Source organism: Lissotriton helveticus, chromosome 6 (assembly GCF_964261635.1).
Source record: "Lissotriton helveticus chromosome 6, aLisHel1.1, whole genome shotgun sequence".
In the NCBI taxonomy this organism is placed as follows: Eukaryota; Metazoa; Chordata; class Amphibia; order Caudata; family Salamandridae; genus Lissotriton; species Lissotriton helveticus.
In genome coordinates, this window is record NC_136067.1 from 724,695,867 (window position 1) to 724,767,955 (window position 72,089).

Sequence of the window (72,089 nt, forward strand, 5' to 3'; positions counted from 1 at the left end):
AATAAGAGGAGCCAGAACCTTAGTAAAGATTCGGGGAGAAGAGCAGAGCCCAAAAGGCAATACCTGGAATTGGTAATGAGGTCCCAGGACGCAAAATTGGAGAAATCGATGAGAGTCGGGATGAACAGACACATGAAGATAAGCATCCCTCAAGTCTATTGATGCCAGGAAATCGCCTTGAGACACCAGAGGAAGGATCAATTGAAGCTAAACCATCTTGAATTTTTTGTGAGGGATGAAAGTATTGACCCATTTTAGGTCCATCACAGGCCGAAGATCCCCGGTGCGCTTGGAAACTAGAAACAGGATGGAATACACGCCCAACCCCAACTGATCGCTGGGCACAGGGATCATCGCATTCTTGACCACCAGGGAATCGATGCCGTCCAAAAGCGCCAACCGCCTTAGAGGATCTCTGGGACAAGGCGTGGACCTGAAACTGTCTGGGGGAGTCTGGGTAAACCCAAGGCTTACACCTTCCGAAACCACTCGAAGAACCCACTGGTCGGACACAGTCTCCCTCCAGGAGTCCATGAAGCAAGTGAGGCGACCCCCAACCGGCCTACACCAGGAGCAATCCAGTCATGACTTGGAAGCGGGAGTGGAGGAGGAAGAAGCACCTGAGAACCAGGACTTATCAAAGGAAGGAGCACCCCGGCCACGCCCCCTTCCACGAAAGGGCTGACCAGCACGGCCCCTCCTAGAATGACCAAAAGCACGCTGGGAACCAAAGGCACGGAAGCGACCAGTACGCTCAGGAGCAAGGAGCTTACGGTCCTCCGCCGTCTTCTTCACCATGTCATCCAAAGGAGGACCAAACAGTTTAACACCTGAAAAAGGGATCTTCATCTGGAGACTCTTCTGCGCAGCATCAGCCTTCCATGAACGAAGCCATAACTGACGTCCCGCAGCGACAGACGACCCAGCCGCTGAAGCCGCTGCCCCCAACGAATCAAAGGAAACATCAGACAGCAAGCGAACTTGCTGCTCCATCATCACCAGAGTAGATGAAACATCCTCCCCTGATCCAAAAATTCAGCCACCGATTGAAAATCCTTCAGCAAAGACTGGATCGTGTAAGAAGAATAGGCAGCAGCCCTGATAGAAAAATTAGCAGCCGCAAAAGTGCGCTTAACCGCACTATCCACTTTACGGTCAACCTGGTCAGCAGAAGAAGAATCCTCCGAAACAACAGTCCCATGAGAAGACATGCTGGCCATCAAAGAATCAACCTTCACCGAGGAAGGGAATTTCACAGCAAAATCTCTTACACAAAAAACGCGGAAAGGAACCCTTGTCCACATCTTTCCATTCATTATCCAAAACTTTCAAAACAGAAGAATGGATAGGCAAAGAATCAGGCTCAGGACGCTGATACTGTGAAAACAGATCGTCCTCCATAGGTACAACAGATGTAGGAAACACCAAGTACCTGCGAATGTGACCCAGCACCTCCTTCAGGTCAGCACCCTGCACAAAGCGACCCGGACATCAACGTCCTCTTCAATGTCAATGTCAGAATCAGCAGCAGCAGTGTCATCAACCCTTGCCTTTTTATCAGGAGGAACAGGCACCTGACCCTGCAAAGCTGCAGCCACAGCAGAATTAATCATCTGCTGCAACAATTCCATGGAAGGAATAGTCACCCCTGAACCAGAAGCCCCTTCCAAGGAACCAGGAGCAGCAATGTCCGAAGAACCACGCTGCATCACAGCCACACACGAGTGAACCAGTGGAAAGAAGACAGGCAATGAACAGGACAACATGCCCTGTATAAAAAGGTCCCGAGGTTGCTAGGCAACCACGGAAACCAACCCAACCACAGAAACCAACCCATGTACGACTCCCAACAACATAAAAGTAACCGGAAGAGCCGCGCGCACGCGCAAAGACAGTCACAGACCGTCGCGGGTGGTAGGAGTAATGGAGACCCGAAGGTGCTCCAATCGTAGGAGGAAATTGCCCAGCATCGCCATCAGGTAAGGACGCGACCAGGAGCCTCCGGACCCCATAGCAAGCGCACCCGGCCCCGGCAACAGGAAAGAAAAAAATGCAACCGGGAGCCTCCGGCCCCCAGAGCAAGCGTACCCTGGCCGCGCTACGTCCGCTCAGCAGGACGCGCGCAGCCGGTAAATGTGCATAAAAACAATCGGCAGAGCAGGACTCCAGGTGCCCTGTACAACGAGTCACTAAACGACCCCAGCCGAAAAGAAATGCACGAAAGTCCGCTAAAGCAGGACAAGATGCATGGAGGCAGAAGAAGGGGGAAAATAAAATTTAAAGTCCGCAAACAAAAACCATGTAAGACACGAAATAAGAACAGATACTAAAACGACTTCCCCCAAACTTAATACCCAATGACATAAGGGGACTGCTCAAGTAGGACCCCAGCCCCACTCACCTGACCAGCAGGGAACACAGCACTTGGAGAACTGCAGAAAAAAAGAACAGGTCGATTGCGTGATTCTGTATCCCTTTATGGAATTGGCTGGAGCCACTGGGGGCCATATTGGAGGAGGGAGAGGGAGACTAGAGCGCTTTTTTTTTATGCTTGGAGGCTCATGTGTGAATACTGTGGCGAGGAAGACGGACAAGGAGGTAATGGATGCATGCATGGGCTGTGAGACAAAATCGCCCCAGGCCCTATCAGGAGTCAGGATGGAGCAGGGGTGAAAAGTGGGTTAAAGCTCAGCTCTAACCTGACTCCTGATATGGCTGTTACCAGCACGTTCCTGGCGCTGCAATTGAAAGACGGAATGGATCCATTCAAGACGTGCAGAAAGTGAAACACGCAGGTAAGTAAACAATGGAAAGGAATCCTTCATTTTAAAACATTTCCAATAACTTTGAAGACGGCACGCAATGGTTAAGCACTCTCTTCAGATAACAGCTTCGCAAGGGTGGCCCACGGTCAGGGGGGACTTGTATGCTTCCTCACATCATAAAAAGGCAGGAAAGTGTGCATTCGCAGGGGTGGACTTTTGTTATGGTTTAAAACACATGTTTGAATGAGTTCATTTAAGCTTTTCTTCAAGTGGATGCCAAAAACTATCATTGTACTCAGTAGTTTTGTTTAATCAACTGTTCAGTCTGAGGCAACCATTGCTCTTACAAGATCAAATCTCAGAATTCTCAAAATGCGCAGAACGAATTTCAGGTGCTGCTGCTCGTGACTTGTATGCATTGCGCAGGTACTGTGGGCATCTGGTGACAAGACACTTGTTTAGTGTGTAGGGATTGATATCAATGTGGTTTAGCCTGTTTCAAAGCATTCTTATTATTGTTTTTGTAGATAGGAAAAGTGTGAGATGTGGTGAGGATTTGATTTTCCCAAGATCAGACAATTTAAGTAGTGAAACTATGACTGTTGACTACCTAAATGCTGTATTGTATGTTTTTCTTTCATCTTCACAAAACCTGTAAAGTGCTTTGATACCTGTATGTCTAGGTAGGGAATGGCGTTTCATATCATGTGATGGCCCCTACAGGGCATGCAATGTGATGAATTCACACTGTCAGATATGACCATCTGAAATGTATATTTTGATAGCCAATTAACTGGTGCAAAGTGTGCATTTTGTCCTCGTTGCACTCCATTGGAAGAACCGCTCTGTTTCTGTGTCCGCCCGACTGCAGCACTCCCGTCGGTCCGCCCAACTCGGAACTTCTCGGCGCTCGTCCTCCAACTTCCGGATCCGGCTTCCCCGAGCGGTGCACGCAACACCAGCCGTGCCTTCGCCCGCCGCAACCACCGCTTTCATCTTTGCGGATCCAAATCCGAATTTCATTGGCATTTGAGCGGCAAGTACGGAAGCCGTGTTGTATTGCCCGGCGCCCGCACCCCCCTGTGGGGGGCCTTGGAACACGACGCGCTGATTGAGTTTTGCAGCGTGTGAGGAGCTAAGGAAGGCTCTAACCGTGCGAGGGGCAGAGCGTGGACTGGACAGTTTGGGACAGTCTGAGTCAGCAAGAAGGGGACTGCCTGGTGTGAAACCCATTATGCACATATAACAGAGAGGCGGGTGGTGGTGGAAGTAAAGCCACGAATTACCTGGAGAGGAGTATACTGCCATTGAAGTAGTAGAGGTGCCTGGATTTCAAATGGTTAGGCGAGGAGGGAGTGTGGGCTCACAGAAACAGAGGTAAGTGAAAGGGGCAACCCTCCCTAATTTGTTTATTTTGCCCTAAAAAGTAAATAAAAAAGGAAAGTTAACTGGGGGTGAGGGTAGTTGCACATATCTTCCAGTGTAACAAAGCACCCTTGCACCCCCGGCCACGTACTTAAGAAAGAACTTGAAAAGACAAATGGCCTTAGGGAAAACAAAACCACGTAAGGCCCAGAAAAATTCCAAAAAAGCAGGAAATAAATCCGGAATGGTGGATGTGACCAATGTATCGAAAAGCCTGGAGAACGTAAATAAAGATATGGCAACACCAACCGGGAGTAGAGTAATGGTCAATGGAGAAACTACACCCCCGAGTTCAACCCCTTTGCCAGCGCCTGCATCCTCTAAGTCAGCCGGCGCAAAAGGGGGGTCAGCGGTATCAAAATCCATTAAGGATTTTATCGGGAAACATTTTAAAGGGAAAGAGACAGTATGTAAGGAGAAAAGTGTTTTAGAGAGCCCGCAAACCATTGAAGACTCGGCAGAATCCAGCACGGAACCCCTGAACCAGTCCGACTTCAATATCGCTGAGATACCATTGGAACCTCGACTGTCTTCCTCACCAAGGATGTGGCAGTCATTATTCACTCAGGACATAGGCGTAGAGGCGGTGATCAAAGGTGTACTAACCAGCAGCAATCACTTGGGTGAAGGGAATTCTGTCAAGCGGGAGTTCAGTTTTAATGGACAACAAAGTATAAAGAGCCCAAATGCTATCGGCCTTAATGCTACAGGGGGGCCTTTATGCAGTTTGGAGGTGACTGGATCAACCAGCTTATCCATGCTTGAGGTTATGTTAATGCTTCAAAAGACTTTGCAGGGTATTCTAGAGGTTTCAGTCATGAATAATGATATTATAAAAAGACAGGGTGACCAATACAAGGAGATAATTGGAGAATTGGTAGAGATTAAAAACTTGATGCCCGCATTAGTAAGACCAGTAGAAGCTCAGGAAGAGAATACAGTGGATAGTGAGGAAGTAGCAAGAAGGGCGAGTAGCCATTCGGAGGATGCACCCATAGAATACATATCCTATTGCCCAATGTTAATAAGAAGGTATGGGGGAAGGAGCTATAGAATGCAGAAAACAACAAAGCAAAAGAGGGGGGAAAAGGCCCCAGCTAATTGCAACCCCGAAAAGCAACAGGAGTATGGGAGAGGGGCCCCTCCAGCCCATAGGACAAAGGATAAGGAGTTTAGGCAAGGAGCCAAAAAACGAAACTTTGCTGAAATAAGAGCAAGTAGTAATAACTCTGACGATCAAAGCAGGAGGATAACAAGGAATAGTTTGGGAAAAGGTGAAAAGGCTACCAGGAGGACCCAACCAGGGGTAAAGGAGAGTATAGTAGTAGATTGGGGGATGGACACGTCTGTAAGTGCGGGCCCTCAAACCCAAGCCAGGTGAAGGGGGATAGAGACAGAGTCAGAGAAGAAGTAAGCAGGCTTACTAGGGGAGAGATGCCAGATGGTATTTTACAACATCGGCAGCCAGAACTGCCTACAGACAACTGGGTTTTTGTAGAACCTTTAGCACAGGAAAAGGGGGGAAAAGAACTAGAAAATTAATCCCTCTAAATCTCTCACAGCTCCTATCATCTTTTGCAAAGTGCCCCAGCTTAAGATATGTCAGTACTGCAGACCTAAAAGAAGTTGGATTTATGGCGAATAGTAAGGGGGAGGAAATAACTAAGGTCCTACTCCACTCAGCCTTAATAAAAGATGCAATAGAAAAGGCAGAGCCTGAGATGCTTTGGGAAGGAATTAGAATAGTAAAAGGGAAGAGGTGTTACTGAATAAAACAGGGAACTCTTTTCTTAGGAACCATGCAGCCCTAGGTGAAAGACAAATAAAAATGATCAGCCTGGGGAGAGGCAAGAAAGATGCCCTTGAAATTATGATAAAACCAAAAGATCAGAGGTGGGATGTGGAAGATGTCCTTGCTGGGAATAGATATAGAGAACTAGTGTACATGAATGGCGAGGAAGACGGCTACATGAGCAACATTGACTAGGAAGAAGGGTCGTTGCACAGCCTATCCATTCTGTCCTGGAATGTAAATGGATACAATAGAATAATGTCACAGGAAGATTTCAAAAACATCTTGAAGAAAAATGACATTGTATGCCTCCAGGAAACATGACTGTGCGACGAAACCCCTGTCACGGAAGGCTTCACTCACCACGTAAAGCCAGCAAAAAATAACCTATCAGGTAGACCATCCGGTGGCCAGATGACGCTGGTCTCAACAAGGATAGCCAAAGACACGGACTCCATTGAACTCAAGTGTAATTGGGCTTTGGGTAGTAGAGTACGTACACTAAACAATATGTTGGGGGCCGAAAATCTATGTATTATAAATGTGTACATACAGAAAGGGAAAACTAACCAATATAAGGCTGATCTAGAATGTTTAAAATCAGACCTGGAATAGCTATGCGATCGATATCCAAGAGATGTGTTAATGATACTGGGGGACTTCAATCATAGATTAAATCCCATTAAAACGGACCCCTGGTTGAGGGATATGCTGGGAATATATAAAATAGAGCCCGCACATTTTCCCTGCTGTGAGATATCAACTCAAGATGATGAGCTTGGGCAATTGCTAGGGGCTATGGGTCTGGTCTGTATAAATGGAAGAAAGGAAGCAGACCGGCCAGCGAATCGTACTTTTAAGGTAGGACAACAACTGTGCCCAATAGATTATGCATTTATTCAGGCCTGGAATTTTTATCTAATTAATCAATTTGAAATTCTTAGGCTGGAGGGTAGTGATCATTACCCACTGCAGGTAGAACTCCAGGTACTTAGCTCCCCACATAGACAAAAAGTGCTATCGGTAGAGGTGGAATACCCCAAACGACTCACTACGAGAATCGCCGATGAATAATTAAACAAACTGAGTGCACACCAGTTAACCGTGGAACTAGATAATCTAGCACCAGAGGAGGGCATAACCTGGTATGAGGATACAATAAGGGATATGGTGGAATGCCTCAGGATAAAACTAAAACTCGGTAATCGTAAAGTAGTAAATAATGTGAAACCATACCCCAGTAGTACCTTCCATTGGTTCGATGATGAATGTCGGAAGATAAAGGCTAGTATTAGAAAACAGGAGAGATACCTAAGTGTAAATTATAGTGATGAAGCGGTAATAGAACTTAAGAAACTAAAAATAAAATATAAGTCCACTATTAGAGATAAAAAAAGGACCTTTAAGGACAAATGTTGGGGGAATTTACTTGAGACAATTGAAGAAAAGAATGTGAGAGGCTTTTGGAAGTTAATTCAGGAATGTACGGGGAAAGTCTCAGGAACCCTACACTGCTCGGTGCCAGAGGCCAAGTGGGTGACACATCTGGAAGAAATCTATGGCATATGGCCAGACAGGGAGGGAAAAACGGCCAATGATTGGCCTGGAATAACTGAAGAAATTAAAGTATACTTCTCCCAAGAGGCCATTAGAGGTATAATAAAGAGACTAAACCTAACACGGGCTGCAGGGCCTGATAATTTACCAGCGATTATAATAAAAACGAATATAGATTTTCTAATATGTTCCAAGAAATCCTAAACACAGGCAAGTTCCCAGATAATTGGAAAGGGGCAATTATCAGGCCAATACATAAGAAAGGCGATGTAAACTCCCCGAAAAATTACCGCCTAATAAACCTGTTGGATATAGGAGAAAAGTTCTTTTCTAAAGCAATTCTGGGTATTTTAAAGGTCTGGGTGGACAACAAACACATAGTACCACCAGAACAGGGGGGTTCAAAGAAGGCCACTCAACGGTTGACCACTGTTTTGCTCTTTGGTCCATTGCACGGAAGTCGATCGATCAGGGGGGGGAATTATTCGCCTGTTTCGTGGACTTCCGTGCAGCTTTTGATCTGGTGGACCGGGAGCAACTGTGGTCAACATTGGTCGGGTATTAAATACAGGGCGACCTGCTAGCCCTAATTAAAGAACTGCATACAGAAAACTGGGCACAGATAATTCTGGATAAGGAGGGAGGAATGACGAAGAGAATACCAATTGGGAACAGTTTAAGGCAGGGATGTGTACTTGCCCCCCTACTATTCTCTCTGTTTTTAGCTGACCTACCCCAAAAATTAAGAGAGGTTAGAGGGGCAAACCCAAAATTAGGAGGAAACCAGATATCATGCCTCCTCTACGCTGATGATCTGGTAATTATGGATCAGAAGGAGATCGGGCTCCAAAGAAAACTAAATTGATTCAAAGAATACTGTAATACCGAAAAACTTGTAGTAAACATGGAGAAAACAAAAGTTGTTTGCTTTGGCAGGAGAAAAACAGAGTTTTCTTGGTACCTGGGTACAGTATTGCTTGAGAGGGTAGCTGATTACAGGTATCTGGGAATGTGGTTCTCTGGTACCCTGAAATGGTACACTCACTTGCAAGCTTTAAAAATGAGGGCATTGGCTTCAGTGAAAGGTCTAAAAAGATTCAACAATATTTATGGAGAAATGTCGGACAGACCGGTCCTGAAAGCCTATCAAGCAATGGTGCCCCCCCAATTCTTGTATGGAGCCGAAGTTATTTATTTAAGCGGTAAGACCGCCTGGGATAGGGAGGAGGGAAATATATTAAAAAGTCTTTTTGTACTGCCCAAATCTTCCATGGTACAGGCGGCCAGACTTGAGTTGGGAATTACCTCGTGGGCGATAACTGCCTGTATGGCCCTTGTACGGTTCTGGCAGCGATTGGGAGCAGATGAGCTCCTCAAAATCTCCCAGTGGACTAAAGTGGAAATTGTAAAGAGCGACATACCCTGGGCCAAAGAGACAAGAGCATCAATAAGGAATGCTTACAGGGTGCTCGATTTAAAGGTCTGCCCGCTACAAGATCATACAATATTAGGTAAGAAAGAACTAAGGCTTCAAGGAACCGATATGTCCAGTTCTTATGACCGGGAGTACCTTTTACAAAAAAGTTCGGTAGCCCACATGATAGCAGTATGGGAGCTTGACCAACATTTTCCTTATGTGGACCGACTACCAAGTCATGATTTAAGGCGGGAAGTCCTAAAAATGAGAATTGGAATAAACCCATGTTATGTTAATAATGGAGCTCGAAATCAAATGATAAGTTGTAACGGGATCTGCACCTGCACTTTAGGCACTACCAGTAATATTATACACATTTTACTGGATTGTATGTGGTTTTTAGATTTACGAAAGGAGTTTTTATGTCCGATTTTTAAAATTATAATATTACAATTAGGATGCAAGCCGCTAAATTGTTGTTGGAAATGGAGAACTTAGATATAGCCTGTGCCTTGGGGAAATATATGAAAAAAGTTAAGGTGTCCCTCAATTGCACAGAGTAAGATCTAACAATATAAGTCCTCGACATAAAACAAGTGTGAAACAACTAGTGTTTAAAATAGTGCTGCACTATTAAGGAGGTGTTGTATAGGTATGAAATAAGTATTTTTAATTAAATTAATTGTTATAATACTCCGATTTTAAAATGATAGTTAAAGTATATGTATATCAAGTTGTAAGATGATATTGATACCGCTGTGCTATGTATTATTGTATTTTTATTTTCTCCTGTTTTAGTAAGATAAGAGGTAAATTGTACTTTTATGGTTGTAAAAAACCAAATAAAGTTGTTTTTGACTGACTGACACTCCATTGGAAGGGTCTCATAACTGATAAAATGTCACTTTATTTTCTGGCACATGTCTTCCATGTTCTTTTAAACGACTTTCCTTGTGTTGGTATACTATAGCCATTGTTATTTACAACATTATAAATGCTAGCATTTTACCAACAACTGTAATGTGGCAGAAGAAGGAGTCAATAATATCGCAATAAATATGTGCTCACTTTTTTCCTTTGCAAGAGCTTTTACAAATGAGATTCCCAGCTCCAACATTCACCATTTTTATGATTAATTAAAGGAACTTCTTTAATTGCCTTAGTAACTTCTTGCTTTCTCAAATTTGCTTAAAAATGTACCATATGCAACTCTTTTTCTCAAAATTTTCGTGGGGGGGGGGAGAACCCCACAGAATCCCCTGACAACAGTCGAGCTCCCGCGCTACGGCCACTCACCACAGGTGACTTATTCCAATCTTTTACGGCTCACCAATTTCAAATGTCACCAGCCACCACTGTTTCCCGCACACATTTTGGCCTATCATCCAATGCAATTCAGTGTTCAAATAGAAACATAACTTTATAGTTAAGAACATTATAAAGGTATCACACTAGGATTACCTTTAATTTGAGTTGGAGAGGTATGGCGGTGAATTTTAGACTTTTCCAGACGTTTTGTCATGCTGCATAGATTCAAACAAGCGTGGCAGCCCACTCTCCAGATTCATTTCTTCCTTCTGTCAGAGTGTTGAGGGTCGAAGGTCTTTCAGAATTACTTCGTATTTATATTTTCTTTGGAAAGTTCCTGCACGTGAATTATGCATATGCTATCACATCTTGTAAAATGTCGTGTGCGTTAGCCATGCTTTTAAGCACAAATGATCTTTTAGAACAGGTTCTTAACACTTGCGAGTGAGAATCTCCCTAGAATTCAAGAGTCAAATTCTGATTTCTATTATGGATTTCTATTATCCATGCAGATTGTCTAGTTCTATATTTTTTGTGATTGAATCAGTATTTAAATATTGTTTACCTTAGCCTCAATAATCCATTAAATAAGGTTTGTTTAATCTGTAAATTGTATATTAATAATATCCAGTCTGCTGACCAAATTCTCAGCAAGGTTAGAAGCAGGCACCTAGCCAAACTCATAAAAAATAGTAGATGACTTTCATTAAGAACAAAACAGCTTCAGCTGGGAATGCTGAGCATGCTGATTTGCTGTTGGAAACAGTGCTTTGAAGCCTCCCAGGTAGGCACATCAGGTAGACTAATTTAGAATAGCAAGAGCACACTCCTGCAGTAGTTTACAGTTACACTCAAATTTAGCAATACATTTAAACTTACCATATCCACTTGGATACACTTAAACAATGTATAAGACTGTCTGCTATCCCAAACTATTAATCTCAGCCAAAATTATTACTTATAACATCTGTAGTCATGGGCGTCATTTAGTGGTTGACAGGGGATGCAGCAGCAAACCCTGGCTTGTCCCTTGCTACCCCTGGTACTGCTTTTAAGACACCTGGCCTCAGAGGTGGCAATATCAGTGCTTTCAACACAGGGGAAGCTCTTCCTAATGGACCCTTGTTGGAGCTCCACTTGCCTGGTTTCTATCAATTATTTTATTATCCAAATAGTGAACATTATTGTTCACTATCAGTGTAATAAAAAATGGAGGTCATAGCTGGAATATGACCCTATCTGGTAACTTAGGTACGGAAAAATTGCTGTTAAATGTATGTTGTATGCATGCTTGTGGGTGAGGGTGTGTTTATGTGAGTGTGTGAATGTGTTCATATGTGTAAGCATGTGTGTGTTTGAGTCAAAGTAAAGGTCACATGGCGTGCGATATCACTCCCGCTATCCCTGGCATTTGGTCTGCAATTTTGGAATCTGCTACTACATATTCCATCTTAGTTTCCCAGAGCGTTATATTCTGTGATCCAAAGAAGTCAACTTCAAAATGCAATTCTTATCATGCCTCATTCACCCAATTGGTGGCCATATCAAAATGCCTCCTCGTGATATTTTTCAATTCTTAGTCTCATGAGTACTCAAGTTGCACAATAGAAATTTCTTTACTTACTAATATTTTATTTTTACATTTCATGAACTTATTTTTTTCCTACGAATATTGCACTATTTCAGGGCATTCCCTAGTTGTTTTAACCACCTCTTATGGAACAAGATGTAATCATTCCATATATTTTGCTTTTCTTTTTTCCTTTTATTTATTTACAGGAGAGAAATAACATCCCTTAAAAATGCATCAGCATAAAGAAAGAAAGAAAATTAAAAAGGGTTATTACAAATCGATAATTATTTGCATACATTTTCTTCAAAGTAATGAGTCGAAATCCTTGCCATTCTATAGTATACTTTTTCCCAACTCATTAATTGTTTCAGTACGGGACACCATTCCTCGATTACCTAAGGGTTCTCGTCTTTCCCATGTTTGGCAATCATCTTTCTCCGTACTGGTGTTTTAATCTAAATTACATTGTCTCTGATGTTATTTTTTTTCTTCACATGAGGGACATGTCACTAAGGGCAGTCTTCTTGCCTACCCATACTCTCAGAGTAAACATATAGATTGAATTGTCTTGCACCAAAACCCATATTGCTTTTATCTTCTGACACTCCACAAAAAGATGTTCCCAAGAACCTACTTACCCTCAGTTAGGGCATCTGCAGCCGCACCTGGATACCATTCTTCAATTTTATCTGGTGTGTAATAGAGTCTAAACCATGTGAAACGTAATAAACACCTATAATTGGGGCCTCTTAATAATTTACTTATTTTCCGACTGGATTGAATCAATTCTGACTCTGTTGGCATAATGCCGTCTCTGGTCATTTTCCTGAGTGGCACAGAATGGATCTAACTCCTCCATCATTATGTTGTATTTTGATGAAACATGCTCTGTCTCGCCCATTTTTCTAATGTAAATGTAAATGTAAATGTCATGGTACTTATAGAGCGCACTGTCACCAGACAGTCACCTTGCGGTGTCGCCTATTCGGCTTCCTGGCGCTGATACTCATACCGCTGTGGAACCCCTCCTGGCTTTCCTGAAGTGTCCACTCCTGGGCACCCCCAGGGTGAAGCCAGGCATCCTTAACGCTGTGGAGGCTAAGCAAGCTATTGCGCAGAGTTGCAGTGTGGGGCCGTGATTAGAATAGGCACCAAGGCGAGAATTAACAGAGACCCCACCAAGGCGGGAATCGAACCCTGGTCCCTGGCCAGAACTCTGCATCAGGGTCTGCCACTCTAACCATTGAGCCACACTGCCTCTCTTTCGACAAATAGAAGCATTTTTCAATGTATTTGTTGGAATACTATCCCCTACTTGTAGATATTTTAAAAAAACACCCTTTGGGTGACAACATGCTCCAAGTTGTGAAAAGGATTTTATTTTGGACCCTTCAAATGTGCCTCCTAAGTGGGTGATGTCACAGAGTTTCCAGACCTTGCTACCTTCTCGATTTTCTACGTTAATATTTGGATTATTGAACATAGGAGTAAGCATACGGAAGAACGGGATTTTTCTTTTTAAAGCATACATGAATAATCGTATGTAAGTATGTAGAATTTTAAGTCTGATTATTTAAAACATATAGGACGACCATATTTAAATAAAAAACACAGAGCTACTCTAGGCCAGTCATTGCTTCCTGAATAGTATTATCCTGGTGTTCACACCCTAGTAGGATAAGACACTTCAGATGCCCAAGAAAAGCAGCAATATAAGATTCATTCAGAACGGTGGGGCATAGCTTGTGTCTCCAGATCCTGTGTCTCCTGATCCAAGTTCAATTCTGTGTAATATATTTTCTTTAGCCTTTATGGGATTGCTGGAATAACAATTAAGCACTGTGGTAGTATTGTCATTTTGATGAGATGAATTTGACTAATTAGAAAGAATCTCAATTGATCCCACCTCTGAAGTTGATTGCTCATAGTACAATTATATAGATCATTCAAATTGCTTTATGAATACCAGACCGCTTTGCTCACTGGTATAGTCTCAAGCGGGGATGGGGTTGATCACGGTTAGTACCAAATTGCAGTTACTCTATTTTTTCTTGGTTTATCTTATATACAAATACCTGCATATATTGTTAAGTCACATAAAAAGTTGGCTGTGTGATGCCAGACATCATGCCATCAGGCCTAACTTTTCCACTGCAGAAACGCAACGCTGCATCATGTTTACAAGCATATGGTGCAGGCTTGCGTTTCGACCAGCTCTGTTGCAGAAAATTGAAGTGTAGTGCCAACCCAGGCACCCTTGCACCGTAGTGCAAGTGTGTCTGAGTGCAGGGCAAAGATTGTTCATGTACATGAAGGGTGACCTTACTGTACATAAATAATCTAAGGCATTTTTCTAATTCCTTGTGTATTGCACAAGGCACCACACATGTAAAAAGCCAAAAATATGAGGAATAATGCTTTCTATGAGATTTGAAAAGATAGGATGATCTTTTCCCTAACATTCAATATTGGCTCTGCCTACTATGTACACTGCCCTTGCACCTCGGTTTAGAGTAACGTTGTATGAGATATTAACTTTCAACATTTTACATATGACATCTCCAGAGTGACATACACCATCAATAGTTTTGACACATCCTTGTGCAATCTCCATTGATGCTATTGTCAAAAGAGCATGGAGAACATGATTATGTTTGGGCAAACAGGGGGTTAGGAATGTGTCACACAAGTCATCCATGCAAAATGTGTGAATGTGCAAGCATGATTGTCTTGTTTGGCCTCACTCTGCATATCATGTATTGTGGGAATAACAGGCACACTCAACACAATCATTTATGCAACATGTACTGCGAACGTACAGTTGCAGAGCATTTACATTGAAGATGATCAATTGGATGAAGACTAGGACACATGTGTGAATTAATTTTTCGGTTACCAACACACGTTTTGTTTTAGGTCTCATAGCTGGAAGACAACTCATCACACAGTGGGATATCAACACCTTCAGGGACCCACACACCACTGGTGAGTACATCCATTAAATGTTGTCAATGTGAGATGTGATGAATGTCAGGATCAAATCATGTCATTAGTACTATACAGTGTGTGTGTATCACATATGTATCAATATAAGGAAGGGGGGACCAGGAGGCAAATATGTTCCAGTGCCCGTGCTCCTAATATAAACAGTGTAATCAAAAGAGGGGCACTGTTCCAGCAGAGGGGTGCAAAATGTCACCCTCTTGCCATGAGGAACATTTTTAGGGGGGGAGAGAAGGAGAGTATAGAGATTCCTACCTTCTTATTATTCTAGTTTCCTGAGCACATTAAGCCGACTGTGGTAACGCACAACCTATGGGTTTTTTATTCTGTCAAGGGTACCGGCACATTAAACTTTTTCTGGTAACTCTTAGACACTTTTAACTCAAGTTGCACGCATTACACCATCCTCCAAGAGGACCTACCCCACACACCTGCATGTATCAAACGGCTGCTCCATCAAAAGATCTCAGCCAAAGTGACCCTTCAGGGTACCCAGAGGGCATTGCAACACCAGCCCGACGAGGGGCAAATGCCCGATGATGAAGCATGAAATCCTCCGGGGTGTGTGAGGGTAACAAGAGGCAAGATTAGCTGTCCCCTCTCATGAGTGAATGCTAACACCTAGGAATCTCCATACTCTCCTTCTCTCCCCCCTAGAATATTTCCTTGTGGCAAGAGGTTGACATTTTGCACCCCTCTGCCGGAACAGGGCCCCTCTAGTGCATCATATGTACCTTGACTCCAGTGTTATGGGGTTTTGTGGAAGTGTGAAGGTTGTATAAATTAGTAAGTGAAGATGATGAAATTCATATGTCTTCCTGATGTATGTTTGCATATCCACAGCCAGTGATACCCATGCATAAATATCAATGTGTTCTGTCAATACAGCACATACATGGTGATTCCAGAGCGTGCAGATAGGAGAGGAGACGTGAGTGGAGTTGGTGATAAGTATGACCAGTCATGAAATTCGTATAAATCCTTGACTGAGATGACTGTTCAAGTGTGCCAGATTATGCACAAGTAGGTAGGGTTTTTCTGGCTGTGCTGTGTCAGAAACAGGTCTGCACAGTACTATCATATGTATGTTGCATTAATATTTATTTTTCAAGGGGGTAGCTTTGAACCAAGGCTTCCAATGGGATCACTGACATAATATCGACGACACAAATATCGAGATACACAAATATCGAGTCAAAAATATCGATTGACAAAATATCGACTCCCTATCTTCAAACAGGTAAGTACCAAAATATCGACTCCAAAATATCGACTTACAAAAATATAGACTGACAAAATATCGATTTTTTTAAATGTCTTAAAATTAAGTTAAAACTAATATAGTAATAAATATATTCAATATAAACTTAGAAATAATTAATAAAAAAATGTAATTTTAATAAATAATTTATATAATTAAAAAAATTATATCACCAAAAATTACACACACACATATATATATATATATATATATATATATATATATATATATATATATATATATATATATATATAAACATATTATTAAATAAACATATATAACATTTTAGAAAATGTTTTAAATTTATTGTTACAACTATAGTGAGTTCAACATTAGCAAAAGTGTTGGATAGCGTAGAGGTCAAATTTACTACTCCCACTCCAGTGGGTGCAACAGTAGGGAAAGCGCTGGATAGCGTAGAGGTTAAAATTACTATTCCCACTCCAGGGATGTATGACGTTACAACGCATACTTTTACAACGCCTACCATTACAACAAAACTTTTACAACGCAAAAACTTTTACAACGCATACATTTACAACGCAAGATTTTACAACGCATATACCTTTACAACGCATACCATTACAACGTAAGTATTGGTAAGTATATAATAATTTTTTGAATATAAATTAATAAAAAATATTATAATATAATTTAATATAATTTAATTTTATTAAATAAATTTAATTTAAATGTAATTTTACTTTATTTTTACAAAGTACCCCTGTACCCCAAAAACCCAAAACTGACCCTGAACCCTAAAAATACCCCTTTACCCATAAACTGAAAACTGACCCTGAACACTAAAAATACCCCTTTACCCGAAAACTGACCCTGAACCCTAAAAATACCCCTTTACCCCAAAAACTGAAAACTGACCCTGAACACTAAAAATACCCCTTTACCCAAAAACTGAAAACTGACCCTGAACCCTAAAAATACCCCTTTACCCCAAAAACTGAAAACTGACCCTGAACCCTAAAAATACCCCTTTACCCCAAAAACTGAAAACTGACCCTGAACCCTAAAAATACCCCATTACCCAAAAACTGAAAACTGACCCTGAACCCTTAAAATACCCCTTTACCCCAAAAACTGAAAACTGACCCTGAACCCTAAAAATACCCCTTTACCCAAAAACTGAAAACTGACCCTGAACTCTAAAAATACCCCTTTACCCAAAAACTGAAAACTGACCCTGAACCCTAAAAATACCCCTTTACCCAAAAACTGAAAACTGACCCTGAACCCTAAAAATACCCCTTTACCCATAAACTGAAAACTGACCCTGAACCCTAAAAATACCCCTTTACCCAAAAACTAAAAAGTGACCCTGAACCCTAAAAATACCCCTTTACCCAAAAACTGAAAACTGACCCTGAACCCTAAAAATACCCCTTTACCCAAAAACTGAAAACTGACCCTGAACCCTAAAAATACCCCTTTACCCAAAAACTGAAAACTGACCCTGAACCCTAAAAATACCCCTTTACCCAAAATCCCAAACATATAACCTTTTTAAAATAATTATATACTTACTAATACTTACATTGTAATAGTATGCGTTGTAACGGTATCTGCGTTTTAAAAACATGCTTTGTAAATGTATGCGTTGTAAAAGTTTGTGCAATTTAAAAGTTTTGTTGTAATGGTAGTGCATAGTAAAAGTAGCGTTGTAAACGTTGCATACCCACTCCAGTGGGTGCAACAGTAGGGAAAGTGTTGGATAGCGTAGGGGTTAAAATTACTATTCCAACTTCAGAGAGTGCAATAGTAGGGAAAGTAAATACTTCACAAATATATATAAATAACATAAATAGTAATACCAATTACAAATAATTAAAATATTAAAAAAGTGTATAAAAATATTAAATATTTATTTATAAATACAAAAAAAAAATATTTAATTATAAAAATTGCCTACTCATACTAATTAATTACCTATTAACAATAAATTAATTTACAATTTAAAAATTAATAAATTATTTTCAATTACCAATTATATTTTAATTAATTACCAATTAATAATTAATTAACAATAAATTCAAAATAAATATCAATAAATAAATTAACATATTTAATAAATTATAATTAAATTACTTCCCACCCTATTCCCCTATAAACACACAACCCGCTACAGAAAATAAATTACTAAAATTAAAATATTTATCAATTAATCAATTATAATTAATTACCAATTATATTTTAATTAATTACCAATTAATAATTAATTAACAATTAATTCTAAGTAAATATCAATAAATAAATTTACATATTTAATTAATTATAATTAAATTACTTCCCACCCTATTCCCCTATAAACCCACAACCCGCTACAGAAAATAAATTACTAAAATGAAAATATATATCAATTAATCATTTATAATTAATTACCAATTATATTTTAATTAATTACCAATTAATAATTAATTAACAATTAATTCTAAATAAATATCAATACATAAATTAACATATTTAATTAATTATAATAAAATTACTTCCCACCCTATTCCCCTATAAACCCACAACCCGCTACAGAAAATAAATTACTACAATTAAAATATTTATCAATTAATCAATTATAATTAATTACCAATTATATTTTAATTAATTACCAATTAATAATTAATTAACAATTAATTCTAAATAGATATTAATAAATAAATTAACATATTTAATTAATTAGAATTAAATTACTTCCCACCCTATTCCCCTATAAACCCACAACCCGCTACAGACTTATATTACACAAAAAATAAAAATTATTATTAACTTACCTTAAATTCGATATTTTTGTTGTCTATATTATGTCTAGTCGATATTATGTCCATTCTATATTTTTGATTCGATATTATGTCCATTCTATTTGATATTAATTTTCTCTAGTCGATATTTTTGTTGTCTATATTATGTCTAGTCGATATTATGTCCATTCTATATTTTTTACTCGATATTCTGTCCAGTCGAAATAAAAGACTCGATATTATGACTGTACACCTTCCAATGGCATGTTCACCCACCAACTAGCAAAGATGGACCTACGTATGTAATTTCCATGTGTTGGCACTGCAGTGGTGTTGTAAAGCTGTCTCTTTGAGCTCATTCCTCTCATGTGACTCAAGGTCAAATGTACAAGCCACTCTTGCAGAAAATTTGACGTTACCCAACATGTATATTCCATGCATGCTTTTAATCCACATGCTTTACCACACAATACCTTTTACAACACTGAGCTTTACAATGTAATTCGCCATTAAATCTCAATTACTATTATAACTACAGGGGGGGCATTAATTTTGGGACTGTGTTATAACATTTTGCGGTGTACAGTCCTGTGTTTAAATATTTTCAGCAGAGTCAAAGGTGTAGATTTAAACCATGTTGGTCCCTATCACCACCAGTAAGTCACCTATTGTGAAGTTGTGGTGGCGAGAGGGGCAGCACCTCATGTACAAGTCAGTGTTCAGACACCGAATGTTGTTTTGCCATGTGTGTTACTTGATGCAGCACAAGAGAAAGTTACAGTAGGGCTTTTCCAGGATTGTTCATGTGCATGAAGGGACACCTTCCTAACCATAAACAATCCTCACATGCACAGACACCCTTGCACTCTGGTGCAAGGGTGCCTGCGTTGGAGCCAAGTTGTTAAACCTAGCACCATTGCAGGAGGAAACGCCAGGATACACCATATTGTTGTGAATATGGTGCAGCCTTGAGTTTCAAAAGTGGCAGAGAGTGTTGTTAAGCCAAGGAGGCTAACCACACGCTCCGCCACTTCGTAGTATATATCCTCCTTTGTTCATGTTCAGGAAGGCACACCTTCATGTACATATACAAAACATGGCATTTTGATTTTTGCATGTGTGATGCACAAGGCAGCAGACTTATAAAAATCAACTACGATGAAAAATGCATTGGTTCTCCTCCTTTTGAGTGTTTTGGTCAATATTGTCAAGGCCTTATTTCTGGTGCTGCCTCATATGTAGGCCACCCTTGTACATAGGGAGCAGCGTCAAATACAATGGGTGTTACACTGGAACGACCCAGACAACACCCACTAACCATAGTATGATAGGGTGCGTCTTAACGTTGCCATGCACATAAGGCGCAGCCCCTTTCTCCACAATAATGTCACTGAAAGTGACATTATGGTGGCGATAGGGGCTTGTACATATGCCCCTGACAGCCTCATTGGGTGGTGATACTACCAGTCACATGCCATGCACTGTCATGTCAGTGTTGCCAGCATGTTGTAACTGATTATTGATTCTACAATGCATTGTACATGTTATTTCCAAACTTTACAATCTTGTGTTAGAGTGTAGGTTTATATGTTTCACTGACCTAGTGTTTCTCTGTTAAATGGAGAGATTTGACATAGTCTTTACGACTCACATTCAGTCATTGCTCTTATTTGACAGACAGCATGTCGCCAGAGAAGGCCCATGCATTCAAGGTCAGGAAGGACCGGTATCTCCACATCTGCAAGGTGTCAAATGGATACCGCAACATGTGAAGGAGGTATCAAACTGACTGTGCAGCTGGTAGGTGGAAGGCGGTGCCCAATGTAGGCCAAGGACACAGCCAGACTGGCGTGGGTCCCAACATGGGTAAGGGTCTGCACATCCCCTGGAAGAACATAGATACAAGCTGCAGCCTCAGTATCCAGAACACAATCTGGTGCCCTCTTACAGACCCAAAGACAAGCTACAATGACAGCTGCAGGATTTGATAAGGTGGTCCCATTTACCATGCAGGACCATCGTGCTATAATGGACATGAATGTCAGGTTGGCACATTTAGAACGTGAGATGTCAGAGTAGACGATCCACATGCAGGACATAAAGGCTGCCATGGGTCTCCCATTTTGAACTGGCCAATGGAGACCCATCCCCCTTTTCTACGTTCCCCCAATGTTGTTTATACTTATTAGTTAGTGATAGGTTAATTTGTTTATTGTTAGGTAGTGTAGTTGTAATGTAGTAATAGGTAGTGTCAGATTTTAGCATAGTTTCTTACTTATTATCTTGTAGTATTTGTAGATAAGTTTCCTTTTCCTTTGGGCGGAGGGTTAATGTATTTGTTCTTCTAAAAAAATGTAAAAAAAATGCAAAGAAATATATATTTGTGTATGATATATGTGTGGTTAGTTTATGTTTTGATAAGATGTATTTATCCTGTCCACTGTAGTGCTTTAATGGTGGGAGGCGTTGATGATGCCACAGATATGTTGTTGTGTGTTTAGTATTAGATACAATAGATATTTCAAGTTATTATTCACTTTGTCATAGTTAGTTTAGATTAGGTTGGTTGTGGTAGTGCTTAGTGTTGGTTTAGGATAGTTAATTTTGTTAAATGTTAATACATTTATACTGTTTTGGAATTCAGTTAGCACTATTGTCTGAAGTGGTTTGGTGTAGTGTTGCTTTTCACCTTTTTTCCAACTCATTCAAGTCTCAGGGCAATCATTTGAAGGTGTATGTGTGGTCATGACATGTTAGCTGGACGGATAGTGTCAGGATCCTTTTGATTTGAGCACAGTAAACCTACATGCATTAAAGGGTGGCAAATAGGAGTTATGGCCTAGGCTCGGGACACTCTTTTGTGAAGTTGAACATCTTATGTGTGACTCAGAGAGTTGGAGTTGCACATTTACAACACAATGTAGGAATAGGGCCTTGAACAGATATTGACATTGCAACTCTTTTCCATCATGATGATGAATGTCTGCACTGTGTTCCACAGATTACTTCCACACCCTGCATATCACAGAGCCTGGTGATGAGTACATCGAACAGGCACCAACATGGGCACACTTGCTGCATAGTGCAAGTGTGTCATCATTATTGAAATTGATTGTTCCTGTGGCTGGAGGCTCACCCTCCTGCCCATGCACAATGTTGTAAATTTACAGATCAAATGTGCAAGGCATCAGCAGAACATAGTTCTACCGCAAACAGGAGGGGAAATGTAGCATTGCTCCCTGTAGTGCCAGAGTCATACCCACTTTTCCCAGCTGTTACTTTTGTCATTGCCTCATATGTGCTAAGTGCAGTGCACTAAACATCCCTGGACACATTGCCTTCTCCTTTCACAGCGAGCACAGCATGAGAGGGTTCCTTGTTTCAAGACATTATTAAACCACGGCAAGTGTCAGACTGAGGACTTGCACTTTAGGCTTAGTCCCTATTGCCAACACAGCTACACTGAAAGAGACATTGTGATTTCAATAGCAGGTGGGTGATATGTGCCATAACGAATTGTGCATATGGTGTGTTCTATCTTGAAATGTGACATGCAATGACCACATCACAACAATCTTTGTCCACCCTGTAGAGTGTGAGTAGATCTGCAAAGTGAGACTTGTTTTCAATGCTAAATGGAGAAACTACTTGCGGCATGCAACAGACGCTGACCTATTTCCACCCATGCCTATTGCCATCATGTACGGAGGGCAATGTTGTGATATTGCTAGTAGGTTACATTTGATAAATGAGGACACGGCTAGATCTCACATGCCCAGTCATCTCACAGCCTATCTGTGACACAGTTAAACATGAACATTTATCATATGTCACTCGGTGTACATTTGGATGCATTCACTGCTCCAACATTATTGAAGATTTCTATACCTGAATGGTCATGATAAACACACATCTGTGTAAACTTTAGGTTTTAATTAGCAGGTGCATTGGCTTTGGTGAAGACTGCCACAGTACTTGGTCAAATAACCCCCGCAATTCATATATGCCCAGTGGAGGGCCTGACAGAGTCCTTTGGGTGAAACTTGTCCGGAGGAAGAGGCAGAGTTCAGTCAGCAGGCTGATTACAGTGTCTTTGGGAATAACACAAATTATGGCAGTCCATATTGAGGTCCAAGATGAGTGTCACAGTGTGTAGCAGAGGCCATTGGTAGATGATGTTCCGGAGCATGATGCTAAGCACAGATCCAAGGCAAAACTGACCATTTGGCATAGATTAATTCTACTGCTTTCTTCTTAGCAATATTGCAGAATCATCAACATCTTCGTCCTTTGATGTGTCATGTGCCTCCGGTGTGCGTGGTGGTAGATTGTCAGCGGCACTGTCAAGCACTGACACATCAGGGGCGGAGATGTGGATGTTGAAGCAGCAGCAGCATTCATCTGTGCTAAATCTGGGTGCAGTACTGCTGTGATGAGCAGTTGCAGGGCATGAAAGATTCCAGCAACATGTCTGTGGTGTTCAACCGTGGCTGCCTTTAGCGAGGCTTGCATCCGCTCCATGTTAGCCATGATCATTCGCATGTGCTGCAACTCCTTGCTGACATCGCTGGAGCCACTCAGACTGGACAGCTGTTCTTGTCTCTGAGTCAGTACTCCAGCGATGTCAGCCATGGAATGCTGGAGAGCATGGAGCATACTGTGGTTGTCTGTGATGGTCTGTAGGTGGTCTCGACTGGGACTGAGACACCCACGTAACCCAGATAATTTGGCAGCCAGGCCTTCAAACCCCACCCGCACCTGAACAGCCATCTCCTGCTGGACCTCTACCTCCCAACATTGATATGCCAGAATTGGGCCCTCAAGGTCCTGGGAGACAAATGTGGTGGGCGGTGTTTGCTACTGGGTTGTTTGTGCAGGGGCCGTAGTTTCCACAATGCTGCTGGATGACCCTGCTTCCGAAGACGGGGTGCTAATTGAGTCAAGCAGATGTTTGAGTGTATCCTGGTCAATGGTTGCTAGGTCTTCCTCTTCATCATTGATGAGTGGGACAGGCTTCTGTACAGGAGGCGATGTTTCTCCCTCTGCAACGGCAAAATATACAACAATCAACCCCTTACCAGATTATTTACATCATTCATTGATTGACAACAACAAAAATGTCCCACAGAGGAGCAGTCAATTTCTTTTATTATCAAAGGGTAAAGATGGGCTGTGTATTCCAAAAGACTTATTTGTGCTGCTCAGGCCATATCACCCTGCACCCACATCACATCATGTGCGATTAGCAGGGTGATGTGTGTTTGTGAATATTGCACGCAGATGCTAACATTATTATACATGCTGTACTATTTCAGAATTTTTGATTCAAGTGTTTGTGCGCAGGTGATAACAGTCATTACTGTATATTTGTTCACTGACACTGTTGACTTTCCCAAAATACTTGTTTACATGCACATCAATGTGTGATGGGCAAGTCACACCAGGACTAATGTATAGTACAGTTTTAGCTATGGCACATGTGTGCACTAGAGAGTATAGAGTGCTTTTTGAGCTAAGGGCTGATGGTGCCATTTTTCTATTAGACATTTTTGTTGCTAAATTGCTATTCTTGCTCGGTGTCATACTTGACCTGTCATACATCTTTACAGGTACTTTTTACTTCTGTGAGTATGGTACAAGACACATAGTAAAACATTATGGTGACACATTCCTGATATGCTTACTCCATGCACTGTACTGTTGAAGGCATGCCCCCCCCTGCTTATGGTATGACATAACATTTTGACTCAACTGTGCTGAATGTATGCATTGTGGGTTATGCACCTTTTAGACAGTAGGCTGCATGATCACTATGTTGTGACAATGCATGTGTTCATGGAATGCAGATTCACTCCATGCTTTCTCACTTGGTGTACACAGGGTTGCATCTAATGAACAGGGATAGGGGCACATTGCCTGGAGATGTGGCAGGCTGACAAAATGTCCCCCTTGTCTCAACACTATGCACATACAATTTGTCTGCACAGGGCCACATCTCTTTGATGACAATATGTGGATGCACTGTGAATGCGATGGATTATGTGCACAAGTGAGCATGCCACCACTGGTGTCAGCACACATGCACCATTGTGCATGTCTGTCTGAGTTGTGTGCAAGAATGTGTACGTGCAGTAAAGTCCACCTTCATGCACATATACAATCTGCAAATCAAGCCAGACACCCTTGCACAATCGTGCATGTGTGATGACATTGGTGGTGGCATGCTCACTTGTGCACATAATCTGTTGCATTCACTGTACATTCTCATTTTGTCGTCAATGAGATGCAGCCCTGTGCAGGCGAATTGTATGTGCATGGTGTTGAGGCAAGGGGGTCATTTTGCCAGCCTGCTGCATCTCCAGGCAAAGTGCCCTTTGCTCTTTCATATTGTCCTCATATTGTGGTCTGATATGAATCTTTGGCTATGTTTAGAATTACTTTTCGATGCAGCTTTCAAGTCTATGCCCCACCAATATGTGTCTTGCAATATATTTGTTGACTAGGGTGATATGTGTCTATTCCCCCAGGGACAAGAGTATCTGTGACAAGATCTACAGTCATTGTGGATGTGCACTGGTAGATGTTTAATTGTGCATGAGTGACTTTGGGCCCATCCACCCCTGTCCCCCCAGTCCCTGGTTGTTACTCACCATGTTGCTGATGTTGCTGGTCATGTTCAGCAGTATCCTGTCAATGGACTTCAACCACTGACTCCTCGCAGATGACTGCGGACACCTGTTCCTCCAATGCATCCAGCTACTCCTCTGGCACGGGGCTCCCATCTCCAGTCTGCAGTGCTGTATTGAGATTGGCCAACATTTTCTCCTTGGTCTTGCGCTTAGCATCATGCCAGTGCTTCTTGCACTCTCCTCCTCACCTCTCTGACAGCATTCACCTTGGCTGCGATGGACTGCCATATTGCATTCTTGGTCCCCAATGACACAGTGGAGGTGACAAACAGCTGGTGTTGTTTTTCTGTCACCTTCACAATCAGTACCTGGTTTTCCTGCTGGCTGAACCTGGTTTTCCTCTTCCCCTTGCCCTTCTCCTGGCTCTCTGGCGGGTCCTCCTGGCTGTTTGGGGGGTTGTTGTGTCCTGCAGTACTGGGTCCAGCTTCATCCATGGTTCTTCAGTTTTTTTTCTCAGTTTGTGATACTTTGCGAGCATTTTGTAGTTGCTTTTCCTGCCTAACATGAAAAAAGTGGCATCATACTAATTTGCGTGCAGTTTCTGTCCGCTGACTGGCGGTACGCAGCGATATAAAAATTGCCACTAACTAACTTTAGCGACAGGAAGACTTATAGTAGGTTCAAAGAAAACTGCGCTGATGTAATCTAAAAATAGACTCAAGTGGCATCCATACACTAATGTAGAAGCCAAAGTTTTCAACTTTAAATGTATGAGTTACAGAATTTTTTTCTCACTGGCTTTGTACAATATGGCTGAATTGCCTCAGATTTTTTTAGGCACGAAGACCTTCATCTCACTACTTGCCTGGCTTAACTTCGAACTTTACTCAGCATCTGTTCAGCAATAAGGCCTGGAAGACTGCACATATACATTTTGCTCCAGATTTGTTAAAACATACATGAAACCCTACCCTGTCAGTTGGCAGAGGGTTGTAACTACTGAATGATTAATAGGAGCCACGCTGTGGAGATTTATTATATGCCTGATGGGCGAAATGACATTGTATTGCCCTCTAGAAATTCTGATTAGTGTGGGTGGCTGCAGCATACTAAATTAAAATGGAAGCGAGCTACTGCTGATATAAATGGAAGGAAGGATCCTAAACTGTGGAAGTGAGAGCTACAGGGTCCTACGCTCTTTCAGCTGCTGTTCTGTGAGGGAGAAATGTGGCTCATTCTAGAATATAAAGTTAGTCGGCGTCCAAGACCTCAGTGCCATGTTCCCCTTCTTACTCACATGAGGTGAGTAGTAAGTATGATACGTAAGAAAAGGGAGGTATTACATTACATTGCTGCTTTGGTACGATACCGGATGCTACTCTTGAATCCAAGTACACCGAATTTGATGAAAATAAAAAATCTGTTTACATTTCTTGATAAATATTGAAGACAAAAATGTTTAAGAATACTTACAAGCCCAGTTAGATTCAAGCTTTTTGAATGATGAAGTAAAACAAGTGACTTAAATTCAGACAACAGCAATCTAATGAACATAAAAAGGCCTATCCACAACCCATATTTGCAGTACATTTAGTAATACTGCACTAGCACTACTCAATGCTATTCCCATACTTACCAACGTCTCCACTTCTGTCTCTCTTTTTTATGCGCCAACTGCGGAGATCACTGCACATGCATATACATATTTTTATAGTAAATATGGACTCAACAAGGGAGCGGTTTTAAAATGGGAAATACTTATGATTAAAGTGGTGGGGTTTAGGGAGGAGTAAGGAGAGGTTAAGAGAGGGCAAGGTGGTGGTTTATGGAGGGACATGCATGCACTCCCAAAATATTAAGCCCATTCCTATTCACAAACAGCACTTCTAGAGCCAAAAAGGTCCAGAAATAGTTGAAATGTACTCTAGCTCAAAGCTGGAGCCAGGACCACACATTGCCAAGCACTGGTACTGCAACACTGACCTATAGAAAATAAAGGAAGCAGGGACTCAAAATATGACTACATATGAAATAATGGATAAATACATTAATATATTATGACTTGTTAAAATATATCTAAATGTAATTTGGTGTTAACCAATTATATAGAAATAAATGTTATTTAATTATATGATATTTTAATAATTTTTGACACTTGAACATAAATGTAACTCATTTTTTAAAGTTTTAAAATAATTTACATCGAATCTGTACCTTACTTTTAGTATTTTTAATACAAAATAAGTACAACTTATTTTATTTGGGACTTTTTAAAAATAAATAAATATTATGAATTAAAATTAATATATTGAAATAAAATACATATTTGAAAATTAAGTTAATATTACTGCAGCATCATTCAATGTTGTTCTTTTTTGTTCTACATTTTAAATGAATATATACAATTTATTTATAATAAAATTAAAAATTAAATATTTGTATTAATTTGATTAAAATGTAAGATATTTTTTAAAATGTCCCAATACCTTACTAAAGGGAAATATCCACCCTGGTAATGAAGACCTCCACCTACGTGTGCAAAGTTTCTAGTAGTAACTTTACACTTGTAAAATTGTCTCCACCGTCTGTTTCAGAGGGTAGAAACTTACCCCCTGCTCCAAGGCTTGAAGACATATATGTGTGCATTTGGTAGTAAATTTACACTCAGTAATGGGAAATAGCTTAAAGTAGTACATTTATTACAAAGCGCAAGAGTAAATTTACACAAGTAGATTTAATCATATGGAAATGTACTTTTATGAATAGACCCCAGAGTGTTCTCATTTAGCCCTGCTTTGAACATCTCTGAATCTTGCCATTCTGCATAATATATAAACTTAGTAAAACATAAGGGCATGATTCACAAAAAGAAATCTACTTACACATATTTCCACACAGATAGATTTCCACCTAGACCTAGGCAGTGATCACTTCTGAGCAAGCATTTTTATAGGTGCCTTACTTGGTGTCTCACCGTTACCCATCCAGCCAATCTGGAGAATACAGGGAAAATGTTCTTCTTCTTATCACTTCTGCCACAAGAATAATGCGGTAACTGCAGTATGACTTGCATTTAACTGTTTTATGCTGATCTTTCTAAAGTCCTCATTACAAGATTCCCAAAAATATGGTATCAGCTGCTATCTAAGGTTAGCACCAATTTGGGATTATGAGTTTTGTGAGTATTGTTTTATACTGGTACATTTCACCAGTGAAACCCAGATGGAATATATTTATTGAAAAATCCTCAAACTGATTTTCAAGGTCAATTTCCACTAATAATGGTGCAGTAGTACAGACCCCAGTAATTATCTTATCTTGTCGTATTAGTAGTCCCAGGGGCCATATCACATGAAGTGAGCACTCAGAACACTAAGTTAATACATGGTCTGTGCCACAGCTTGGGCTGACTAGTGTTTTAAGTAGTTGAAGAGCTGGAGAAGTGGTAATTTCCCACTCTAGAGAGTGATACATTTTTGACTGTGAAAGGAACTATCAAGGCGTAAGCTGTTTTTCGCTGGAAATATTGCAGCATTTATTTACATATCTAAAGCAAGCAATTTAACATTACACAATTAGATACACAAAGAAGCAACAAAAGAGTCAAAACAGAACGCAACACGACTAGTAAAACGCAATAAAATTGCATTGCTATAATGCATCAGAAAAATACAGCAGCACCAAAACAACTGAAAACATCACCTCCATAAAGAGATGCCAACCACAAATATGCACAAACATTTACCACACATTGCCACCTAGTGCATCCAGATTCATAATACAACAGTAAAAGATGTTATTAACAAAGAGGGCCTCATTTTACCACCAAAAGCATGGAATCACAACAGTCAAAATGTTTTGTGTTTCTGCCTCAAGTGAGATTTTACTGTACAACATCAGTGAACAACTCACACTAAGGCCCTAAGTATTATCCTTTAGCCATAGTCCCCAATTTCCTTATCTGGACATAAGCACACTGACCAAAAGCACTTCTTTTTATCCCCAGAAAACTTGACTCATGGAAGGAGTGAGTAGCTCATCCTGCCATGATTCTTTCTTTATTTCTGTATTCATATTGTAAAGGGTAAAACTATTAGGATAAAATCAGGGATGGACCAGCCACTGGCATTGATCAGCTTGAGATTCCTGTAAATCATTAGATCTATCTGCCAGTTATTCTCTTGAGGCCATATGTAGGTAACTATGAAATACCGATTCCTAAATACCGAATTTTACCGATTCGGTATTTAGGAATCGGTATTTCATATGTAGCTAAAAATTCAGTAAAACATACTGAATCGGTAATATTCGTTATTACCGAATCGGTAATACCGATTCGGTAATAAGGAATCAAATTTCCCATTCATTTCTATGGGCCTGGAGGCCCATAGGAATGAATGGGAAGCCATTCACTATTACCGATTCGGTAAATACTGAATCGGTAATAGGGGGAGCATATTCAAGGGTGGCAGGGTGTCACATTGCCACCCTGTTGCACCCCTGAATCGTGCATGTGTGCACATGTGGCACACATACATCTGCCACATGGCACTAAGAAGCAAAAAAATGCTTTATGTAAGGTATTCGGTATTTACCACCAAACTGTAGTTGGTGGTAAATAACGAATCCTTAATGCTAACATGCACTTACTTGAGTGCCTCCTACATAGCTTTTAAAAATTCAGTAATTTACCGATTCCTTAAAATAAGGAATCGGTAAATTACCGAATCCTTAAAACCTGCCACCTACATTAGAAAAGGCTAAATACCGGTCGGTAACAGGATAATTACCGATTTTCGGCCGTTACTGACCGGTATTTAGCTACCCACATATGGCCCTATTTTTTTTCAACCTTCCTCTCTGCTTAACATTTGACTTAGGCTTTTGAGGCATGCTCCAGTCCAACCTGTGGGGAAAATAGACTACAGTATTCAATTATTTTTAAAAGTTTAACATAGGCACGTTAGGCTATGATTAGGAAGTGTGGTGGAACTTCAATCCGTGTGCAAACAAAAGTTTGTGTAGGTACTGGAATCCCAAGTTGTGAGATGATTATCACACCTGGACTATCTTTGCAGACAGATTTGGGATATCTAGCCTGTCAATATTTATGATAGGAGAAGGCCTGGAAAAATGGCAAGGCGTGGAATTCAGTGGATTCAATATTAAGCCTCAATTCCAAGAAAAAATGCAGAAAAGAAGATATTTGCAGAGAGGGGCTGACTAATTTGCATGCCTTACTATTGTGTCGTAATGCAAAAGTTTGAGAAAATTATACTTAGGTATAAGAAATGAAAATCCAGTATTTAGTGTTACATTTTAGCATGAAATGCTATGAAAAATGTCTCTCACATTCTGGTTATTTGTCTTTTTCCCATGCTCTTGCACTATAAATTTGCTGCAATGTCATTATGTGATGTGGCAAAATGGCATGATTTTGGGAATTTTGCATAACACTCACAATGTGAAATTCATGAAAGTTAGCAAATTGCATTGGTGCAATTAAGAATTCATGCTGGTCTTGTACTTGCCATGCCCAGAAAATACCTTAATCTAGAGTAGTTGCATTTACTGGTTGGAATAAGTACCGCACCCTTTTCCGATATATTTGAAATCTGTGCCTTAGTGTTTTGCCTTGTAAATACAATAGAAATATTGCTTTCTTGACATTTCCAGCATATTTTGTTCCACCTACATTACTTTCTTTGTACACAGTGATAATGTATCACTGTTCCATGTGAGAAAAAGATTTTCTATGTAGACCAGTACAGTGTAAGATAGGCAAGCTCGCTATTTCATCATTCAAAAATGAGGAACCTAAGCACCATTGCTGATTTTAGCTCCAAGGTACATATTCACAAAGACTTTTTGGAGTACATAAAATAGAGCTACTGTAGTGCTCTTTGTTGTATTATGCTATGTTATGTGAATTTGTACAGTGTGGTGTACAGTGTGGTAATCACCCATGACGGTATCAAGGCACTGAGTAGGACAGGCATGAGTGAGGAAGGAGGAGGAGGAGGACATCATGCTGGTTTTGTCTGGATGAGCCATGTGATGAGGTTCCTTCAGGAGTTCATGTGGGAGGGGGAGGTTCTGAGGTGTTTTGGCAGATCGTTCCAGGTCTTGGCTGCAGGGTATGAGAAGGAGTATCCTCCACTTCTGATTGATGCAAGCAAGGTGCACTTTTGCTTGTGATGGAGATCGTAGGTGTTTGATGGGTTGGTAGACGTTGAGCCAGTGGTTGAGGAAAGCTGGACCGGTGTTGTGTTTGCTTAAATGGATTGCTTTCTTCCTCACCAGAAGAACCCAGATCGTCTGCCTCCCGCCTTACACCCCAGGCCCAAAGAACATCATCAGCGGCATTCCCAAGGATCCTCACTCAGGCCAATCCTGTTCAACACATACATGGCCCACGTGGCCACGCTAGTGAAATCCTATGGTATGAACTTCATATCATATGCTGACGACACTCAGCTCATCCTCTCCCAATCCTCAAACCCCACTAACAGCAAAACCAATTTCCACAGGAGTACAACCAGTGTAGCCAGCTGAATGCAAAACAAATGCCTCAAACTCAATACCGACTGAACATAGGTACTCCTATTCAGGAGCAACACCTACTCATGGGATGACTCCTTGTGGCCAAGTGGCCAGTGGAACTGGGCCCCTCGCCCACTCACACAGACCACGCCAGAAAACTCATCATACTCAACAACAAGCTCACGATGAAGAAGCTGATGAACGCTGTTCTTCAGCCTGATTCCTCACTCTCCACATGCTCAAAATATTATTCAAATGGCTCCTCATCACCACCAGAGGCACCGTCATCCAAGACCTCATCACCAGTCTCCTGGATTACGGAAACTCCCTCTACATGGGCATCACCTCACAACTACTGAGCAGACTGCAAAATGCTGCAGTCAGGCTCATCTTCAACCTCCCGAGAAGAGCCCACATCATGCCCCAGCTCAGCTTCACTAGTTTACCATCTAAAAAAGATGCCAGTTCAAACTGCTGACACACGCCTACAAGGCCCTGCACAACAAAGGACCAGTGTAACTCAATCACAGACTGAACTTCCACCAACCTGGCAGACAACTACACTCTGCCTTTCTCTCCCTCGCCCACATGACCCACTTCCACAAAAGCAGAAGTGAGGACCGCGTCTTCTCTTACCTAGCCAACAAGACCTGGAATGGCCTCCCACCTCTGGACTGCCCCACTTTGCAGAACTTCAAAGTTGGCCTAATTACCTGAATGTTTGACTGACAACTCCCAGCAGCTGCCCCCCTCAGCGCCTGAATACGCTCAAGGGTGACAAACAGCGCTGTACAAATCATTGAATGATTAATTGAAGGGCAAGGATGAGATGTGTGTCATTGGCATAGAATACTATGTTGTTGCTATGGGCTCTGACACTGTCCACGGGGGCGTCATATAGACGTCGAAGAATGGTGGGTGAGTGACAATCCTAAAGGGACTGCGCAGATGAGTCTCTTGGGTTCTGAGGTGTAGGGCGGAAGTCTAACTTGCTGAGTTCTTTCTGTGAGGAAGGAAGATATCCTCTTGAGGGCCTGTCCACAGATACTCAAGTGTTGAAGCTTTTTGATGAGTGACTTGTGGGAGACCATATCAAAAGCTGTGGAGAGGTTGAGGCCATTCCTTCTTGCTCGAGGATGCTTCTGATGTTATCGTGTCCACAATGGGGGCTGTCTCTGTGCTGTATTTATTGCGAAAGCCTGATTGAGAGCTGTCTAGCTGTTGATAGAGTTATTGGTTTTCTGTGAGTTGAGTATTATTGATGGCATTCTCAATGACTTTAGCTCAAAAAGGAGCAAGATGGGTCTGTCACTGCTGAAGGTGTTAGGGTATGCTGTTGGTTTCTTGGATAGGGAGTTGACTTCTGCGTTTTTCCAGCAAAAAACAAGGTGGTAACCCTGGGTGGAGTTCACGGAGTTGCACTATGCGGAGCTCCGAGAAGTGGCAAAATAACTCAGTCGCACTAAACGGAGCTCCACAAGCGGCAGATTTCCATTGAAAAATGCTATTCACAGTTATTGCTCAGTACCTGATGCTTGTCCGCACTGTGCAATCATTGCGAACGGCACCTTGCACACTGCAAGCAGTCCCTTCTTTCCTTTTCTGCCGCTCAAGTAGATTTTTACTCGAGCAGCAGCTTTCTCAATGCGACCGGGCAATTTCTTAATGCGAGCGGTCGCGAGCAATGAGAAACCTGATCCCCGCGTTGAGAAATCTCGCCGGGAGGTGGATTTTTCACGCTCGCGCTCGCCAACCTGACGCTGGTGAATGCGAGCAAAGTTTTTAAGAACTCTGCGAGCTCCGTGTAACACGGAGTGCAGAAAACTCTGCAAACTCCAGGAGGAGAGTTCACTGCCGAGGCTTGGGAGGTGTTGATGATAGTGGTGAGTGTGGAGGGATAATGGTTCTTCCAAGGAAATAAATGAAGGGGGGCATGGGTCTGTGGGGCCTACTGAGTGGATGGTATTCATCAGGATAGTGGTGTCTTCATTTTTTACATGGGCTTCCATTTGCTTAGCTGCTGTTCAGTGATGAAGGAGGTGTCTGGCTGGTTGGGGGAGTTCGTATGAGCATGTTATGGGTAGAATGTGTTGTAGATCTTTGCAATCGTCTGCTTGAGAGGTTGTTGCAGAGTGATTGGGATGGGATGATGCCATTGTTGACAGCTGCTGGATTAGAGAGCTACTTGACAATGGTAAATAGATCTTTGCCAGTGTTATAGCTGACTTTGAGTCTGAGAGTTAGAGCCTTTGTCTGTGTATCTTGTATTTGCTGTATGTGGATCTTGTAGTAGTGTTTTTGTTGAGTCTCTATTTTCTCTTGAAATGTTTATGTGGTCTTGTTTCTGTTGAGAGTGATGTGGTTGGCGCAGTCAGTAAGATATTTATTGAAGAGCATGGTGTTGCCATTAAAGTTTCCAGTGTGGTTGGGAGGGTGTTCCTCTAGGGTCTTCGTCCGGTTTTTGGGGGGTATTTTGCCCCAATGTTTGATGGTGCTTTGTGTTTTTATGGTGAGGTGGATTGGTGAGCAGATATCTTGAAATGTAAGATGTAGCGGTCAGATCATGTGAACGGGGTCATGTAGGTGGTGGTGATCCTGTTGTTCAAGGAGAAAATAAGGTTGAGAGTGTGGCCTACTGTGTGGGTTGATCTTTTGACAAGCTTGGTGAGTCTGAGGTTTCTAAGGCTGTCGAGGAGGGCCCTGGAGGTATGGTCTGTGGGGTTTTCCAAGTGGAAATTGAGGCCCCGGAAGATGATGTAGTTGGTTGATCTGATGAAGAGGGGAACCGTGAAGTCCACTGTGTGGTTGCGAGATCCTGCCCATTGTGTGGTAGGTGAGGGTTCCCTTAAGAGTGGCCTTGTAGTCCATTCATATTTTGAAGAGTAGGTGTTCCACGAGGTTGGTGTCCAAATACGTGGAGGTGGTGCAGTCAAACGTGTTTTTGTAGATGATCGTATGTCCTCCGCCTAGTTTGGGAGTTCAGTTCTGTAGTATGACTTCGTAGGCAGGTGGGATGGCTTAAGCAATGTCCAGGTTGGAAGCCGGGTTGGACCATGTTTCAGTCAGAAGAGAAGGTTGGCCGTGTTACTGTGGAGGGGGTCTAAGATTTTGGTGGAGTGTGTCCTGAGTGATTGGACTTTGAGGATCATGATGGACAGTTTGTGTGGGGTGGTGTTTGTGATGATGTGCATTGGTTGTGTGGAGTTGATGGTGTCAGCACCTAAGGTGTCGCAGGTGAAATCGAAATGGGTGCTGAAGAAATGTCCTACCATGGTTGTGGGGGATGCACTGCAGTGGCGTGTTTGACCATGTGTGTTGAAGTCACGGACGATGGCAGAGGAGGAGTAGAGGGATTTGTTGGCTCCAGTGAAGGCTGTGATTGTTGTGTTGGGTGGTTATGGGGCCAGGGTTCCTGGTGCTGGGCATGGTACATGCACAGACAAGTGCAGACAGGCTTGCCTTTTGTGTGCCTTTGGCGCAGCAGGCGTCCTGTGGTGGGTGGGGCTTCTGTTGTACAGGAACCCCAGGGAATGGGAAAAACCCAGGCGGGCAAACCTGGGCAGCGGTGGTGTCACTTGTTCAAAAGGCTGCAACTGGATCAGGCTCGAACAAGCAGGAACTGCGGGCTACTGTCTAGTGGCAAGCTAAGTGCCCAAGTGCCTACTAAAAACATACTCTTGCATGTCTTTGTTAATTGGACCAAACATTTAAAATGGGAATAAAGTGGGAATATTCAGGTAATATTCATTCACAATTAGAACAAATTGAAAGGACTTTGAGCTCTTTTCACATGTTATAATAGCAAGGTAGATGCTTTGGGGCAATTCAGTTAGAGAAAGTAAAAGAGTATTCATGAAGTACTACTTCCCACCCTCGAAATCTTTTCTGACTCAGCCCCAACTATTTAGGCATTAATAAGCGATTCAGTTTGTTTTCTGATGCCATATGAATCATCAGAACAGTTTAACGATTATTGAATCCTCTCAGGTAAATTATGCTATGATCCCAATAATGCAAGGCCAAAAATTGTTACTTTATGAGCCAACACATTGTTCATTATTGGGCAGCATATGCTCAATAAAAGAGGTATAAAATTTCGCAAGAACATGTAAATGGCCACAAACAAACAAACAAATTGCCCATGTATACATTATTACATGCCCTCCAATTGAGCATTTTATTTGCCCTGTGATCACTAGGGATCAGTGCCATATATAATAACTTAATGCCGATTAGCATGTATTTGCCAATAGGGTTTATTTTTACTTATGTGAAAATTGAAAAGAGTACTATGACTTCTGCTGGAGTAGAGGAAAAAGTAATCATCCAGATTAAATTGTGGAAAGATGCATCATTGGCTTGAGTGTGAACTGACATTGTATTGTCCTCTAGGTACTCTGATTAGCATCGGTGGGAGGCACATGCTTAATTTGACTTGCTGCAGACATTTATTTACTGGATATAGTGGTAAGTCTTCAGTGTGATGGGAATGGCATTTTGTTGACTTGTTCCAAGAGAACATGGCTGCTCTAATACTAGGCATACCACTCTATATCAAACAACTCAGCCTTATTCTTTTTTCTGCTTTAGTACAGGCATGCTTTAAACATACTACACAGTTGCAGTCATGTGCTCTATTCATGTTGTTTTTCTAATATTAGATAGCACCCAAAAAATGTACAAGTGATTATCAGCAAAAGAAAACGTGAAGCACAAGATTCTAAAAACTAAAAACAATGTAGAAGGGTGATATGTAACTTTTGAGTTTATAATGCAATTTTGGGATTGAATTCGCAAAAGGATTTATGAGTATTGGAAGTAGTAAAGCAGGGGCCATATTCCATACCGTACCCTGGGAACAAAAATGATGTGTGTGCCCTGTGTTTGCACTCCTGCAGAGGAACCTTTGCCAAGGAGACTTGCGTAGCCCTTCTATAATAAAGATAACAATGGTGCATATACATCACCAAAGCTATCTTAAAAGCATTTACTGTGCACCCCCAAAAGGTGGCACAAAGTCAGTACCTCCCCTAAGGGAGGACAGGGGGACCAGGGGGACCCATGGACCTCCAACACCCCACTGTAGGTGGAAGACAGCACTCACTGCACCAATCTGCAGGGACATATCTGTCCTGCTTCAAAGTGCAGCATGGGTGCTACCTTCAGAGTGAAAGAGTGAGTGGCTGCTAGTAGTAGCTCCTCTGTCTTTCTCTAATGGACAGTCCACAGGGTAGCCATGAGTTTTGTTTTTGCATTGGAGAAGCCCATCATTTGTAATAGGAAGCACTGTCCCTGTTTGCGTCCGTGCAGTGCAGTGCAAACAGGGACAATGCACCCGATTTATAATATGGCTCGAGGAGTCAGTGTGGCTGATAACCTTTGAAAGTTATGGGGCAGAACACAACGTCCTCATATTTTCTACATGAGAATGCACAGCGAGCAAGCTCTACTTGAGTGTCTCAAGGTGGGGTTCATGGAGAAAAATAGGTAAAAATGTATGTTTTACAGCACAATTTCCACAGAAAATAGTTGTTAAACATATTTTTAAGGGACGATTTCTGGTTTGCCAGGCAAGCCTGACCTCTACAATGGTGGTGGTCTTTAGGGCTTGGGGTGTAGTTTTGTAACAGTGGTTTAGGTTCTGTAGAAATAAGAATCCTACTGAATATGCTGGAGTTCTCTTACCACAGTGTGCATGCTCGACAAGATAACAGTCTTACCCTTTGAGAATAATGCCCACGTTTAAATGCTTGCCTAGGAGTTGCACTTACTGACGATAGATACAATCAGATGCCATCTAGGGTACATTCTTGTCACTTCTGTGTTGCAGAAAGAGTGATACGCAATCAGTTACTAAAACTGATTCATATACTTGGGTGGTGAAACACACCCTTTTTCCTCATATATTTTCCATTGTGATTATTGTTTCATGAAACCTCTAAGACCATTTGTGGGCTTAAGGCATATGTTTAACCTACAAAAGGGAGCAACAAGGGTACTTTTAAGAGCATTTGTCTTTACTCTGTTCATGACAGCTTCATTTCAGTGATTTACAGCTTAGATCTACTCAAGGCTACTATAGTCAGCTGTGTCCATGTGCTACCACAAAGGCACACACAAAGTCGTCTTATTTTATCCCAATTGGCTTTAAAAATACCCTTGTGGTGAGGGGAAGACTAGTGCTTGAACAGCAATATGACATTTTGGTTGGGGCTACCAAAAATTCCACCTGTAGAACTGGCTCTAGACCTGCTCAAACAGGTAAGTCACCCTTCACCTAAATGCCCGACTGGAGGCCCAGGGAGTATAGTCTTAAGGTGGGGGTGCAAACAATTGGAGAGACCATATGTGCTGCCCAATGTGGGGCTTAGCTAGCCAGATGAGAAGCTAGGGCTTATGGGGAGGAGGAATAGGTGGAAGGGCTGTACATAGCTAAATGTTTTGGACCCCTGTCAGCAAGAAAGTTGAGGTACATTTAAAGCGACAAAATAAAAATGCACATCCCGTGAAAGTGCTTGCCCGGACAAAAATAACAAACCTCAATTTTTACAAGAAAAACAGTGACTCTTGTTTAAAGATATATTGCGTGCAAGTTTCAACTGTTAGAAAAGAAAATCCCTCTTTTACACTCTAAGTGCATTTAAACATGGGATCTAAAACAACGAATGACAATGCTCTAACCTTAGAAGCAGCCTTCCTGCATTGCTGTGGAAGCACAGTTTTTCGGCTTCGAGCCCTTTTGATGTAGTCAGCTCAGTATTGCAAATAGCAGTGCTCTCTTCTACATCAAAAGAGCAACTCACACAATGGTAACAGTGCTGTCTGCAACTTCCACTAAAGAACCAATTGCTCCATGTTAGAAATGGGGGTCTCTAGTTAGCAGTGGCTTGCACCCTACCCAAGTAGGGAACCTTCCTTCTAGTCAGGACAAGGCGAATACACACCTAAGGTAACCCCTTCTCACCCCTTTGGTAGCTTGGCATGAGCAGTTAGGCCTATCTCAGAGGCAATGTGTAAAGCATGTGTACATGACAGATAGTAACACCATTAAAACACTGCAAATGGACACAATACCAGAAAAATAAAGTATCTTTTTTTTAAATCAAACAAAACCAAAACAACAAAAATCCAACATATACAACTCAAAATATGACTTTTTAAAGGTTTCAAGCAATTCTGTTTATAGTAATCCATGTTTGCGGTGATTTTACACAAAGTACCTCAAATGCGCCAAAATCCACAAGGCAAAACAGCCGCAGAAGAGGGAAGCTTCGGGCAATGCGTCGATTTGATGTCTTCTTGAAGCTTTTTGCAGCAGGAACAACCTCCAAGGGAATAGAACTAGAATAGGCACCACAGGCAGGTCAAAACTCACCAGCAGTGGAGTGCAAGAATGCTGCAGGAGAAGTATTTCTGTCCTTGAGAGTTCCTAACAGGAGACAAGCTCTACTTAAAGCCTTCAGAGAATCTTCTGAAGCAGAATAGTGCAAAGTAAAAGTCCAACCCTAGGTAAAAAACACCAGTACATGTCTTACCTTTCACTTAGACTGCACCCTACCCATGGGGGTACCTTGGACCTAGATTAGGGTGCCTTATATATAGTAAAAGGGAAAGTTAGGGCCTGGCAATTGGGTGCACTTGCAAGGTCGACATGGCAATTTAACTTGCACTTCCAGACACTGCAATGGCAGGCCTGAGAAACGTTTACAGGGCTGCTAATTTCAGTGGCACAACCAGTGCTGCAGGCCCACTAGTAGAATTTGATATGCAGGCCCTGGGCACACATAGTGCACTTTACTAGGGAATTACCAGTAAATCAAATATGCCAATCATGGATAACCAATCAGAATCTCAGTAAACACAGGAAGCACTTGCACTTTAGCACTGATCAGCGGTGGAAAAGTGCCCAGAGTATATAAACCAGTAAAAACGAACTCCAGAACACTCACACATAAAAATAACAGCATTTACTCCTACTCTCTCATGAGAAGTGGGTGTTACCCCCAAATGTAGGGATAGTGACCTCAAATCAAAAACAGACACACAGCCTCCACCTTTGGCTTAAAGGTAAACAATCATTTAAGAACCCTATTGTCTTCTGCTTTCATTCCTTTACAAGAGTCCTCAAAATTCCCTATCCATTGCATGAGGTGTTTATCCAGTTCATATTTATTTGCCTTTTTGAATTTTAGTCTTTCTGATCCCTGTAGGCAATCAAAACTACAAGTCCCAGAATTCGAAGATAACAGTGGGACTGGATTAGCCACTGTTGCATGGACCTTAGCTGCTTAGCAGACAGTAACATTCCTCTTTCCACAAATGGTCCCCATCTTTTCTCAGTGAATTTCTCCTACTTGACGTCAGAGTGTTTATCCAGGATAGAATGCCTTCATTTTCACAGAGGTTATCAAGTGTGCTGCCTAATGGCTCAACTAAAATAACAGCAAGAGATCTGAAATGAATTACATTTACCATTACATGTAAACATTATCGGTCCACAGAACCATTTGCACCATCAAAACAAGGAGTATTTTAAGAGGCAAAACATGTATAGATAGAATCATCTGGTTCTTCTCTTCCGTTCCATTGTGTGTGCCTAATAACCACCCAACACTCTTCTTTGGAGTGTCACACTGATCAGCTTGACAGAAGAGGAACAACAATGGAAATATTCAATGCAAGTTTCCCAGGATGAGTTCTGTCAACTGACAATAGTTGTATTGGTGCCATTTTTTTATAGTAAAAGCCTGGTCCAAGGGCATTAGAACAGGGAGATGTTTTTGTCAAGAATCACAGGATGTTGAGCCGAGGACAAGACTTTAAGCTGGTTCCCTGTGTTCCAAAGTCATCAGCAATTGCCACTAGGCCACATGTACTCCCCATCAATGGTAACATGATTGGTCATAGGTTGCAAGGTCCTCACTATGGCTTACCTAAACACTCCCTTTTATTGTAGTAGCGATTGTTTGGTGGCATGTACCTGTAAGAAAAAAGCCTTACACATATGTGATTAACGCTGAAGAACCATTGTGCATCCACAGTTCAAAACATCATGCATCCATTTCATCATTTCACCTATTTCCCACAGCCAGCTCTTTCCAGCTAATGACTTTATTATTTAGTGAACCATATTAGTTCTGCTATGCCTAACTTGCAGCATGTATGGCATCTCCTAGCGGTCCAGTGTACATTGCAAAGGTGCATCCAAACATAATCTATTAACTCAAGAAGTGGCCATGCAAGGACAGTCAGAGACATAGCTCATAACAACTATCATCCAACAGGCATAGTGTAACTTGTAATATAACCTCATGTTTTGGCAAATGGATCAGAGGTGATTTATGAGTTACATAAGATTCTGCATTCAGAAAGCACCAATAGAGGTATAAAAAGGGCATGATTAATGAACACCTTAAAGTGGAGTGTTGACATTCATCATATTCTGCTTAAGTTTAAAACAATATTGAGAGGGTAGTGGCTGAACAATGAACTGTGTCCCTTTCCTCTACTTTCACTTAACCATTTTATAGTATGGAGCATCTTGGTTAAAGGGACAACATCAAAATACATTTTAGATTTTTGTTTGACAAGTCTCTTTTTTCCCATAAAACCCATTTGATGAATCATTAACCTGATTTCCACATTTCCATATGTCTTCTACCCAATGCAGATGACGCCATTGAATGTTTTCTAACTACTCTCTTGCCTTGACTGAATCACTTCGAAGATTCACACACACATACACCAACAAAACATCCAGGCATGTGTACAAATAAACAAACGTATGTACTGATGGAGTAGAGGTCATTCTATCTCAATATCATAGTAAAATAGGGCTCTCCAGTACACCAATGGACCTTTGGTTGTCCACTTGAAACATAAGCAAGAAGCTAGCCTCAGCAATATCTTTCAGTGAAACTAGTGTGGCTCCACAGAAATGGAAGATAGGATGATGTCCAAACCATAAGGGCTTTAGTCAAATCACAATCCAAAATCAGTTAGCAAAGGTTACCCAAAGGTATCGTAAGAACATGTATATTAAAATTATCATGCAATTAAAATTTGGATATAATGAGGAAAAGGATGCAAAATATAATCACATAGGAGAGGCAAACTTTCTAACATAAATGTTCCATAAAATAGTTTTCCTATTGTAAGTGAGCATTTAAACTAGCAACAGGATTTCTTTGAGGAAGGTATCATCAAAGGGTGACCCAAATTTAAGGTCCATGGGAGAAATAAAAGTGCTCAGGCATAAAGCTCAACATTCTGGGTGGGGTAAATCAGCAGAGTTGAGACGAGGGTCTTCTCTCCGTGAAGTCAGGACAGAATCAGCTATAAACTAATCTAAAAACATGTAATCAAAAGCAGGGAAGTAACTTCTGGAAAATTTTCAATTTCATGTCCCACCAAATCTACCAATCTGGAGACAGTGTTCGCTGAGAGAAGGAAGCGTGTCCCTCATTTCCTAGCTTGTAACAATAATAAGGTACACAGCTGCAAGGTCTTGGATGTAAAATTGGTCTTGTATGCCTGGTACTAGAAGCTCTCTTCTACTGTCTCGGTCGCCATGTCCGAAACCAACTTCTAATTAAATTCCAGCTAACTCTCAGTCTAACACAGAAAACAATACGCTTATTCTAGCCAGCGAGGCACTCAATAAGCCACCTGCAGAGGGGAGAAAAAGCAGACTTCGACAAAGCATTTAATAAATTGAAATTCACATTATTCAGATCTGGTTACAAGTTAGGACAACGTTATGTTCAAAATGACTTCCAAGCAAATATAGTTAGCATACATAAATAACGTGATTGCATTTAAAGAAGGTATACATTGTTCTATTTAATCTGAATACATTAATTATGGTTCAACTATATATACGGATGGCTTCTTATTAAGGCAAATATCGTGATGCCCTGAAGGATCTCTTAAGACCCCCCCAGGCAGAATCAATAAGGTTATTTTCTTGCCTGCGTTATCTATTGGGGAAATTAGGGATGGAAAGTTTCTGGTTTAGCCCAGAAACTATGAGTAGCATTTCGAGGGAGAAATTTAAAAAAATGTACTGGGAGAAAATACTCCAAATGGATTTGGCAGAGCATTTTTCAGCATTACACATCCAATGTCGTAGTTTTAACGGCGATTCTCAATTCTTGATCTGTAGACAAAAACTGGGTACACTGCAAGTGTTTCCAGGAAAACTCTAACCTTTAGAGATTTATCAAAATTGTCTCAGTCTAACGCCTTTATAAAATATAGCCCCTCTCTGATCCATCTACATTGAAACAGCACATGACCCACACACATTTAACACACATAAAAAATGTGGGGAAGGCAAGATGGCACCTCACGGGCGCACCACCAATGGGACCCCTGGCTGGTACTCACCAGGATGGCCCTGTTCTCATCATTGGTGCCATCAAGCCTTAACGAAAACGTGCCTAAACCCAGGGTGGGGAGACAGTGAATGGTGCAATGGACACAACTTATATGTGACAAAACTTACAACATTGGACATATGACATACAACATATAAGTTACTGTGCAAATAGATTCCAAAAAACCTTTTATTCGTGTTCTAATCTTTGTTGCAACAGTATACACTTAAATATAAATGAAGAAGGATGCGAATACTACCCATCGATTCACATCCTACTTACAGCCGACATGTTTCATTGCCTTGGTTTTTATCAGGCAATTTCCTCAGGGCAAAACCATTAAATGCCACCGCACAAGCCACTGGCCGTGATGTGCTGTAAATAAACAAAAATATAAATATAACTGAGGTTACCTGCTGTCTGCGTCTCAGTTATTTAAAAGAGAGAGTTGTTTTACACTGTCAAACACGCTTATGCTGTTCTGGAGAATAATTACCCTTTAGTTGGCTGTGACTTTCATACCAGCCACGAGGAATTTAAAAACAGGGGTGCAGCTCCCATGGGTGAGCATGCTCCAATCTCCCTTCGTTTTTTTTTTTTTTTTATTGAAATCAAGTGCCAGAGAAAACTCTATTAGTTATTCAGAAGTATTCCTTGTACCTTACTTGTTTTTTCTGCAAAATATGCCCCTTATCGATTTACCAGTGGAGAATATTTATCCGGCGTCTTCTCAGCACTCGAACGCCGAGTCACTGCGAGGCTATTCTATTTACTTTCTCGTTTTCCGGTTTTCGAGCTCTCCCATTGGTCAGTGAAGTCACATGACAGCCGCGGCCATTTGTAAATGGTCATGTTGTCAAATAGTGCATTCGATTACCGGAATCGGCTCTTCCTGATAATTACATTCGAACTACACTACAATTCGCTTCCTCTTTTAATCCTTATCAAGTATTGGCAAACACTCGTCCAACTATTCATACGCGCTTGCGTCACGAAATAGCACTAAGCTGGATCTGTCTACGGATTCCCGGATTGGTTGCGGTGTGCACATGACACCCGCAGCCAATTGTAAACGGTCCCCGCGAGATGTTAAATATACATACCGGGACCTACATCTAGAGGTCTTGCTCCTGTCAGCCATCTTAAAGCAGTCTGTCTATACTGCTTACCGATGTCTCTTGTCTTCATAAATATCGAATTTTTCGGGGTTTCTTAATAGACTTGGACTATGTGGAATTCAGCATGGAAATATTAGTCAAAAAAACAAAAAAACGGGAGTCTGTATGGTTATCCTTTTCACGTTAGTATTGTGCATCGATCCTAGTTAATGGCACAACATTATTTTTTGGGGGGGGTAAACAACTTTACAAAAGGATATTTTTGAAGAAAGTTAAAAAAAAGGGGGGGAAGCAAATATTTTTAGGTTTCATTATCATTAAATCCTGCACCTACATATACTTATATGCGCAAATAGCGTATGTCAAGACTGGAAAGCATCTAATTGTATATGAACTATCCCTGTTATCCGTAGGAGGGGACAATTATTTTAGATACAGCCACTATAGATTAGTAGCCACTAAACCAAAGGGCATCTGCAAGCATATTTCAACGCAACTTGTTCCACTCCAGAAGTTCGTTCAGTCCTTTCTGCTCGCTTTGTTCCTGGTATATCCATCGAGCTTCTTTTATTATCAGGCGTTTTTCCATAGTTTGGACATCTCCCATCATTCTTTCCAGTACCACCCAAGTGAATGTATGTTTATTGCGATGACAATGTTGTACAAGTTTGGTTGTTAATTTTCCACTCCTTATGGTGCTTACATGTTCTTGAATACGTAGCTTGATCTTCCGTGTGGTGAGTCCTATGTATTCCAACCCGCATTCACATTTCAATCTGTATACTACATTCGTAGTATTACAATTGCTGAAGCGGTTCAATGACCAGTTCCTTCCGGATCTATGATGTTACAACGCGTTATTTTACAACGCAGACCGTTACATCGCAATTTTTACAACGCAGGAACCATTACAATGCAAACCTTTACAACGCATGTCATTACATAGCAGATGCTATTACAACGCATGGCATTACATCGTAAGTATAGGTAAGTATACCTTTTTAAAAAAAATGTAATTAAGTTAATTTAATTAAATTAATTTAATTAAAATACATTTTAAAATAGTAATTATTTTTATTTAATAAATTTAAATTTATTTATTTAAATTAATTTTAATAAAAATTGTAATTAATTTTATTTAATTAATATAATTAAATTAATTTACTTTAAATATTTTTTTGGTTGTAATTAAATTAAATTATTTAAAATAATGTATTTAATTTAATTATTTTAATTAAGAAATGTAATTAATATAATATAATTAATTTAATTTAACCTAAAAACACCCCTGTACCCCAAAACCCAAACCCTGCCCTGAAACCTAAAAACACCCCTGTACCCCAAAACTCAAACCCTACCTTGAAACCTAAAAACACCCCTGTACCCCAAAACCCAAACCCTACCCTGAAACCTAAAAACACCCCTGTATCCCAAAACCCAAACCCTACCCTGAAACCTAAAAACACCCCTGTACCCCAAAACCCAAACCTTGCCCTAAAACCTAAAAACACCCCTGTACCCCAAAACCCAAACCCTACCCTGAAACCTAAAAACACCCCTGTATCCCAAAACCCAAACCCTACCCTGAAACCTAAAAACACCCCTGTACCCCAAAACCCAAACCCTACCCTGAAACCTAAAAACACCCCTGTACCCCAAAACCCAAACCTTGCCCTAAAACCTAAAAACAACCCTGTACCCCAAAACCCAAACCCTACCCTGAAACCTAAAAACACCCCTGTACCCCAAAACCCAAACCCTGCCCTAAAACCTAAAAACACCCATGTACCCCAAAACCCAAACCCTGCCCTAAAACCTAAAAACACCCCTGTACCCCAAAACCCAAACCCTGCCCTAAAACCTAAAAACACCCCTGTACCCCAAACCCTGCCCTAAAACTTAAAAACACCCCTGTACCCCAAAACCCAAACCCTGCCCTAAAACCTAAAAATACCCAAACACCCCAAAACATATACCTCAGTACCCCAAAACATATACTCCTATACTCATACTTATTTTAAAAATTACTTAAATTAATAAATTTAATTTATAATATTTAAATACATTAATAAATCTTTTTATTTATTTTTATTTATAATTAATAATAATTAAATCAATTATATAATATTAAATAAAATAAAAAAAAATTATATACTTACCAATATTTACGATGTAATGGTATGCGTTGTAATACCATCTGCTATGTAATGCCATGCGTTGTAATGGCATCCGATGTAATGGATCCTGCGTTGTAATAGCTGCGTTGTAACAGCATTACGACGTAAAAGTTGCGTTGTAAGTGATACACACCGTTCCTTCCAGATTGTAAAGTTACTGTGGTGGTTTTTTGAGTAAGTGGGGATACTGAGCAATTTCCACAGGGGAAATGTCCATTGGGAACCGTTGTTGTCTCTGTTTCTGAACTAGCATTGACCCTGGTGTGTACTAGTTTATCTTTTAAATTTCCAGCTCTTCGAAAAGCAAAACGTGGTGGTGGCATATTAAAGTTTGTTGTAGTTAATAGGGACCAATGCTTTCTAATCGACTGTCGGATCTTTGTGGCCATAGGATCGTAGGTCATAACCACTGGTAGACATTCCTTCTTTTCTTTTCCATGAGACTCAAGCAGGACAGATCTGGGTGTATTCAAGGCCCTTTTCTTGGCCTGTTTGATGATTCTACATGGATAATTGCGGGCCTCAAGTTTCTCACTTAGTGCAGCCGCTTGTTCCTTGTATATTTCAGTAGACGAGCAATTTCTCCTGTACCGCAAAAATTGCCCCACCGGGAGATTGTCTCTTAATGCTCTTGGATGGTATGAACGGTATGATAGTAACGAGTTCCTATCAGTGGGCTTTTGGTGTACACTTGTGCGAAATCCTCCGTATGCCGCTTCAATGTCCAGATCAAGGTAGACAGCTTTGGTGTGATGGTAATTCCAGGTAAAATGCAGGCTGGTATCTTGTGTGTTTAACCAGTCTAGACATTGGATGAGAGATGTTTCTTCTCCTGACCAAATGAGGAGCACATCATCTATATATCTCCTCCATAGCCTCATCTGGCTTTTGAAGGGGTTGGTGTCAGACTCGATGATGTGCTCCTCAAATTGTCCCACATAAATACAGGCCAGGCTAGGAGCCATAGTCGCTCCCATTGATGTGCCTGTCACTTGAAGGAACAAGTCATTCTTGTATCCCCAAAAAATTTGTGTCAAAGCCAGTTCCACACATTGTAGAACAAAACTCTGAGGAGCATCATAAAACCATTCTTGTGTGGCTAGTGCTCGCGATGCTGCTACTAATGCAGCATCTTGGGGAATGCATGAGTACAATGACTCTATGTCAATTGTAACGATGTATTCCTTTTCAGGGTCGAATGTCATATTCTCTAGGGCATTTAGAATGTCCGTCGTGTCCTTCACAAAGGACTTCTGTGTTACAACTGATTCTCGGAGATAGTAATCGGCGAATTGGGATAGAGGTTCCAGTATGGACTGGATACCAGACACAATCGGCCGGCCCGGCGGAGGCCGGGCCGGCTTATGGATCTTAGGGAGGATATAGAATGCCGGAGTCCTCGGTTGGTATTTACAAGGAACTCCGCCTCTTTTGCACTGATCCATTTCTTTTCTTTTGCCTCTCCAACCAATTCGGTTATTATTTTCTTAAGTTCTGGGGTAGGGTCTTTTTTAAGGGGTTGGTAGTTTGCTCTTACATTCAGTAACCGAAGAACTTCCACCTCATAATCAACAGTGTTTAATATAACAACTGCGCCCCCCTTGTCCGCGCTCTTAATTGTTATATTGTTATTGTTCTGGAGGGTTTTCACAGCATCCCAATCACCTTTTGCCATGTTTTTAAATCCCTTCCCTGTGTTAGTATTCTCTATTTTGCTGATTTCTTCCAGAACTTTCGCTTCAAAAACTGCTACTTCTGGACCCAACATACTCATGGGAGGGCAGAAGTTCGATGGTTTTCTCAGATTACTGGTGAACCCTTTGTTTTCTTCCGATGGTTGTTTGGCAAAATACTTCTTTAGCTTAATTTTTCTCATGGTCTCATGGAATTCCGTGCGGCATTTAAAGGCATCATGTGAAGGGGTAGGGACAAAGCCCAGTCCCTTATTCAATACCCTATCTTCTTCCATTGTGAGATAATGGTCAGATAGATTAACCACAATGCTCTTTACGTTGGTCTCCTTCCCCTGCTCTGTGTTTGCCGTGGGGAGAACGTTTGCCATTGCTGTGGCGGTCGATTTCCACGTCCCCTTCCTTTGTTTTGTTGCCCGGGACCCTTGTTGGTTCCCTGTCCCTGCTCTAAAAAATTACGCAATAATGTGCTCAGATCAGGGTTAGAAATTTCTGCTTGGTTGAATCTCACCCTGCTGGTACTAGGTCCTGCTTCTGGTTCTTCCTCACTGGACGTGTTGTTGAATGTCCAGTTCGATGGTGTTCGTCGTTGTTGTTGAAATCTATTTCCTCTACCTCTTCTGCCACCTCCAGATTGTTGCTGTTGTTGTTGTACTTGGGCAGGTTGGTAGTATGAATCGTTTATATACGGAAAAGCCCACTCATGTGTGTAGCGCTGCAAATTGCGTTGTAACCCTCTGATTTTCTGAGTTATCATATATTGCTTATATTCGTCTAGATCTTCTTTTATTTTTTGCAGATGCTCCTTTGCATCAGTGAAACTACTATCTCGGCTGATCGTCTCCTCAAGATCTACGATTTCTTTTAGCCCCTCTTCACTTAATCTCTGTGCCGTGCTAATTATGAGAATTAACCAGTCCCAGGATTTAATGATAATGAAACCTAAAAATATTGGCTTCCCCCCCTTTTTTTAACTTTCTTCAAAAATATCCTTTTGTAAAGTTTTTTACCCCCCCCCAAAAAATTTTTGTGCCATTAACTAGGATCGATGCACAATACTAACTTGAAAAGGATAACCATACAGACTCCCGGTTTTTTGACTAATATTTCCATGCTGAATTCCACATAGTCCGAGTCTATTAAGAAACCCCGAAAAATTCGATATTTATGAAGACAAGAGACATCGGTAAGCAGTATAGACAGACTGCTTTAAGATGGCTGACAGGAGCAAGACCTCTAGATGTAGGTCCCGGTATGTATATTTAACATCACGCGGGGACCGTTTACAATTGGCTGCGGGTGTCATGTGCACACCGCAACCAATCCGGGAATCCGTAGACAGATCCAGCTTAGTGCTATTTCGTGACGCAAGCGCGTATGAATAGTTGGACGAGTGTTTGCCAATACTTGATAAGGATTAAAAGAGGAAGCGAATTGTAGTGTAGTTCGAATGTAATTATCAGGAAGAGCCGATTCCGGTAATCGAATGCACTATTTGACAACATGACCATTTACAAATGGCCGCGGCTGTCATGTGACTTCACTGACCAATGGGAGAGCTCGAAAACCGGAAAACGAGAAAGTAAATAGAATAGCCTCGCAGTGACTCGGCGTTCGAGTGCTGAGAAGACGCCGGATAAATATTCTCCACAGGTAAATCGATAAGGGGCATATTTTGCAGAAAAAACAAGTAAGGTACAAGGAATACTTCTGAATAACTAATAGAGTTTTCTCTGGCACTTGATTTCAGTAAAAAAAAAAAACAAAAAAAAACAAAGGGAGATTGGAGCATGCTCACCCATGGGAGCTGCACCCCTGTTTTTAAATTCCTCGTGGCTGGTATGAAAGTCACAGCCAACTAAAGGGTAATTATTCTCCAGAACAGCATAAGCGTGTTTGACAGTGTAAAACAACTCTCTCTTTTAAATAACTGAGACGCAGACAGCAGGTAACCTCAGTTATATTTATATTTTTGTTTATTTACAGCACATCACGGCCAGTGGCTTGTGCGGTGGCATTTAATGGTTTTGCCCTGAGGAAATTGCCTGATAAAAACCAAGGCAATGAAACATGTCGGCTGTAAGTAGGATGTGAATCGATGGGTAGTATTCGCATCCTTCTTCTTTTATATTTAAGTGTATACTGTTGCAACAAAGATTAGAACACGAATAAAAGGTTTTTTGGTTCTATTTGCACAGTAACTTATATGTTGTATGTCATATGTCCAATGTTGTAAGTTTTGTCACATATAAGTTATGTCCATTGCACCATTCACTGTCTCCCCACCCTGGGTTTAGGCACGTTTTCGTTAAGGCTTGATGGCACCAATGATGAGAACAGGGCCATCCTGGTGAGTACCAGCCAGGGGTCCCATTGGTGGTGCGCCCGTGAGGTGCCATCTTGCCTTCCCCACATTTTTTATGTGTGTTAAATGTGTGTGGGTCATGTGCTGTTTCAATGTAGATGGATCAGAGAGGGGCTATATTTTATAAAGGTGTTAGACTGAGACAATTTTGATAAATCTCTAAAGGTTAGAGTTTTCCTGGAAACACTTGCAGTGTACCCAGTTTTTGTCTACAGATCAAGAATTGAGAATCGACGTTAAAACTACGACATTGGATGTGTAATGATGTATTGAGTGGAGGGCGTCGTAGTTTTGTTCTTCCCTCTATACTCCTTGGTGTTTCCAGAGCATTTTTCAGGTCTAACCAAAGATTTTCTATCTTTTAAAAGTGTGCCACGGTTTGAAACATCAATAGAGGGAATTGCCCTTCCGCTGGCTCGCAAGCTTTTTCTTCAGATTAAATGTAAGACTGTACCCACTAATCTTTTCTGCTCTAAGTGGTGCATGTGTTCCCCAGTAGCTGATTTATGCCCTTCATGTAAAGCCTGCGCAGAATCTATTGTTCAATTACTCTTTTTCTGACCCTATTATGCTCTACTGAGAAAGAAATGGATAATACCCCTATGCAGGGCTGTTGGGCAGGGTCATTACCTTGAAATTCTGAGGCTACTGTCTACAGATACCCGTAGACTAGTGGTCCTTGGTATCTCTCGTTTTTTCTATGCTCTGTGGATCAGGCGGGTAAAATTAATGCAATGAACTTTTTTTAGATATTTCTTTCTATGTATGACTTTTTATAAATAGGAAAATGAATTGCTGTACCTTGTGTAGTGTAAAAATGTTTATGAAATTAACTTTTTTAAGGATTTTATGTACCTGTACTTTTTTTTAATCCTAGAGATTGTAATAAAGTCAAATGATGATGATTAAGGCAAATTAACCCTTCTACTGCACTTGGTTAATATAATGCACACAGATTAATACTGCTAAAATCACTGAGTAAATATGTTGCATGTAAAGGGGTGGAGCCTAAATTACGCTGCTTCAGTACACAATCCCAAGCATGCAGGCAAACAAAATTGCATACCAAATTGAAAATACAGTTCAAAACAAAGCTTACCTGGGGCAGTTCTTTCTGATATGAACTTGCATACTCTTCACAATTCCTCAATCCCTTCTCCTAACTCCAGCAAGCAGCACACCAAAGCTAGGTCCACGATGCCGGTATCCAATCAAAAGCCAGAATGGCCAAAAGCCAAAAGCCAAAAGCCAGCCGCCCGTGTCAGGGCGGCTGGGATCGGGGGGACGGCCCTGGTCTGGCTTTCCTCCTTCCTGAGTGACCGCACCCAGGCTGTTCGCCTGGGTGACTTTACAGCGGACGTCCGGAAAGTTCAGTGCGGGGTCCCACAGGGCTCCTCCCTTTCCCCCCTTTTATTTAATCTTTACATTGCTCCCCTTATTTTTTCCCTGCAACAAATGGAGGTCGCCGTGTTTAATTACGCGGACGATCTCCAGCTTGTTTTTGACCTGTCTTCTTCTCCCTCTTCTGCTCTTAACTTTCAATCTATCATGCTTCATATCCGGGACTGTATGAACCACAACCACCTTAAACTCAACCCTGACAAGACCGAGTTGGTGTTGACAGGTGGTTCATCCAGCCCCTGGACTCCTCTGTTCTGGCCCCCCTCTCTTGGTCCCTCTCCGACTCCTGCTACCTCAGTTAAAACCCTTGGCATAAAAATTAATTCCCAACTGCCCCTTCACTCCCAGGTTAGCTCTGTGGTTTCTGCTTCTTTTCTTGCACTGCGTACTATACGCAGGGTGTCCCGTTTCTTTTCCTTTTCGGCCCTTAAACTTATCATCCTGGCCATGGTGGTGTCCCGCCTGGACTATGGTAACGCCCTATATGCGGGTATCCCTGCATATAGTTTACGGCGTCTCCAACTCATACAGAACCAGGCGGCCCGCCTGGTCTTTAATCTCTCGAAATTTCATCACTCCACCCCCCTCCTGAAGTCTCTACACTGGCTGCCTGTACGAGCCCGGGTCCAATTTAAGATCGCTTCCATCGCCTTTCTTGCTCGTCTAGGTTCAGCCCCAGCTTTTATCTCTTCTGAGATTACCCCTTATGTTCCGTGTAGAAATCTCCGTTCGTCCTCCCAGGCCCTTCTTATGATTCCACGTTTCCGAAGAAAGAAGTGGGGAGGCTCTAGATTTGCCACTCTGGCCCCGTCCCTGTGGAACTCTCTTCCTCTGGAAATTCGATCCCTCATTTTGTATCCACAATTCCGGAAACAACTCAAGGCCCACCTATTCAAGAAGTCCTTTGAATAATCCCCCATGGCCCCCTGCTTCCATTTTCTCCTCGGTAGTTTGTTAGTTGTAGCGCCAAGAAACCGCTGGTGTACGCGCGCTTTTACAAATAATTTTAAACTCAAACTCAAACTCAGTATGGAGAAAGGGTTTTTTCTCTATTCCGATTTCAAACAGGCAAAAGTGTACATGATTGACAAGCCCTGAAGTTTCATTATCTGGCATACTGCACTGCCTGATGATGTGTGGCTGGAGTAGAACAGCCACTGCCTGACAAGTGTGCAATGCAGCTAGTGAAGCCCTCTTCTGGTGCCAACATAACATTACTATTTACAACAAGGGGTGGTGAGGGACAGAGTCTCTGAATTAAGCAGAATACTCTCACCCAGTCAAGAGATCAGGGCTAGATCCAACACCGTTTTTTAGCTCATTGCACCATCCCAGTTTCAGAACCTGGCTGTATGCAAATTAGTCTGTTCCTGTCCCAGTGCATGATGGGAACAGTGAAAACCAAACTACAAAAGCCAGTTCTTACACTGGGAAGGAAACAAGCTTCCGGGGACTGGTTTCTGGCATTACAGCCGTCTTCGGCCCGGCTTGCTTGAATCCTGATGGTGCAATGAGCAAGGGACTCATGTCTGTGTATACCCTTCCACGCTTAGGGTGGACAAAATTATTTACAAGGGGTGGTGAGGGACAGAGTCTCTGAATTAAGCAGAATACTCTCACCCAGTCAAGAGATCAGGGCTAGATCCAACACCGTTTTTTAGCTCATTGCACCATCCCAGTTTCAGAACCTGGCTGTATGCAAATTAGTCTGTTCCTGTCCCAGTGCATGATGGGAACAGGGCAAACCAAACTACAAAAGCCAATTCTTACACTGGGAAGGAAACAAGCTTCCGGGGACCGGTTTCTGGCATTACAGCCGTCTTCGGCCCGGCTTGCTTGAATCCTGATGGTGCAATGAGCAAGGGACTCATGTCTGAGTATACCCTTCCACGCTTAGGGTGGACAAAATTATTTACAACAAGGGGTGGTGAGGGACAGAGTCTCTGAATTAAGCAGAATACTCTCACCCAGTCAAGAGATCAGGGCTAGATCCAACACCGTTTTTTAGCTCATTGCACCATCCCAGTTTCAGAACCTGGCTGTATGCAAATTAGTCTGTTCCTGTCCCAGTGCATGATGGGAACAGTGAAAACCAAACTACAAAAGCCAGTTCTTACACTGGGAAGGAAACAAGCTTCCGGGGACTGGTTTCTGGCATTACAGCCGTCTTCGGCCCGGCTTGCTTGAATCCTGATGGTGCAATGAGCAAGGGACTCATGTCTGTGTATACCCTTCCACGCTTAGGGTGGACAAAATTATTTACAACAAGGGGTGGTGAGGGACAGAGTCTCTGAATTAAGCAGAATACTCTCACCCAGTCAAGAGATCAGGGCTAGATCCAACACCGTTTTTTAGCTCATTGCACCATCCCAGTTTCAGAACCTGGCTGTATGCAAATTAGTCTGTTCCTGTCCCAGTGCATGATGGGAACAGGGCAAACCAAACTACAAAAGCCAATTCTTACACTGGGAAGGAAACAAGCTTCCGGGGACCGGTTCTGGCATTACAGCCGTCTTCGGCCCGGCTTGCTTGAATCCTGATGGTGCAATGAGCAAGGGACTCATGTCTGAGTATACCCTTCCACGCTTAGGGTGGACAAAATTATTTACAACAAGGGGTGGTGAGGGACAGAGTCTCTGAATTAAGCAGAATACTCTCACCCAGTCAAGAGATCAGGGCTAGATCCAACACCGTTTTTTAGCTCATTGCACCATCCCAGTTTCAGAACCTGGCTGTATGCAAATTAGTCTGTTCCTGTCCCAGTGCATGATGGGAACAGGGCAAACCAAACTACAAAAGCCAATTCTTACACTGGGAAGGAAACAAGCTTCCGGGGACCGGTTTCTGACATTACAGCCGTCTTCGGCCCGGCTTGCTTGAATCCTGATGGTGCAATGAGCAAGGGACACATGTCTGAGTATACCCTTCCACGCTTAGGGTGGACAAAAATATTTACAACAAGGGGTGGTGAGGGACAGAGTCTCTGAATTAAGCAGAATACTCTCAGCCAGTCAAGAGATCAGGGCTAGATCCAACACCGTTTTTTAGCTCATTGCACCATCCCAGTTTCAGAACCTGGCTGTATGCAAATTAGTCTGTTCCTGTCCCAGTGCATGATGGGAACAGGGCAAACCAAACTACAAAAGCCAATTCTTACACTGGGAAGGAAACAAGCTTCCGGGGACCGGTTTCTGGCATTACAGCCGTCTTCGGCCCGGCTTGCTTGAATCCTGATGGTGCAATGAGCAAGGGACTCATGTCTGAGTATACCCTTCCACGCTTAGGGTGGACAAAATTATTTACAACAAGGGGTGGTGAGGGACAGAGTCTCTGAATTAAGCAGAATACTCTCACCCAGTCAAGAGATCAGGGCTAGATCCAACACCGTTTTTTAGCTCATTGCACCATCCCAGTTTCAGAACCTGGCTGTATGCAAATTAGTCTGTTCCTGTCCCAGTGCATGATGGGAACAGGGCAAACCAAACTACAAAAGCCAATTCTTACACTGGGAAGGAAACAAGCTTCCGGGGACCGGTTTCTGGCATTACAGCCGTCTTCGGCCCGGCTTGCTTGAATCCTGATGGTGCAATGAGCAAGGGACTCATGTATGAGTATAACCTTCCACGCTTAGGGTGGACAAAATTATTTACAACAAGGGGTGGTGAGGGACAGAGTCTCTGAATTAAGCAGAATACTCTCACCCAGTCAAGAGATCAGGGCTAGATCCAACACCGTTTTTTAGCTCATTGCACCATCCCAGTTTCAGAACCTGGCTGTATGCAAATTAGTCTGTTCCTGTCCCAGTGCATGATGGGAACAGGGCAAACCAAACTACAAAAGCCAATTCTTACACTGGGAAGGAAACAAGCTTCCGGGGACCGGTTTCTGGCATTACAGCCGTCTTCGGCCCGGCTTGCTTGAATCCTGATGGTGCAATGAGCAAGGGACTCATGTCTGAGTATACCCTTCCACGCTTAGAGTGGACAAAATTATTTACAACAAGGGGTGGTGATGGACAGAGTCTCTGAATTAAGCAGAATACTCTCACCCAGTCAAGAAATCAGGGCTAGATCCAACACCGTTTTTTAGCTCATTGCACCATCCCAGTTTCAGAACCTGGCTGTATGCTTTTGTAGTCTGGTCTGCCCTGTTCCCATGATGCACTGGGCCAGGGACAGACTAATTTGCATACAGCCAGGTTCTGAAACTGGGATGGTGCAATGAGCTAAAAAACGGTGTTGGATCTAGCCCTGATCTCTTGACTGGGTGAGAGTATTCTGCTTAATTCAGAGACTCTGTCCATCACCACCCCTTGTTGTAAATATTTTTGTCCACCCTAAGATTGGAAGGGTATACTCAGATGTGAGTCCCTTGCTCATTGCACCATCAGGATTCAAGCAAGCCGGGCCGAAGACGGCTGAAATGCCAGAAACCGGTCCCCGGAAGCTTGTTTCCTTCCCAGTGTAAGAATTGGCTTTTGTAGTCTGGTCTGCCCTGTTCCCATGATGCACTGGGCCAGGGACAGACTAATTGCATACAGCCAGGTTCTGAAACTGGGATGGTGCAATGAGCTAAAAAACGGTGTTGGATCTAGCCCTGATCTCTTGACTGGGTGAGAGTATTCTGCTTAATTCAGAGACTCTGTCCATCACCACCCCTTGTTGTAAATATTTTTGTCCACCCTAAGCGTGGAAGGGTATACTCAGATGTGAGTCCCTTGCTCATTGCACCATCAGGATTCAAGCAAGCCGGGCCGAAGACGGCTGAAATGCCAGAAACCGGTCCCCGGAAGCTTGTTGCCTTCCCAGTGTAAGAATTGGCTTTTGTAGTCTGGTCTGCCCTGTTCCCATGATGCACTGGGCCAGGGACAGACTAATTTGCATACAGCCAGGTTCTGAAACTGGGATGGTGCAATGAGCTAAAAAACGGTGTTGGATCTAGCCCTGATCTCTTGACTGGGTGAGAGTATTCTGCTTAATTCAGAGACTCTGTCCATCACCACCCCTTGTTGTAAATATTTTTGTCCACCCTAAGCGTGGAAGGGTATACTCAGATGTGAGTCCCTTGCTCATTGCACCATCAGGATTCAAGCAAGCCGGGCCGAAGACGGCTGAAATGCCAGAAACCGGTCCCCGGAAGCTTGTTTCCTTCCCAGTGTAAGAATTGGCTTTTGTAGTCTGGTCTGCCCTGTTCCCATGATGCACTGGGCCAGGGACAGACTAATTTGCATACAGCCAGGTTCTGAAACTGGGATGGTGCAATGAGCTAAAAAACGGTGTTGGATCTAGCCCTGATCTCTTGACTGGGTGAGAGTATTCTGCTTAATTCAGAGACTCTGTCCATCACCACCCCTTGTTGTAAATATTTTTGTCCACCCTAAGCGTGGAAGGGTATACTCAGATGTGAGTCCCTTGCTCATTGCACCATCAGGATTCAAGCAAGCCGGGCCGAAGACGGCTGAAATGCCAGAAACCGGTCCCCGGAAGCTTGTTGCCTTCCCAGTGTAAGAATTGGCTTTTGTAGTCTGGTCTGCCCTGTTCCCATGATGCACTGGGCCAGGGACAGACTAATTTGCATACAGCCAGGTTCTGAAACTGGGATGGTGCAATGAGCTAAAAAACGGTGTTGGATCTAGCCCTGATCTCTTGACTGGGTGAGAGTATTCTGCTTAATTCAGAGACACTGTCCATCACCACCCCTTGTTGTAAATATAACATAACATTACAGCCTTTGTATGCATACAATCTACAAGCTTTTTATGAACATTTCGGGAAGAGGATCTCAGGATGTACGCATCATATGGTACATGTGGACCAAACAGGGTTTTTGCCTGGCCGTTCAATGGTGGCGAATACCTTTTATCTGATTCATGCTATTGACAAATTTTCTGCCAGGAAGGACAATGCAGAAAAGGCATTCGATCTGGTTGATTGGCAGGCCCTTTTTTTTATCCTTCAGAAGTTTGGCTTTCCGCCCCGCCTGATAGAGATGCAAAGGAGAATCTATAAGGGGGCATCTGCGAAAATAACTATAAACGCAGAGCAGGCGGGAGAAGTAATGATAAGACGGGACTAGGTAGGGCTGTCACCTTCCCCCCTTTTATTCTGGCTTTTTATAGAGCCACTGGCAACAAAGATCCGATCTAATACATCAATCTTGGCTCCTCTACCAGGAATGTCAAAAATCAAGCTCTTTGCAGATGATCCAATTTTATATATCAACCCAGAGAGGGCAAATATCCAGCTGGCGCTAGGGGAAATTCAAGCTTTTACAGAATTAGGAGGATACAAGGCCAATCAGTCCAAAATGGAACTTCTCCTATTCAATTCACTAGAGGCAGATCTTCCTGAAGGGCTCGAATATTGGCCATTCAGATGTATTAGATATCTGAGCCTTTTGGTCACAGCAGATTTTTTTCAACTGTTCCATTTAAACTACATAAAAACACTCAATAAAATCAAAAATGTTTTAGAGAAATGGTCGCTTTTACCTCTTACAATAGGAGGCTGAGTCTCTCAATTAAAAATGTCAATTCTTCCCCGTTGATATTCCTGTTTTTAAATCATCATTTAAAAATACCGATTTCTTTTTTTAATGAAATAGACAACATTTTATGGCATTTTATATGGGCAAAAAAAAACTGGACCAAGCTAGCTATTCTCCAACTAGATGTGGAGCAGGGTGGACTTGCATTACCTCACCTATCTATCTGCTACCAAGCTGCTCTGGTTAGTTTACTAACGCAGTTGGCGGCTCTTGCCTCGAAATTCAATACCTTTTTACTGAATCTGATGCTAACAGAAAGTGCAATTAAGATACCAGCATTTTTGTGCACCACGATGCTACCCTAAAGAACAAGGTATAAGGTGGTGAATACAATTGCTAACTGTTTACAATGGTTTTATAACGCTTACAACATTCCATTGTGCGACGCATTTACTCTCCTTAAAGACTGCAAGTTGTGGGGTCTCCAGGTTCCACAAAATCTACTGCAGTCCTATAATAGGCTAGGATTTTGTAAACTGGGAGATTTTCACATTGGCACCAATTGTACATCATGGGAGGCATTCGCATTGCATTTTGTACCTCAGAGGGATGATCTCTGGTTAACTTTTAGACAGATAATTTGTTTCCTCACAAACAAGTATAAAATAATCAACGAGAGTGAAAAAATCATTCTGAAAGCAACCCTAGAGTTGAATTTGAGTGGTATTGCCAATTGATACTGTTTATTACGACAGGGTTTGAATCAGAATCTCCTTGAGAGAATACTTTCAAAAACTCCCCCGAAACTAACTGCCGGTTCAACATAAAGGAATGGCAACAAGGATGCAAATTGGGAAATAAGGCTTTTAGGGCAGCTAATTTTAAGAGGATGTCCTTTCTTTCGAGGTGGTTGTCCTATTATACCCCCCTCAGAGTACACAAATGGTTCCCTGCACTTCAGAACAAATGTTTTAGATGTAACCGTGTAGGGGCAGGGGGTTGGACGCACATATTTTTTTACATGTCCCAAACTATGTCATTTCTGTTTAGAGGTGTTCAGGTTCATTAGTGATTGTCCTTCTAGGATCATCGTACCTTCATCACCGCTTGCCCTCTTTGGCTTTTCCCACACAACTAGCCTGCTGCCAAATTATAGGCAATATTTTGTCTTTGCTGCTATTGCAGTGGTTAGATCTTTGATGTTGCAAAACTGGAGATCTCAGAAGGTGCCTACAGTGGGACAATGGCTCCACAAGTTGGCCCGGACCTACCAATTTGAAGAGGCATATGCAAAAATGGTAGGGGCGCTTCATAGATTTAAGATAACTTGGGAGAGCTATGCTCGGATTACATACACCGATGAGAATGTGTAAGGCAGGCTATCCTTTTGGGTAAAGAAGAGACATGATACTTCTATTTTACACCTTGCCTGCTCCCCCTCTTCCTTTTTTTCCCTGTTTTGAAGAATCAAGGCAAGTTTACAAAATGTTTATTCCCAGTGTCGGGCTTTCTATATTGCTAGCTCTTTTGTATGTGAATTTATTTATTGTCCCCTGAAATATGAATTTGGATATTAGGGAAGATATGTCGGGTTTTTAGAATGCTGGTTATATTATATGTAAATCTATTTATTGTCTACTGAAATATGAATTTGGGTATTATGAAAGTGTGTTCTTTGTGTTATACCATGTTTAACGTGTCTACTTTGTCTGCTATCTACGTTCAATAGAAAATAATATATAAAAAGAAATAGGCGCAACAACCTTCGCCTTTATGCTCTTCCAGACGGTATTGAGGGGGGATGACCCTGTGACCATCTTCATCTCTTTTCTTCTGAAGCTTCTAGAGCTTCCTGTTTCAGTGTCTTTGAATATACAACATGCCCATAGACTCGGTCCTCGTCTCTCCTCTTCATTCGCTCCTTCAAAGCCCTGTGGCGTAATCCTTCTATTTTAGAAATGTACAGATCTTTTGCAAGTACTAAATGAGGCCAAACTTAAAAAATAATTAATTTGGTCTGGTGCCAAACTATTCTTGTCCCAAGATGTGTCTTCAGTGATGGCTACATGCCAGAAAGAGTTTCTGGAACTCAGAACAGCTCTACGTTCCTTGAGTGCACGCTATGTCTTATTTCATCCTTGCTTGTTTAAAGTGACTTTTAAGAATCATACCTCACACCTTCCAATCACTGTTGATCGTGATGTTTGCCATTTAATTCAATTTATTTACATTCAGAGTTATAGCTTGAAATGTGAAAGGTTTTATTAAACCTATGAAGAAGCAGAGAATATTATCACGCTAAGCTTCATACAATCCTGATTTGACAGGGTCTGAAGCTTTAAAACTTAAACAGATTTGGGTTGTCTCCTACGACCACTAATAAAAATGGAGTAATTATTTAATGCCATAAAAAATTTAGTTGTTCTGTTATTTCTCAAGAAAATGCTTCGGAAGAAAGATGGTTAATAGCTAAGCAGCTCATTAATAATATATCGTGAACAGTATTGAATGTTTATGGTCAAACTCAACCAGATTATACTTTCTAGCCTAACATAACAATAAAATGCTTACAATATAATGATAAATTTTTTATCCTAGGAGGTGATTGTAACCAGGTTATTGACCCTTTTATCGACCGCCAATACCAAGTCTGTTTCATACCTCATAAGACCCATAAACAATTCCACAGTACCATTTCTCAGATACATCTTATAGATGCCTGGAGACTTTGTAATCCAGACGCAATAGAATTTTCCTGTTTAGACTACATCTTCCTTTCTAATTACCTGATCCATAATCTCATTTTCTCCTCAATTGAACCTATTGCCAAATCTGATCATGTTCCATTTGTTGCTGATTTCGATTTGCTCCTCTCACATCCCGGTCCCTCTAGATGCCGATTTAACAATTTTCTTCCACCTTTTCTTTTTTCATTTCTTTTGCTTAAGAATTATTTCATTTAAATGCAGATCCAGATGCTTCCCCCTCATTGGTATGGGACACATTTAAGGCCACTGCCCATGGTTTTATCATAGACTTTGTTTCCAGGAAAAAGAAACACTCACTTACTCAGCATAAATCTCTATTAGCCAATATTAAGCATCTAGAAAACCAATTGTATACTTCTTCATCAGACTTTACAGTAACTGGTCCGTGCGAAGCTTGGCTTAAACAAAATAACTACAGATAATGCTTCATCCATTCTTCTTCGTTCCAGTGCTCGTTATTATGGTGGACAAAATAAAGTTGGCAAACTTTTGGCTAATTACCTAAAATCTCAGAAAGACAGTGTATTGATAGATTTCATTGATTCATCGGACGGAAAGCTCCTTTTTAAATATCAAGACATCTTAGATGAATTCATGAAATTCTATAATAATCTGTATACTCCAGAGTCCTCTCCATCTACAGCTCTTATTGACACCTGTCTTTGTCATGCTCCATCCCCCCTCTCATACAACTCTTAACTTTTCATCTAAGCTGATCTTTCACTTCTGGAGTCATCTCAATCTTTGACTCTCCTTAAAAAGGATAAAACTCCAGACCCTGATGGTTTTACGGTAGAATTTTATTTACATTTCTCCAGTCCACTTCATCCAAAACTCTTGCAGCTATTTAATTTAAATACTTTTTTATCACTGGTAAGGCAGATGGTCGTTTTTTAGAAGCTACAAAATGTTTAATTCATAAAGAGGGTCGTGACCATAAACACTGTAAGAATTATCACCCTATTTCTCTGGTACATGTTGATTATAAAAATGTTGCCAAATTGCTTGCATTATGCCTTGAAATTCTATTACTAAATCTAATTGGTCTAGAACAGTGTGGCTATGTTAAAGGTAGATTAACTTCTGATAATTCCCGTATATTTTTTAATGTCTTGAACACAGCCTCAACTCCTTCTTACTCTTTAGCTGCAATCTTTATCGACATTGAGAAAGCTTTCGATAGGGTATATTGGTCCTTTTTATTTAGTACTCTTCACTGGCATGGTTTTGGTCCTACATTTATTTCTCTTATCTCCTATCTGTATTCAAATCCAGAGCCTCTGTTGTCGTTAATGGTCTTATCTCCCAATTCATCCCTCTGTAGCGGGGTGTACGTCAGGGTTGTCCCTTATCCCCTCTTTTACTCATTTTATCATTTGAACCTTTTTTGCCCTATATTCGCCAAAATACCTCTATCTCTGGATTTACCTACGGTAATCAACATTTGAAGATATCCGCTTATGCAGATTTCTCCCTAGTTTCAGGTTTTAAAATCAATTCAGACAATACAGAAATCCTTCCCATCACTAAATTTTGTTTCAAACCACCGGATTCCGTTGAAATAATTCTAAAATCAAGTATCTAGGTGTTTTGTTTAACAACTAATTTTCAGATTTCGTTAAAATCAATATGAAGGAAGGGTTAACATCTCTAAATTTCTTTCTTCCTGGAACCCTCTTTTTTTCTCTTGGTGGGGATGTCTTGTTTCTATTAAAATGATGATAATTCTTATTTTACTCTATATGTTCTCTATGATTCCTACTCATATTCCGTCCATTTATTTTTAAAAAGTTGACTCCCTCCTTTCTAAATTCTTATAGAACAATAAGAAATCAAGAATTTTCCTATCACACCTTCAGAAATCTAAATCCAATGTAGGAGTGAATTTTCCTGACTTTTGGCCTTCTACCTTCGATTAGCTTCTAAATGACTTTGTACTAAATCTTTTCCTCTTACACCCTTGAATGGTCCTTACTTGCTCCCTTTTCTATAAATGAAGTTCTTGCCTTTACTACATAAGTAAATGTTACCTCTCTTCCATTGTTTAAACACACATGCTCCTTATTAAGGCCTCACTGCCAGTTTATTTCTAGGGATTTCCATTCTGCGTTCCCCTCTTTGGTACAATCGTCTCATTACCATCAATAACATACCTCTTTATTTGAAATCCTGGAGACTTAAGGGAATGGTTTAGGAATTGTTTAGATTCAGGACATGTTTGATGGTGTATCTCCTTGTTCCGTTCCTCCGTTCCAGGCACCCTTTAGGTGTCCTCACTCATTTTGGCACAAATTTTCAATTCCTATGGAAACAATTCTGGAAGTTTTTATTCTCTTCCTCAGATAATTTTTTCCCCGCAGAAGATCCGCTTCTTAGAATTTTTGGCAGTACTTCTCTGATCTATAAACACCTTTATTTCCCAAAGTATGATCATCTTAAAACTAAATTGGAACTCATAAGGGAAACAGATTTGGGCTGTGTTTTGAGCATTGACTTCTGGGACAAGATTTTCACCAGATCATTGAAGATCTCTAGATGTGCCTCTACCACTCAATCCATGTTTTTTCCATACCATAGACTATAATGTACTCCTCTATCCATAGCCCACTTCACACATACTAATAACACGGCCTGTTGGACTTGAGATGCTCCCCTGGCGGATTTGATTCACCTCCTGTTTTCCTGCCCTGCTGTGTCTTCTTTATGGAAGAATATTTGGTCTTGTAGTTCACTTATTTTAAATTGACATACCCCCACATCGAATATTACTCTTTTTACAGGAAGTTTATCAGAGTTGTTGTGTTTACCTTCACATGAAAGGAGAGAACCCAAATTATATCATTAGGATCTTTCTCCTCAAAGGAGAAACAAATTACTGCAGGAGTCCCTCAGGGCTCTCTTCTGAGTCCCCTTCTTTTTAATATATATATGGCGCCCCTCATTACCCTCATTGAATCACATGGTATATCCGTTACTTCATATGCAGATGATACGCAATTGATTGTTTCCCTGGAAAAAAATGCAACTAGAGCTGAACAAAATTTCCAAATTTGCTTGACAGAGATTTTCCAGTGGATGGAAAATAATCATCTAAAATGTAATTCAAGCAAAACGGAAATCCTGCCTATTGGAAAAACTAGTGAGTTCTGCCCCAGCAAATGGTGGCCTGACGGCACCACTCCACCTCCTGTTTCGGTGGAGTCTGCACGGAATCTGGGTATTCTCTATGACTCCTCTCTATCTTTTGACCTCCATGTAAGAAATATGGCAGGCTATTGCTTTAGTATCATAAAATCTTTGAAGAAATTTTTTGATTTCCTCCCTATCGAAGCCAGAAAGTCGGTTGCAGTCTCTCTTATACTTTCTCGTCTCGATTACTGCAACGGGCTGATGGCAGGGGTAAAGAAACAAACGCTAAAGAAGTTACAGAGCATCCAGCATGCGGCAGCGCGGCTGGTGCTTAAACTTCCTAGGAAAGCTTCAGCATCTGCAGCTCTTAGAACTCTGCATTGGCTCCCGATCCATAAAAGAATTCTTTTTAAGATTTTACTGACCATTTTTAGAGCTCTAAATGACATCGGACCAAGGTATCTAATAAATAGGTTTACCCGCTACAATCCCACCAGAGCTTTGAGGTCAGCACGGCACAATCTCGCTAACATCCTGAAATTTCTTCTCAAAACGAAAGGAGGCAAAACACTAGGTGCTTTGGCCTCTAAGGCCTGGAATTTGATGCCAAATGATCTTAGAATGCAGACCACGGAGGCCGTTTTCAGAAAGGTGCTTAAAACTTGGCTATACAACTTGACAGACACCTATGAACTGGCCATCATCTAGTGCCTCCTCACAGTGCTCCTCTACCTTTTTATAGCACCAGGATGCTCCTTTCGGAGCGACAGTATCGCGCTCTACAAATACTATATTACATTACATTACATTATTTGAATTGGTGTTGGCTTTAGCCTTTTAACAGATTACACTAAATTGGAAATGTTCTACCAAACTTTCAGTTAAACCCTGGTGGAATAATGTTTGTCATTATCACAGACTGGATATTGCGTTTGCCTCCTACTTTAAACCTTTTGTTAATAGAAATGTATTCTGGTAACCATTAACTAATTACTGAACTAAAATTACAAATACTCGTGTACTACGCATTTGTGCTAAAAAATTTCAAGCACCATGAACTGTTAATATCTCTGCTTTTTCCTCTATATTATTTCTCATTATTACATAGTTTGTTGGGTATTCTGATTATTTTTTTTACTGTTTGAGTAGTTTTTCACGGTCATTCGATCTTCAGTTGCAGACTCATATTTTGTACCTGCTTCCCCTACTTTCCTTTCCCCCCTTCCCTGTGATTTTGTCAAAATGGGAAAAAAAGAAGAAAAGAAAGCTTTCTACTCAGTTTAATTACGTATCTTTCTTTTCTGGCTATTTTACAATTATAAAATATTTTCATGGTTTGTTATTTCGCCTGTTAAAAGTTATTACTCAATAAAGCTTATTAAACAAGAAAATGTAACTTGTAGAGAAGCATTCTCTTTCATTTTCCAGGTTATTGCACTACACAGTGAAAACATTAATCTAGCAACGTGCAGGCAATTTTTGCATCAATGAAGCTAAACTGTGAAACTTTGTAAACTTTGCAAAGGGAGAAATTACTCAAAACTTTCCTGGTGAGATAAAATGCAACAAATGAAACTAAAAACATATATCTATGTATAATGACAAGGAACTTAATAAAGTAATACCTCTATTAGGAAAGGTTGTATTGTTTTGAATTATGCACACTTTTTCCTCAAAAAGTTAAAATCAGAAAAGTTTATTTAGTTACACTCTTTTAGGCCCCATGCCATGAACAGTTGATTTCATGGTTGCAATAATCAATGCACTGACAACAGGGGGGATAGATGTTCCCAGTCAGCAGTCAGGTTCCAGTATGGAGTAGAAAGCTTGGACTGATCCCTGAAAAGTAGCCTGCCCATGAAAACAAACGAACAGACAATACATTGTATGGCAGACTTGGAATGTATGTTAATGTTTTTAGGCCCATCCGAATGGAAACTGAAGAGGGGTCTGGCTTTGTTGCACATGGCTAAGCATTTTATTTAGAATGTTGGTAGCAAAATCCCAGAATTCTCCGCAAACATGTTTCGATATGCATAGCAGAGGACTCGGCCTACTGATGCCTGACTGTGCAGGATGCTGTAGCACAGAGTAAGAAACAGTCAGAGCAGGTCCATGCAGCTGGATAGGAAGCAAGAACAATTTTAAGAATGTTGTTTCTATGTGTGTCTGTCTGTGTTTGTGAATGTGTGTGTACAGATGTGTGTTTATGTATGTGTGCATGCAAGTGCATATATATGTGTACACATGCCAGAGTGTTGACACCTGGCCCTGTAATATTTGGCATTTGGTAACATCAGTGGCATGATGGTGTTCACTGCACCGCAAAATGGTAGCTATGAGAAAATTACTTTTTTTGCATGGTCATCCTAATTTTTTGCCATAGCATGTGGTTCATGAAAAAACACTAACAGCATGAAAAGTTAAATGTCTCATGTCTGGTTAAATGTCTCGTGTCTGGTGTCACAATAAATGTTCTTTTCATGACGTCGGAGCACCAGTGGAATAAAAATATTTCCATATTCTTCCTTAAATAAATGCCAATAAAGAAAAAAATATTGCATTTCTATCGGCTTGTTGGGAGTGGATTTGGAATGTCGCACCGTCTTAGTCAAGAGTTCTTATAATGCCACAGCATGCAACTCTGTTGGTTTTAATTTGATTTGATTTGATTTGTGGTTTTGTAAAGCGCTCGTATGCCCGTGGGCGTCTTGGCGCTGTAGAGAAGACGTGTTGTCCTAAACTGGTGAAATTAGTTTATCCGGACTTAAATAGCCATGTTTTAACCGCTTTTCTAAATGACATTAGGGAGGTACTGTTTTTAATTACGAGGGGGAGTTGATTCCAATCTTTGGCTGCATGGAGCAGGAAGCTTCTGCCTCCCCACCTTGTTTGTTTAAATCTAGGAACTTGTAGCAAATTTGCCTGGCTAGACCGTAGGTCTCTTGTGGGGACGTATGGCTTAAGGAACAGAGGTCCCGATCCTTGGAGCGCTTTATATGTTAGACACAGTGATTTGAATCTAATTCGTTTTGCCAAGGGGAGCCAGTGTAGCGTGTCTAGATGGTTCAAGATGTGCTCTGATCTCGGTATATTTAGTGTCAGTCGTGCTGTTGAATTTTGCAAGCGTTATAATTTGGTCAGGTATTGGGCCTGCATCCCGGCATATAGAGCATTACCATAGTCAAGTCTTGATAAGGCTAAGGTGGTCACCACTGTTTTACGGGAGTCTATGGGGATGTATGGCAGCAGTTTTCTGATCATTTTTAAGATGAACCACATCGTAGATGCCAGTTTGTTGGTTTGGGCCTCAAAGGTGAGTTTGTTGTCCAGTAGTATGCCCAAGTTTTTAACTTTGGCCACCGGTGAAGGGCAGTTGCCAAGATCTTGCGGCCACCATTCTGGGGACCAGATTTCTGTGTTTGTTCCCAGTAGCATAACCTCACTCTTATCCCCATTTAATTTTAGTGAATTTTGCTCCATCCACCGGCTTACTAACTTCATGCAGTTATTGAAGTTAATTGCCGTGGTTGAGGTGTCATTTTTTATAGCGACTACAATGTGTGTGTCGTCGGCGTAAGACACTGGCAGGATGATTTCGGCCAGCGGTTTCACATATAGATTAAAAAGCGTTGGGCTTAGCGAAGACCCCTGCGGGACTCCACATGGGGAGTTGAAGGATTTTGACTTTTTCTCACCCAATTCCACTGTGAAAGTTCTATTGTCCAGGAATGATGCCAAGAGCATTCTTGCTTCTTGGTGGACTCCTACTGCTGTTAGTCGGTCCAGGAGCGTACCATAGTTCCCTGTATCGAAGGCCGCTGATAGATCTAATAATATCAAAGCGGCCTTCCCCCCGGCGTCTAGTACGCTCCTGAGCTCTTCCACTGCCATTAGTAGGGCTGTTTCGGTACCGTGCCCTTCACGGAAACCGTATTGTGAGGGATCTAATATGTTCGCCTCGGTAATAAATTGGGCAAGTTGTTTGTTTAATAGTTTCTCAGCTACCTTGGCACCAAAAGGAATTCTCGCTATTGGTCTATAATTACCAGGTTCTTCTGGGTCTAGATTGGGTTTTTTCAGGAGGGGTAGGACTGATGTAGATTTCCAGATATCTGGATATGTGCCCGAGTTTATTATGAGTTCCAGAAGGCTGATCATTTGCTCGCTATAAAGCTCTGGGAACAAGTGAAATATTTTCGGAGGGCATGGGTCTGAGTATGCCCCAGATTTAGTTGTCATAACAATCTGGTGAACCTGATCCTTCTCAGGGAGAGAGAATTTGAACTCCGGTTTCAAGGTTGTGTTCATAGCTAGGTCCTTAGTATGGACATTTAAGTCCTGTGTAGGGGATTGTGGGTTGGCTGATTTGAATGATTCATAGACTCGGGTCACTTTGTCGATAAAAAATTGTCCCGGGGTATTGCAAAACTCTGTAGTGGCTGGCATATTGGTGTTAGTCTTAACTTTAGCTAGTTGTTTTACCGTTCGAAATAGTTCCTGACTAGAGTTTTTTGCTTCTTCTATTTTCTGGGTGAAATACTGGCTTTTTGTGGTAAAGATCATTTTTTTGTATATGTTCAGGGAGGTCTTATATTTAGTTTTGCTATCTGGGCTATAATTTACTCTCCATGTCCTTTCAAGTTTCCTGCATATTCGCTTCTGAGCCCTAAGATTTTCTGAAAACCAGGGTTGGGATGGTTGTTTTTTTCTGAAGGTCGCCTTTTTTTGTGGTACTGCTGTTTCTATGGCCGATGTTATCCAGCTAGAGATTTGGTCGGTGGCCATGTTACATTCCTCAATTAATGTCGGTATATGTGATACTAGGTGGTCCCGTAATTTTTGATCGTTTATTTTGGACCAATCTAGATATGAGGTAGGTGTACTTTGTATCTGTGCAGACGTAGTCCCTTCTATATTGTCCAGGGTTAAAGAGAAGATTATGGCCTTGTGATACGACCAAGGGACGGGAAGACAGTCCAGTATTTTAATGTGTTTATTGGAGGTAAAGATGCCATCCAGAGTGTGTCCTGCTTTATGTGTGTCCGTGTGGACTAGCTGTTCTAAGCCCAGATTATTTAATGTATCAGTTAATACCGCTGTCCCAGTATTGTCACTTTTTTCAAGGTGTATGTTAAAATCCCCCAAGATGGTATAGTCGGGGTATTGCACACTGGATTCTAAGAAGGGGTTAAGTGGGGCTGTCAGGTTAATTTTGGCTTTTGGCGGTCTGTAGATCAAAAGACCGTTGAAGGTGTAATTTTGTGTTAATTTGATGTGAAAGGAGAGCGTTTCGCAGTCCAGGGTGCTGCCTAAGGCACAGCTCTTCATCTTTAAATCATGTCTGGCAATGATAGCCAAGCCCCCCCCTCGTTTTTTTTCCCGATCAGCTCTGGCCAGTGTGTATCCTTCCGGGATTGCCAGTAATAAGTCTGTGTCAGAGGCTTCATCGGCCCAAGTCTCGGTGATGAAGATTAAATCCAGCCTATTGGCATCTATTAGCTCTGCTGTTTCGGTATTATGTTTAATCAATGATCGCACATTGATGAGCCCTGCTTTAAAAGATTTTGTCTCAAGGATCGAAGGCTGAGAAAGTGAACCCCAATTGCTACAGTACGTATACTCAAACTTAGTTTGGCAACTGGTGCAATGTTTGATTTCGGCTAACGGTGAGAGCCGATTGCAACAGAATTCGGGTCTTAGGGATAGTAGCTCTTCTGCAGAGTAGCTCTTCCTACCCCTGTTTTGGTCTATTTGGACAGGGTTTATGGGCCTGGGCCCGGTCCCGGCGCAGACGGGCGCAGACGGGCTTGCCTTTGGCGCGCCTTTGGCGCGCCCGCTGCGCTCGTTCGCTGCGCGGTCTTGGGTTATTCATAATATATACCAGGAAATGTGTCAGGGGGTGTGTCTTCGCTCAGCCCGGTCCGCCCTCCACTCAAGGGCGGACCGGCCCTTGAGTGGCATTTTCTTAGCAGCAATAACGGTGTTCTTCATTATTTATTGCGACAAAGGAAACCTGACTTCAGGGATACCCATGTACCCTGTTTCCTGCAGCTTTTAAACTTACAGGAGAACATGTCCAAATTACTTTTTTTTAACAGAAAATAACTCTACTTTTAAATATTAAATAAATCTCCCCTACGTAGGACTAGGGAGGGTGCCTAATATTAAAAAGTGATACATGCACAAATTTATGTTGGCATGTACCTACAGCAGAAGCACCCAAAAGCTGTTTTCAGTTGGGCCATAGTTGTTCTATGCGAAACACTGAAGTTCAGATAAAATGAGTCTGCTAACTTTAACTTGGAATAAGCTAATAGGCGATTAAACCACCACTTTATTTATTTATGAATAATCCAATTAATTAGGTGTGAAAACTACTCACAGAGCTGAAATAATGACATCGTTTTTTCACAGGGAGTTGTGAGTGTGAGGTATGTGACAGATATTAGCTCAGAAATGGTACCTGAAGAGTGTTCAGGAACTTAATTGGCTTGAAATTGACCAGAGTGAGGCCTGCCTACTCATAGTTAAGTGTAAAAGCAAACCTGTGGAAGAAAAACCTTTTGTTCTGTAAGACATCTGTAGCCAGTTTAGTACTCAACCAAAAGTGAGGAGGATGTGGTCCCAGAACCAGTTTGGTGCAGCTGAGTAAGACGGGACTGCTCATGTCCTTAAACTCGTCCCTGACTGGCACACAAGTGGCATGTTGAATTTGCCTCAGAATAGTGCAATGTGGAATAGTTTGCAGTAAGGAAAACAGGATGTTCTGCAAAAGTGAGAAGGGTTGTCCTTGGGAACTTTTTTCTAATTTGTTACGTAGTGCCAAGGAGTCACCCCCACCTACTGTCTAGTGAAGTCTACAAAACTTGCACCTCACTCACAGCCCATCCAGAACTCTCTGTGGACCTATAGAAGAGCAGAAGAGGCCTGGAACTGCAAAGGGACAGTTGGCTGACCTACTGTGTAGCTGCTGGGACACACGTTGCAAAGAGGCCTTTTTCCTGAGGTGCCCAGCCAACAGCCTTGAATGGGCCTTGCCAGTGAACTCTGCTGAAGTGAGTCCTGGCCCCTAGGCGCTGTACCTAAAGTCCTGGGAGCCTTAGAAGTGGTTAGGAGGACCTACTCCAGGAATGATGAAAAGTTTGTACTTACAGATTTTTCCAAGACCTCCATAGCATCAGTGGGACCTAGTAGCAAAGGCTTTGGATATCAAATTAACTTCGACAGCTAAAGCTTCATGCTTACCCACTTGAGGGTTTTACACATCCAAAAAAAGACTCAGTTCAGAGATAGAAATCCTGACTAGGCGGGGGCATGAAAACCATCCGCCTGAGGACTTTGGTAGCCATTCAATTAAAACGTCTCCTTCTCTGGTTCCCCCGCCCCCAAAACCAATGGCTTTAGCGGGGCATCATCCAGCAGTTATCTAGCTTTAAAAGTGCATCAACCATGACAGTCTACAACCATGACATGCAGGAGAATTTCAACTTTCATTTCAGAGACAAAAAGCCTATTCACAAACTGAATTTTGTAGGATATTAGTAGTACTACACAAC